We start from the raw sequence: 72089 nt of genomic DNA on the forward strand, positions 1-72089 counted from the left end.
TCCTGTACCTTATTATGCACCAATGCCAGACCATCCCTGCTCACAAGGACGCACAGCCCCCACTCTGCCACAGTGTCAGAAAATGTATGTATCCCATATGCAAATAGCAGTAAGATGGGGGCTCAGCTGCTCCATGCAGAGGATCTATAGGTCTCCTATACAATCAGGCGATGAGGATGATGCATTACAGGCCCATGAGACTTCACGACTTATACTGTATACGATTGGCGCAATTGGGTTTTTTTCTGATGTTTTGATGCAATATTTTTCAAGAATGGTGATATAGCAAGTCATTTTCTATGGCAGGAAGGTGCACTTTTCAGTCTTGGGTCTATTTTTTTAAATAATTGCAGTTGTGTGTGGCACTAAATGCTCCTTGCATTATGGGGGTCAGTAAATATCTGGGCATTTATAAGGGGGTATAATTTGGGATTGGCATGGTAGAAGTTTGTGTGGCATAATGCACCCGAGGTGTACATGCAGATTCACATTTGTACGCCTGCAGATGTAGGGTGTGTGTCGGACATATACATTAAAAATCCATGGAAAAGCAGGACGCGCGCCTGCCTATGACTTGACGTCTACATTTAATGTATGTGACCCGTCCATCTACAGCGCTATACATTTTACATTAAGAAGTAACCTTTATTTTTTTTCAACTGGTTTTTACTGGTTGATTGGCAGGAAGCACTTGGGGTGTGGTGAAGCCTTCTCCTTTGTTCACTCCAGTCTAATAAACCTTTTTTTTCCCTAGCAAATTCATTAAAATCGTATACGCATTGCACTGCTTTTCAAAACGTCCATTGAGAATGGAGACAAACGACACATACAACTTATCGAGGTTTGTTTTTTTGAGGTGCAACATGGTCAACAAGACTTTTCTGTCCCAAAAAAACGCAACCTGACAAAAACTTGGTCAAAAGAACGTTTTTTTATTACGTTTTGCCCACTGGAGTCTACGGGTGCGCCGCCATATATACGTCTGAATACAGGGGGATTGTATTACATTTTGCCCATTGAAGTCTATGGGTACACTGGCATATATACGTCTGAATATGTTTTTTGTTATTATGTTTTGCCCAATGGGGTCTATGAGTACGCAGCCATATATACATGTGATGAAAACAGGGGTTTTTTTTATTACATTTTGCCCATTGGAGTCTATGGTACGCCACCATATATCAGTCTGAACACAGGGGTTTTTATTACGTTTTACCCATTGGAGTCTATGGGTAGGCAGCCATATTTCTATCTATAGAGTTGGTTTTTTCACTTTGGGTGTATACGTCCAGCTGATTGCATAGTATACACGTGAACCTGGCCAAAGATGGTACCACGACATGGCATCTTCTAAACCCTCCAGAAATATGGGAATATAATGGGTGTATACGTGGGCATGGGACTAGAGGAGCCCACCCAGTATGGTTAGCAGCACAGAATAGTGACTGGAGGTCTCTGCAGCCCCTCAGTGATGTCAGCCATGTGCACGGTGCCACTCCTGTGCCCGCGCCCCTCCTCAGCTACATCTGTGCCCCGGCTGCAGCTTCCTCACTCCATTCTCCTCCTTTCTTGTGCCATTCCCCACTCGTGCCGCCCTCTCCTCTGTGTCCTGTGCCCTCCTCTCCCTGCTCCCTCCCCCGTGCCCTCCTCCCTCGCTCTCTCCTCTCTGGCTCCTGTTCATATTGCAGGTCAGGGGTGAGTCCCCACGTCACGCTTGAAGATGGCGGCCGGGTGGCTGTGAGATGAGGAGCTCGGGGCTGCACTGACAGAGCCGCTCACATGCAGTAAGGTAACCAGGGGGACACGGGTGGGAGTGGGGCTTCAGGGGAGAGCTGTTGGCAGGGTGAGCACGGTGGGGACGGGTGCCTGGCATAGGGGCACGGTGTGTGAAGGATGGTGCATGGGTATAGGCGCTGGTGGGAGCAGAGCCCGCTGCGCGCTGGAATGGGGGCACGTATCGTGTATGCATATAGCAATGCTCCGGGTAGGCATGCATTTGCACTTTTTCTTTGTGGGTGCAGACGGGCATAGTAGTGCACGGGTGGGGGTGGGTATCCACAGGGCACGTCCATAGGAAGAGTGGGTGCAATGCTGGTCTCACTGTGGGGGAGGGGGGCTGGTAGGTGTGCGGGGTGGGCGTGGAGCTTATCAGTCCTCTGCTGCCAGCTGGCCACCCCACTCCAGTGGCACAGAGTGGGCTTCCGTGGGGTGGAGGAGGGGGGCTTGAGACTTTACTTGTCTTAAGGGACTGGGTTATGGAAAAAAAAAGCTACTAGTAACCAAGTGCTTCTGCCTGGCATTGTCGGTGGTGTCCATGTGTGCCAGGGGAAGCATTGGTACGGTATTAGTATTTCTAGGGTTCTGTAGACTTGTCTATTTTGTTTGTTTATTATCCACAAGGAAAACATTAGTGTAACCCTAATGGCTTCCCAGTATGTACACGTAGAAACCAGGCGATTGCAGTGGCTGTTAACTCCTTCCCTGCTGACTGACACCTTTACACCGCGATGGGCTCAGCTGCTCACCTGAGCCCTGTACGTGACAGCCTAATTACAGTATTGGCTTTGGTTAGGTTTCTTATATTTTTTTTTTTTTTCTCTAGGCACCAGTCTGTGCCTGTACTTGCTGATCTGGCATGAATTTTAGGCTTTCCTGCAGCCGTGAGAGGGTTAATCTGTGAGCGTATGCGATCTTTATGCTTCTCACGCATGTGTGTGTGTGTTGTAGGGATGGGAACCTGCTCTGCTATGGTATTAAGGTAAATAGAAGGCGAATATTTCCTTCGTCAGATAATATATATTTCTTGAAGGGGTGTGTGCGTTGCCCATAGTAAGATCGGGGGATTTACCTGGACGCTTCGGCCAGGCTGGTATCACTCCGTGTTCGTATATCGTGACATGTCACGGCATATTCTGGATCACGTTAATCAGGTTAGGAGGTCGGCTCCAGAATCGGCCCCTATGGCTGGTCGCCCACGTTTTACATGTAGTGAATTAGTTCTGGATATCCTGAGATGTTCGATCAATTATGCTGATGGGTTACAGAATTCTCACTCCTGATCCCTGTCTCGGAGAAAGTAGGAGAATGGCTTGTGTCGAGTCGAGCTTATTTCCCCGTTGACGCAGGTACAATGTCAGCCTATTTCTCTAGATGTGTAACACTTTGATAACCTTTTGAGACCTCGGCTTTTTTGTTTTTCCTTTTAGTTATAGAAGCCATGTAAATTTCTAATACATGTATGGACCCATATATTAGTGATGTTTCCTCTAGCGCAGTAAATGCATGTTCACGCAATACGTTCTTCAAGTAGCCATATTGGTGCGTTCACTACTGCTACATGGTGACTCAGTCGCATGTAAGCCATGAAGGGGGCCACGTTATGACGTTATCTATTCCCCAGTGAAAAAAAGGTGCAAGTAACATTGTTTGTTACATGTTTTCTCCGTGCCTTTTTAGTGGACCTGTAACCCCAGCGTAAGGGCTCATTCAGACATCACTGTTTCATATACAAGTTCTATATGTGTTTTTTAATGGAAGGGAGTTGTACCTATATGTGGGTGTTTCTTGTCCGGATGTTTTTGTGGACTGAGTAGTCCGCACAAAATCATGGAGACGTCGCTAGACTTTGATTTGAGCCACGGATCAACCTCACCTATGCGAGTCTATGGGTCCTTGAAAAAATCTGACAGCACTCGAATGCCATTTGAGTGCTGTCTGTTTTTCATGGACTGTAAAAATCAAATTTAAAAAAAACACTGATGAAACTCAGACCATTTTCTGCACCTGAAAAATAACCAACATTTGAATGAGCTATTGGACAATTAAGTTTACTCCAATCATCGATCAACCCTTTTGCACGCTTATGTTTTTTTTGCATGTTTCATTTTTAGGGTCAACATCTTTATCATCTTATACAAAATATAATTTGGAAATCTTTTAATATTTTGTATCCCAATGATAAAGTAATACATCTGCTTTTCCCATCTTCTCACATTGGCCGTTATTGCTCATTTTCCTTTCTCTTTGCTACAAAGCACTGAATTCCGCTTTCCTCAATCACTTCGGCATTAAAGAGGTTATCCCAATTTGTACATTTACGCAATATGCAAAGATCTACTGATAGAGAATTTAGGTTGTCATCACTGTCCCCATTGGGGCTCACAATGTCTGTAAAATGCTGCAGAATATGTTGGTGCTGTATAAGCAGGCATTTGTATACCCACAGGATACATACACCATAACTGTGTAGTAGGTGCAGTGGTGTTTGGAACGCCCATTTGGCTTTGTTCACACATTCGTGTTTCCATTACGTGTGGAATCCATCTTTTCACAGATGGCACACGTCCCCTTTATAACCTATCCTGCTGTACACATCACCCTGTTTTTACACACTGTGTGTCCGTGCAAAACACTCAGAGCAACATTGGTATTTTTTTTGCAGCACGTATGACAAGGGCCAATACAAATCTATGGGTGCGTGAAAAACATGTACAGCATTGATGTCGTCCATGTGCTGTACGTGTTTAACATGGCAAAGTATAGGAGAAGCTTGGAATTTAATTCTTTAACCAAACCGGAAAAAAAAGTGATGGAAAACGCTGATGGTAGCTGTACCAGTTTTCACATACGTTTATAAACATGGACGTGTAGGTAGAGAGGGGTGCAAATACTCGTCGTATTTCAAGGAGACAGAATGCTGAGTTGCATCCAAAAAACACCATACCATCTGTGAAGCATGGGAGTGGCAGCATCATGCTTTGGGGCTGTTTCTCTGCAAAGGAGATTCCAAATTAAAGGGAACCTGTCAGGTCCCCCATGCCCTCCAATCCATCAGCAATGTGTGATTAAATTCCCTCCCTAACCAGCCCTGTATAACGGTAAGTTAAATTAATACTTTGAAAGGGCATTTATAACCTCTGCTTTCTCTATGCTAATGAGGGCTTTGACTAGTTGGTGGGGTGTTAGTTGCCACAGACTAATCAGCCCTTTTTCCATGTTAACACACCCCTTTGGGTGTGATAATTTGCAATAGCTGCTTCATCGCCAGCTGATGCAAAGCTTGTGCATGCACGATGCACATTCCGGCTGCGTCTCTGAAGCCAGGTGTAGGCTTCTGGGCTTCAGAGACGTGCAAGTTCGGAAGATGGCTTCATGCAATGCGTCTCTGAAGCCGGGAAGTCTACACCCAGCTTCAACGACGCAGCGACCCGTCCAGAATGAGCGGCATGCCTGCGCAGATTTGCATGAGTGGCGATGACACCCCCCCCCCCCCCCTTGTGCAAATTATCACGCCCACAGGGGTATGATAACATAGAAGGAGGACTGACTAGTCTGGGGCAACTAAATCCCCCGTTACACATAGCGATATCGCTAGCAATATCGCTGTAACGTCACTGGTTTCGTGAGGTAGCAGCGATATTGCTAGCGATATCGCTACATGTGATACTTGCCTCCGACCGGCTCCCCCGCTTGTGATCGCGTTAGAAGGTCATGGTCCATTTCTCGTCGGGCGTTTCCTGTGGCGCCGACGAGCGACACGTGAACGCAGTCAGGAGGACGTCAGGATCGCCTCGTCTGACAGGTAAGTAGCGACCCCTGACCCCTGCTATGTCGCTGGTGAGATCTGCCTGTGTGGCAGCTCACTAGCGACCACTTAGCGATGCACCAGCGATCCATATCGTTGTCGGGATCACTGGTGCATCGCTAAGTGTAATGGTACCTTAAGGCCGAGTGCACATAGTCAGTAATTGGCAGCGCTTTGAACGCAGCACATGTCTGCTGCATCCAAAATGCTTCTGTTTTTTGAACGCAGGTGATTCCGCATGTGTTCATTGAACCACGCAGAATCACCGAGTCCAATACATTGTACGATTGATATTTATCTTGTGGAGACTCATGTCACCGCAAGATAAACTGGCATGCAGCGGTCTGGAAAACCGCGCCGCATGTCCATCTTCGCGGGTGAGCCGTGGGCGCCTGTGGACGCATAGTGGGCATGGGATTTGTTGAAATTCCATCTACTGTGCTGTAACATCTGGACGCTGCAGCGTTTACTGACCTTGGGAACGTACCCTAACGATCCATCGACTTGTCAAAGTCCTCATCAGCATAGGGAAAGCAGAGGTTATAAATGTTTTTTAAAGCATTTATTTAAATAAAATTATATTATACAGGGCTGGTTAGGGAGGGAGATTAATCACAGATAACAGAATGCTAGTGGATTGGAGGTCATGGGGGACGCAATAGGTTCCCTTTAAGTCAAATAGAAGGAAATCAGCCGTGCTCACACTGAGCATTTTTTGTTAGATGATTGTTTGTATTTAGTTACAGTACAATATTTCGCCAAAGTGCTAGGTAGCAGAATATAGAGCGACGAGTCATATTTTACTTTTCAAGCCTTCCTGGGTCTTTTTTAAATGTCGCTGGAGGTAAAGTGAAAATATGCGGAATTGATGTGCTATACATTATACTATTCTCTATACAATGACATATACAAAAGTGAAATATTGTACTGTAACTAAATATAACCAAGCATTTAAAAATTTTTCCGTGTGAGTACGGCTGATTACCTGCTATTAAACATGGACGTGTGACCGAGACCTTCATATAAGTGGGATTTTCATCCATCTCTCCAACAAAAGCAGTGCACGACAGAGCCATGTTCACAAGATAGGTGCATGTCTCATTTGATATCCACATCTATTATATATTCATAGCATGTCCTGTGCAAATGCTATAAATGTACAAGATCGGAATACCTCTTTATGTATCCAGGGTTCAAACAGATCTAAAATACCGTACATAGAGCTAAAATTGTAAGCAGTCTGTAACCACTATTCGTGGTCAGATGCGTGAGCAGCTGTATACAATCCTAATATAAGTATATGGGGTGATACAGGGTCTGATTACTGGCTGCGCTCTGCTTCTTTTTATGTAAGTATAACAATGTATGAATACATGGTCTTAGATTCTTATATACCTGCTGTGCTGATATGCCAAAAATATCCGGTTTCATTTTGCAGGACCTGCTAAACTCTACTTTTTTTTTTTTTTTTTTTTTTCCCCTGTTTTCCTAGTGACTTGAATACAAAATGTTTTAGGTGAAAAGTCTTGGGAGCCATAGCTCTGCCTAAATCTGTATTGGTTGTGGATGTTACTGGCTTAGCAGCACACCTGGAATGTAAAGCATACAGTCGTCACTCTTTCCCTCCTTGTGCCCCTGGCTCTCCTTCTAGGCAGAAGCCTGTTTGAAATTATAACCTTATGACACGGGTGGCATTCTTTTCCCTCTTACAAACATGTTTCTATCTGCTCTTTTACCAGTATCCTGGCAGAGAAGTAGATATTCACTCTATATTCACCTTTAAAAAAAAAAAAAAAAAAACCTAGCTAATTGCCATCATTTTCTTTCATCTTTGATGGTTTCTTGTCTCTAAATCTTACATACTGTTTCCTTGATTCTGTTTTAATTTGGCCACCTTTGTTCAAGATGTAAGTTCTGTTCATTAGTGAATTTTATTGCACTCTGAACCATTATGTGAGTTGTCAGCAAGGTTAAAATGTGTTTATCAGCTGAGACCGCTCTTCTGAATATATATGTGAAGTATAAGTGCAGTATAGGAAAAACCTAAATTCACCGGATCATGATGAGACTTTTCATGGATTTATGTTCTTCATAATCTGGCATGTTCGCATTTACATGAATCATCCCCTATGGCTCCTTTTTAGGAATCATTCACATGTATCCACAGGGGCAGATATTACACTGTATTGACCAGTATTTCGGGGAAAAATGCACACTTAAGACGTTCCTTGAATTTTTAGCTTCTCAAATCTTTCAAAAAACTGTCTTGACAGCAAAGAATGTGATACACTTACAAATTAATTTAAACTCCACTGGTACCCGTTTGGTGGTTCTACTGGTCTTTGTGAACTGTCCTGCAGTGATGACGTGCTGACCGTGCTTCTGCAGGACAGTGATTGGCAGCAGTGGTACATGAGCATGGTTGGCATGTAGAGGTGAGCAAAAAAATAGTTTCCATCAAGACCAGGGCTTTGGTGGGTGGCATCCTGGGCACCTATGGCGTTTACTTGAAGTAGGTCACAATGCCGGCCGCATAAGACTACGGGCATCCGGACTCCAACACTGGACCTTTGCTGTGCAAATCTTTTTGCTCAAATCTATAGGCAACGTCATCCCTGCAGGACTGTTCACAAGCACCAGCCGGACCACCAGAGCATCTGAGGATTCATCAGGTGGTTATTATTCTCTTCCATTTATTTAAGTCTTGAACAAACAACTATAGAGTTCAGATTGTTACATTATTGCATGCTGAATGAAATTTCACTTCCACCTAAAATAGCAATAAACATTTTAAAAAATGGCTTTTAATGGAGTAGGTCTATCTGAGAAAATGGGGTAAAAAGAAAACCAGAGGGGGATCTTATGGAGAGATATTACACTCATATACATATAACATATTTCTTTTGCATAGTAAGCAAACTCTGCTTTATATTTGCATTTTGTTGAATACTTTCCATACTGAGACTTTTTAGAGGGAGGTGAAGTGTATTTTAGGTTCAGAATAAAAAAAGCAATTCTGTCTCAAAATGCAAAGCTTGCCTTACAAAATGTATAACATGTCCTGTTGTTAAACTGATTTTTAAATGTAATATAACCGCAGCTTTTGGAAGTTGTTCTGGAAAGAACTTCAACTTGTTGTCCAGCGGAGCCTGGGTTATTTGCATGCTAATATAGGTACTTTCTAAGGGTGTTTGGTTGTTAAATTATTTATTGTTTTAATTAAGTTACATGGCAGCTAGTGTGGGTGAGCTGGCACATATTGTTACCTGGAGAACTTTGTAGAAGATCTTCATTTTGGGAGATCTGGGCTTTTTGTCTTTGTCTCTTGCCATGGGGTTAAGATCAGGAACTGCTTCTCCTACCATCTGTGTAATTATTGCACCCCCACCCCTTTCTTTTCTTTGTTGGTCTTTAATTATAAAGTGTCACATGCAAGCTTTGGCAATAGTTGAATGATTAGATCCAGGTAGGTTACAATGTTTAGACCGCGTTGATGTTAAATCCGAACAGTTGGCTGTTTGTCTTATGTTTCTCTGAGTCACTTTGCATTGTCTATGGAGTGCTGAGTGGTTGGGGAGCCCTCTTGGATGGCACATTTCCTGATGCCTCTCAGCACAAAGGAGAGAAGAAAAGAGAGATAAATTGCAACCCTGCAAGTGGCCAGCTTTTCACTAGCAATCTGATCTTGATGTCTTCGGGGCTATTTACAGGGGGTGGGTGACAGTTCCAGGTTTAATTATTTAAATCAGTTTGACCCCATGGGGTCAGCACAAACTGGCCTTTTATTATGCAGAGGTAAGTCCCTTTCTGCATATGACATATAGTCACTTCATCGTTGAGCATACACCCATCTCTTCCTGGCTGCTTCTATGTAAAATGGATATTGGATGATTCATTTTCTACGTGCATGCCTGCTTTTCTTGCCATCACTGCATTTGCTTTAGGGTTATGCATGTTTTTTTTTCTTGTGATAAAAGGCCACAACATGGCCAGTTTTTCCCTAATTTTTATTAAATCATTTATATTTAGTAATTTCCATTCCCTGGTGAAATATGAACTCTGGTTAGAAAATTGCTAATGAATGCTGGCATTTTCTTTTGCTCCCCACTGAACCCAATCAATGCTCTGTTTAGTTACGGTATGTTATGTAATGCAGGTTCTGAAAGGCCAGAGATGAACATGAGGCCCAAACTGGAAACTGTACATTTGACAAAATTAGATCTTTTTTATTTTTTTAAGTTCAAGTCATTTGTTATACGCAGTATTATATTCAACTTTTTCTACCTATTAATGTTACCCTTGCAGAGGGCTTGGATGATATTTATTACTTTAACGGACTAAATTGATCTATGCTATTACATATACTCTATAACCGCTCAAATCCCGGGAGAAGAAACCGGAACTGTACATCTCTGTTCCATTCATTTTTTTTCGGTTCCTTCTTGCTCTAGAAAGGGTTAATGGTGACCACAAGCGATTCCTGAAAAGTCTCTGTTCTGTAATAACTCCAAGCACAATGAAGCAAGGTTTGATCCGTTGCCAAGATAAATGCAGACACCGCACAGATAAAAGGCCTCATGGGCTGCCCTACCTGTTCTTCTGTAAGCGTCAGGTGTGACTGCTGCTGGAACTGGTCCCAGCTAACCACCAGCCTGAGTAATCCTCCCACTTATGCTGTGTATGGGGCTTTGGTGTATACCTGTTAACAAGCTGGACGTGTGCAGTGACAGATCAAGCTGCCTGTGCCGCATGCTTTCACTGTATAACATAATACTAAGGCCATTTCCACAGTAATAGGTGGATGTCAATAAAATATACCGTGTGTGTATGTGTGTATATATATATATATATATATATATATATATATATATATATATAATGTATATATGTATTATTTTAATACAAAATACAACTGCCATTCAGTTTTTTGTTTTTTTTTGCAGGTAGATTTGTAACCAGTGGTAAAAGATAAAGATTTGAGCCTTTTCTGTGTTTTGGACCTTTTAGGTATAGAGCAGTCTGCCCTCCAAGTTTTGCAAGGCTTAAAATGCTTCACGGGAACACTGACTGTTTTTCCTGAAGTTTCTTTGGCATTTCTTTTTTCCATTGTTTTAGCAGCAACTCTGTCACCGACATCTTCAAATGGCAAAACTGCTTAAACAATAAACGTGCTACTTCTTTTGAACGCTTCTCGGCTTTCTAAGTCTGAAGTAGTTAAAAGAAGTGACAAGAAATAGAACGTGTGCATAGCAAGTCATTTTTACATTGCTGTGCATTCTGTTCATTCTTTGTTGCAGTTTTTTAGTGCTTTTTAGCTGGAATCCACCTGGAAAAGATGAGGGGTACACATCTGTGCTTTGTATAGTCATGGTGTGTAACATGGCCTAAGATTGTATGTCCTTCCCACTGTTTTACTGCGTTCATACATGTGAAAGATAAACTCGCTCAATTGTATGTATCTCAGATTTATGTCTTCAAAAAAGTTTGTAAAATATTTGCGTTGTACAGATTTCACTAAGTGTTAAGATTTGAGAGTCCTTGTGGTTGATACCTTTTTAATGGCTCACTGAAAAGATGGTAACAAATTTCAAGCTTTCAAGATTACTCTGGTCTCTTCATCAGGCATAGAACAACACAAATTCTGAAGCGTCACGTATTTGTGCACAACAGGGCACAAGAGTAATTCAGCAGATTTGTGGATTCTTTTTTTGTTTTCCCTGTAGCATGACTATAGGATTTCTCTTGTGTAGTCAGTGTGGAATAATGTGAATAACTCCATATGTAATGTTGGTCTAAAACTGTTTGATGAAAGATCACACAAATGTGTCACATGAAATATGGCAATACTGATTACACAGTTTGTTATTCATGTTGGGCTCATACTGGGAGTTCAGGAATTTCCACTTTCTGAGAAATTTTTCTTTAAGATGTGTTTGACTGAACGTCGTGAAATGGTCTGATATACTTATGACATGAGGGTGCTGCATAAAATATGGTGTACATGTTTTTCTGCTGTACTCTGAATCCATGTAGTGTGGATTACAAGCCATAAGTATTGTTTAAAGGTCCCAAGGATGTTAATAACCAGTCACATGGGTATTTTTAGTATTGATGCAGGCCTGCGTGTGTATCTATGCAAACAGTATCATTTATATGCATTCTTGTTAATCAATGCAGTCTCATGAGTAAAGCTAAAAATGTATGTAACTTTGGCTTTAAGGAATTGTCCGTTGAAAACATGTTATCACCTGTCCATAGGATGACTGCTGTTGCCTACACTGAGCAGCAAAATGGGGAATATGTATCCCCAACTAAGCACTTTTATCTCTGTGAGGTTGCCAAGCTCTGTGCTTGATTTTTTTTTTTCCAGGAGGCCCATAGTGAATAAATCTTGCAACAGTCAGGCATGCACACTGCCTCTCCATTCCAAGGTCTCTTTCACATTGCATTCATCCCTGCACTCAGTATTCCCATTGGGGCTTACAGGTGCTTCTCACAAAATTAGAATATCATAAAAAAAAAAGTTAGTTTATTTCAGTTCTTCAATACAAAAAGTGAAGCTCGTATTATAGAGTCATTACATACAGTGATCTATTTCAAGTGTTTATTTCTGTTGATGTTTGTGGCTTACAGCCCATGAATGAAAACCCAAAAGTCATTATCTCAGTAAATTAGAATACTTTGACTCCAGTTTGAAAAATTATTTTAAAATCTGAAATGTTGGCCTACTGAAATGTGTGTTCAGTAAATGCACTCAGTACTTGGTCCGGGCTCCTTTGGCATCAATTACTGCATCAATGCGGCATGGCATTTAGGTGATCAGTCTGTGGCACTGCTGAGGTGTTATGGAAGCCCAGGTTGCTTTGATAGCAGCCTTCAGCTCGTCTGCATTATTGGGCCTGGTGTCTCTCTTTTTTTTTTTTTTTGACAATACTCCATAGATTTTCTATAGGGCTGAAGTCAGGCGAGTTTGCTGGCCAATCAAGCACCATGATGCTGTCCTTTTATGTCCAAACTCCCTGCAAAACATGATTTGGGTGTATGCACCGACGGGGCCTTTGACTATGATGGTGGCGACCGTCATTGTGTGCTCTTGGGCATATACGCCTGATGAAGATAAACACTCAAACGTGTCCTCCTCCAGTAGGAGAAAACACGCAAAAATGATGCACATCAGAACACACATTGACTCTGTCGGCGCATAAATTGTAGTAAATATAGTAAATTGCCTGTCGGCGCATGTTTGTGAGGGAGGTCGGATGTAAGCCCTAAGGGCTCATACTCACTGCCGATAAAATCGGACGATTGCAATCCAATTTTTAATCGGATTGCACTTTGATCCATGTTAGTGAATGGGTGACATCTCACTTCGATTTTGGCTGAGAAAAAAAAAAAAAAAAATCGCATCTGAGAAAAAAATCGCAGCATGCTGCGATTTTTGCCAATAGAAGTCAATGGGTGTGATTAAAAAAACGGACCATCCGTTATCCATCCGTTTTTAACGGATACATCACCATTCTGTGGTATAGAACACTGTAAATGGTCCTGTAAATGACTGTAGAAAAAGAGTGGCTGGGAAAAAAAAAAAAACGGCTGGAAAACGGATGGAAAAAAAAATCGCATGACACTGGCATAACACGCCACCCTTTTTTCCAGTCCAGAAATCGGACCGTTTTTTTAATCGCCAATGGGTATGAGGCCTAATGGGACTACTGAATGACACAGCCCAGTGTGAAAGTGCCCCAACAAGGATAGAAGTGCTTAATTGAGGATAAAAATTCACTGTTCTGCCAATTGGTGTTTGTCCCAGTGATTGAAACCATACTGACCAATAAATTATCACTTATTTCAGATGTAGGTGATAATTTGATTTCATCGGACAACCCCTTTAGTGATACAGACACACCCAGAATATCTGGTGCAGAAATGTTTGTAATTAAAATCAGTTTCCTTCACTTGAATAGGATGGTTGAAGAAAGATGCTCCAAATTCATTAAGAGTTGCACACCTCTTAATCAACTTAGTGCATGTTGCTTCTGTGTACTGTTTATCAAGACTGCATGTGAAACACCATTCTTGATAAATTGGTGCCGAAATGCATAATTTTACTGCTCTTCTAGGTGGTTGTAAATGCATGTCTTGGTATAAATGTCATCAGAAGCAGATGAGGAGGGAAAAAAGAAGTCTATGGCAAGCTTTAATCAACTGATCACATTACAGATTGCTATGAAAGGAAATGGCCAAAAACTTTAGCATGTCTTATACTGGAATCTGTCTTCTTCCAATATTTAGATCCAGCTTTAGAGAGGAATAACTACGTTAATTAGCGGTCAGTTTTTGCTATCTTATTTTCCCTACTCTTATTATTTATTTATCTGTCGTTTTGTTCTAGAGACATGAGCCTTTTTTATTTGGTGTTAATTTTAGGCCTATATACAGAATTTTCTGTGGGCGATTTCCCCCTTGTAAAGACCATTACAATTTAGCACTAGTTAAAAAGCCCCAATATCTGTAGAGCCATAATGGGGATTTAAAAATAAAACAAACCAACAATGGAATGAGCAGGAATAAAATATAAGAGTACAAACTGGTCACTTATGACCTGGTGACAGATCCTCTTTAATCATGTCATTAGTGTAATATCTTGTTATGAAGCTTCAGTAACAATCACTAAGTGTCCATGTGTTATCCTTAGTGACATGACATGCATGATTTCTGTCCTACACCCACATACAGAGGTGACTAGGTGCAATTTTGGGAGGAACCTGCTGAATTTATACACCACCTTCACTCTATTGTCTTTAATGAGCTTGTGACCTCATTCATGGCAGATGATAATTGTCTATGAATGTATCACATAAAGAGAAATTGTCAGAATTTATAGATGCAAATGTTCCTTTTATTGTCTATATAGAGACCGGACCTATGATGTGGTGTTACGCGTGTTGTGTACTGTGAAATAATACCCCTAAAGTGCAGGACCTTAGGGTGGATTTAGTTTGAACCTACTGTGGGGAAAAAAAAATAAAATTCATGGCTGAACCACACATCTGTTTAGTATGCCATTTCCTTTGCCATGTTACTGGCTCCTGTCTTGGTTATTCTCAGGGTGCACTGTGAATAATACATAAGCTCATTTCTTTCTGGCCTCTCACCCCTCCTGCATTACAGATCAAGAGCCATTCTCCATCTCCCTGAAAGCTTCTCTATTACTCGGGGGCTTTTTCTTTATTCCAATAATGCATCAACCAACGGAAACACTCTGTGTGATAAGTGTGTCCAGCATCCTTTAGAGCTCTCCCCTGAAGGTACCCACGGGGCTTGGTTTATGGATGGGTTCCGGTGTGGAGAGCAGGACCAAAATGTCTCTCAATCATGTTAAATGGTGCCCAAAGTATGTTGTATGCTGAATGATACTGTGCTATATTTTTCTAGTTCATCCCATGTGTAGCTCTGACCTGAACCAGTCATTTTAATGTCTTCAAAGAAAGCTAAAAACATACTGAATGACTGTTCACGTTCCTCTTTCTTCATATGTCATCTGGGCAGAATATCTGGACAGAGATGGTTGTCCTGCAGTGATATCTGCATGACTGTTACGAGTAGGTCAGGCTTGTAAAGCATGAATTAGCCTGTGTAGAGGAAACGCATTGAAAGCATTCCAAACTGCAGAGCCTTTACTAGCGAGGCTGGCTGAAGTCCAGACCCGAGGAAATCAAAGGAAGAAGGCACTTTATGAACCCTACAGCATCCCTGTAAGGATGTGAGCCAGCTCTGTTACTGAACCAGTTGGAGTGATTACATAGCGCTTTTGTATCTCGTAAAAAAAAAAAAGCTCTAACTGCCCCAATCGTTAATTTCGTAATTATTCTAATTACCAATGGTCCCTCTTAGGTTTGTGTCAACCCACATATTTTTCTCTGCAGCCAAAAACTAGATCACAAATTACTTTAATTTGTGGTAAAATTGACATGGTTTTGTTGTGTAGTACTTGATCATACAGCAAAAAGTCTATGGCATATTGCACCTTTAACAACACCATAAAGAGGTTGTTCAGTGTATATCATTTAGTGTAGATCATCATGTAGTTCATTTTCATACACCCGTCTTGATACCGGGGGAGGCTATACAGCTATAGACCGTTGTCTACACACACAACACTCTTAGATTTAAATGGACTTTGTAACTTTTAATTTCCCTCACTGGTGGCGCTGCAGTAAAAACAATAACAGTGTATCCCCATAGGCCATTGCTGGGGGTCCCAACATAAGGGGCGCTGTTGATTATCAATTGGAGATCCCCTTTAAGTCATATTCTCTTCTGTTTGGAAGATTCTAAGTAGTTAGTGTAAGGCAGCTTATTCAGTATATAATGAATTGTTCATGTTCTCTATGCGAGCTCTTGAATTACATGGGCAGATGCCAGCTTACATAGCGTGAATGGTAACGAGTGTCAGAAATTCCTGGAAAAGCATTTCCTTCGCTCCAGGTCATCCGCACACTGAAAGCGAAACAGACTTATGTTGGCAAACTGGCAGCGTTCCTGATGGGTGTATTTATTTATTAGCTGCAAGCCTTCTTTTAACCCATGACTTGCATACCATGTGGATTTACTTAGACATCACTGGGAAATAATGATATCTCTTACTATGTAGTCTACAGTATCTATTGGCCTTCACTCAAACCACCAAACTTTTTATATTTTTTATTGCAATTATGTTATCGGCCCAGTTTTATAAAAAAAAAAAAATCAGCTTCTCTACATGTCTGACAGCCATTCCATTCCAGTGTCAGTTGAATTCCAACCAGAGTACACCTCTTTCTACTTAATGTGCTTCTTATTAGGTGATCACCTGAACCAAATCTTATTTAACGAAGGAAAGTATAAAAAAAACCTGCTGTGATGTTCACAATCCTCTTGCAATAGGACAAGCTGGATGGCAAAACAAGTGCTAGCAATATCCCAAAAGTAATAGGAATGAAACAATAACTTTTAACAATGCCAAAGGAGTTGAAAAGTCTTGAGTAAGGAAAAGAAGGGCTTAATTCTGGCTTTACTAACAGAGGGATAAAGTGAGCGTCATGTTGCCTTCATCCTTAAAAATTTCTAAGACGGCAGTCCATTACAACAAGTTGACCTGGATGACCGTCATCTTATTCAAATGTCACTCAGCAACCGCAGAATGACATCAAGTGACCTATAAAAGGAATGGCAAATGGCAGCTGGGGTGAAGTGCATGGCAAGAACAGTTCGTAACAGGCTCCTAGAGGCAGGCCTCAAGTCATGTAAAGCTAGGAAAAAGCCTTTCATCAATGAGAAGGAAAGGAGAGCCAGGCTGAAGTTTGCCAAAGATCATAAGGATTGGACTGGAGTAAGGTAATCTTCTCTGAGTCTAATTTTCAGCTTTGCCCAACACCTGGTCTTCTAATGGTTAGATGGAGACCTGGAGAGGCGTACAAGCCACAGTGTCTTGCACCCACTGTGAAATTTGGTTGCGGATCTGTGATGATCTGGGGGATGCTTCGGCAAGGCTGGAATTAGGCAGGTTATTATTTGCGAAAGACGTATGAATCGAGCCGCATACAAGGTTACCTGGAAAAAGTTGATTCCTTCTGCTCAGGCAATGTTCCCCAGCTCTGAGGACTGGTTATTCCAGCAGGACAATGTGTAATGCCACACAGCTAGGTAAATCAATGTGTATGAAGGACCTCCACATCAAATCCCTGTCATGGCCAGCCCAATCTCCAGACCTGAACCCCATTGAAAACCTCTGGAGTGAATCAAGAGGAAGATGGATAGTCACAAGCCATCAAGCAAAGAACGGCTTACATTTTTGTACCAGGAGTGGCATAATGTCATCCAAAAGCAGTGTGAAAGACTGGTGGAAAGCATACCAAGGCGCATGAAAGCTGTGATTAAAAATCATGGTTATTCCATAAGATATTGATTTCTGAACGCTTCCTAAGTTAAAACATTAGTATTGTTTCTAAATGATTATGAACTTGTTTTCTTAGCATTATTTGAGGTCTGCAAGCACTGCATTTTTTTTTTTATGATCATTTCTCATTTTCTGAAAATACAAAATACAGTGCTTGGAAATTAGAAGACATGTTAAACACATATATGCTAAATTTTATATATAATCTCTCAAAAAATAAAAGGAACGCTAAAATCCCACATCCTAGACATCACTGAATGACATATTCCAGCTGTAAATCTTTATTCATTACATAGTGGAATGCATTGACAACAATAAAACATAAATGATCAAGGTAAATAAAAATTAATATCCCATGGAGGTCTGGATTTGGTATGATACTCAAAATCAAAGTAGAAAATCAAAATACAGGCTGATCCAACTTCAGAGGAAATGCCTCCAGACACACAGAACTAATGCTCAGTAGTGTGTGTGGTCTCCATGTGCCTGTATGACCTCCCTACAAAGCCTGGGCTTGCTCCTGCTTCATTGGCAGGTGTTCTCCTGAGGGATATCATCTCCTCCCAGACCTGGATTAAAGCAACAGTGAACTGGACAATCTGTGGTGCAATGTGGTGTTGATGGATGGAATGAGACATGATGTCCCAAATGTGCTTGACTGGATTCAGGGCAGGCCAGTCCATGGCATCAATGCCTTCATCATGCAGGAAATACTGATACTTCAGCCAGGAGGCCTAGCATGGTCATGCATTAGAAGAAACCCAGGGCCCACTGCACCTGCATATGGTCTCACAATGGGTCTGAGGATCTCATCCTGATACCTAATGGCAGTCTGAGTATCTCTGGCTAGCACATGGATGGTTGTGCAGCCCTCCAAAGAAATGCTTCCCAACACCTTTACTTATCCAGTGCCAAACCTGACATGCTGGAGAATGTTGCAGGCAGCAGAACGTTCTCTACAGAGTCTCCAGACTGTCACGTCTGTCACATGTTCTCAGTGTGAACCTGCTCTCTGTGAAGAGCACAGGGCACCAATATTGAATCTGTCAATCTTGGTGTTCTCTGGCAAATGCTAATCGCCGTGCAGGGTGTTGGTCTGTAAGCTCAACACCCAATTGTGAATGTTGGGGCCTCATAACACCCTTATGGGGTCAGTTTCTGACAGTTTATTAAAATAAATATTAGTTTGAGCACATGCATAAATGTTAGTGGCCTGCTGGAGGTCATTTTGGAGGGATCTGGCACTGCTCCTCCGGTTCCTCCTTGCAGAAAGGAGGTAGCGATCCTGCTGCTGGGTTGTTGCCCTCCTACTGCCCCCTCCACATCTCCTGGTGTACTGGCCTGTCTCCTGGTAACGCCTCCAGCCTCTGGGCACTACGCTGACAGACACAGCATACCTTCTTGCCACAGCTCACATTGATGTGCCATCCTGGATGAGCTGCACTACCTTAGCCACCTGTGTGGGGTTGTAGAGTCCGCCTCATGCTACCACGAGTGTGAAAGCACAACTAACATTCAAAAGTGACCAGAACATCAGCCAGAAAGCATTGGTACTGAGATGTGGTCTGTGGTCCCCACCTGCAGAACCACTCCTTTATTGAGGGTGTCTTGATAATTGCCAATAATTTCCATCTGTTGTCTATTCCATTTGCACAACAGCATGTGAAATTGATTGTCAATCAGTGTTGCTTCCCAAGTGGACAGTTTGATTTCACAGAAGTTTGATTTACTTGCAGTTAAATTCTGTTAAGTTTTCCCTATTTTTTTTGAGCTGTGTGTGTAATATAAATTTTATTTATACTTTGACGCCAATGTCTGCTGCTTGACCTTGTTGTAATGACTACTGTCTTAGAAATTTTGAGGATGAAGACGACAGACGCTCACTGTATCCCTCAGCTAGTAAATCCAGAATTGAACCCTTCTTTTCCTTACTCAAGACTTTTCAACTCCTTTGGCATGAAGTTATTTTTTTCAATCCTAGTACTTTTGGGATGCACTTGTTTTGCCATCCAGCTTGTCCTATTGCAAGAAGATTGTGAACACCACAGCAGGGGTTTTTTTTATACTTTCCTTCGTTAAATAAGATTTGGTTCAGGTGATCACCTAAACAGAAGCGCATTAAGTAGAATGAGGTGTACTCTGGTTGGAATTCAACTGACACTGGAATGGAATGGCTGTCAGACATGTAGAGAAGCTGATTTTTCTAAAACTGTGCAGTGGTCTCCTAATTTTTGCCAGATATATAGATATACAACTCACCTGGAAAACTCCCCTTAAGACCTAAACACACATTAGATTAGTAGCAGACGAGCCCACTAATTTTAGGCGTGACCAACTGTGGTGCCCTCTAATGTGTAGGTAAGCCTCCTGTCTCTTTCCACTATAGATGAGTTGACAGAAGGGATGGGCATGTTGAATTTCAATGTACTATTCTTTTGTTTCCACAGGAAATAAGCTCCCCCGTCGAGAGGTGTGTGGCAGCAGCTTACTGCCCTCTACTCGGTGAAAACAAATGTACTATAAGCATCGTGTGTCTGGGGGGTTAGTGAAATGGAGCTGGCTGTTGCTTAATTCATCTGTTGGCTTTCTGATGGGTTATTGGCCTCTCATTGTATTGAAGAATATTTTACCCTGCTTTCTTTTATAATTATTTCTATCATCTTAAGGCGGCAATTCCTTTTTCAAGCCAACAGATTTCCATCTTTTTGATAGTACCGTAAGTGTTTTCCTTGAGATAAAGACTCTTGTTTAGATTGACACAGTTGTGAAGGGGCAGATACATGGTGTCGGAATGAGCTGGAATGGGTGTCTTTGTGTACATATGAAAGGGATTCTTTATTCGGCATGAGAGGCATCCACCTCCCCTTAGATCATGTGTGTGCCCTGTACTAAAACATGTACCTCGGGGTAAGAAGGTTAAGGGTCTGCCCAGTGACTGCAGCCATTTTAATAATTAATGCCTGATTATTTCTGGGATCTAGAAGTTGTAGTCACGTGTTTGGAAGGCAAGATCTTATTAGCTACAATGTAATTAACGGATTTCCTGCTAGACCCCAGAGAAAAACAATGATAGAGATTTTTGTCCCGTCAATGCTGTTTTGTTGTATTATACTTTCATGACACCTATGAAATGATAGTTATACTAATGAATATCCGTGCAAATCTATATGCACAGTAAAATGGAAATGTTGCCAGTAATCTGTCAGCAGTATCTGCATCGGAGGTGGCGTAGGCTGCTCCACAGCGGTAGGGATCATTTAAGAAAGAGCGCACCAAGCCAGTGGACTAAAAACAGCTTTTGACTGGTCAAGAAACAGATATTGTTACATAGGGTCTGCTTGTTAGGTTTGATGAGCTCCTCCGTAGATTACTTTATCACTTTACCCTGCCCCCTCCTGTGAGTGCCCCATTTCTTAAGATTACCTCTTTCAAGGGTCAATTACAACCCAGCTGCAAGAGACCAGAGGCTATGGTGTCTAGATTTTGCTCTTGTCAGACTTCATGGCTTCTCATTTGCTACTTTAGGAAGATCTCCTTTTAAAACTTAAAATAAATGTACATTTTGCTGGAGCACCTGCTATTTTACATTGCCATTTTACTTAATACCCCCCACATACAAAGTAAAATGATGGTTTCAGAGGTTAACTGCCTTTGACTTTTTTTGGGCATAAGTATTTACAAGCATTCTAAGAGTGATACCTTTATTGGCTAATCAGAAAACTTGTATTTAGCTGGTTATCCAAAAAAAGTAAAACTCTTAAAATACTTTTTTCTTTTTTGGGCACCAAAAGTACTTTCAGCGTTTTGTTTTTTTTTCCCGGCTAACACTGTACCACAATATTACGATGTACAATAGAACATAATAGAGGTTACCTGAAAATTGTACCAACTTAACTCCTCAGAGCAGTTTGTCATGTCTTGGATGAGAAAAATAAGATTTTCCATTTAGAATATGTTTACAGGGAATTTACTATATAAATATATATTTATTTATATAGTAAATAAATAAACATGTAAGTAAACTGAACTCCTGGTGTTTCCTCCCGCTACTAATGTACCTACACCCGACATTGCCATTTCCGTGTGTGGTTCCACTATTACTCCCCAGCAACATGCCCGCTGTCTTGGGGTCATACTTGATTCCGAGCTTTCCTTTGCCCCCCACATTCGATCACTGGCTCGCTCTTGTCATCTGCACCTCAAAAACATTTCTAGAATTCGACCTTTTCTTACTTTTGACTCTGCAAAAACTCTTACTGTTTCTCTTATTCATTCTCGTCTCGACTATTGTAACTCTCTTCTAATCGGTCTCCCTCTTACCAAACTCTCCCCTCTCCAATCTGTCTTGAATGCTGCAGCCAGGATCATATTCCTCACCAATCGTTACACCGATGCCTCTACCTTGTGCCAGTCATTACACTGGCTACCCATCCACTCCAGAATTCAGTATAAACTTATTACCCTCACCCACAAAGCCCTCCATGGCTCAGCACCACCCTACATCTCCTCCCTTGTTTCAGTATACCACCCTACCTGCGCCCTCCGTTCTGCTGATGACCTGAGGTTATTATCCTCAATAGTCAGAACCTCCCACTCCCGTCTCCAAGACTTTACACGTGCCGCGCCAATTCTTTGGAATGCACTTCCCAGGTCAATACGATTTAGTCCCCAATCCCCACAATTTTAAGCGTGCCCTGAAAACGCATTTATTCAGACTGGCCTATCGCCTCAACACATTAACCTAATCTATCCCTGTGTGGCAGAGCCAAAAGTTTTACCATAACCAGGTTCCCAGCATCATGTTCCCACATGCTTTATGCATCCATTAGCCCTCTGTGTCTGTACTGTTACACACTTAACATTATGGCTGGTCCATACAATCAGAGCAACTGTTACCACCCACCTTTCGTGTCTCCCTCTTTCCTCATAGACTGTAAGCTTGCGAGCAGGGCCCTCACTCCTCTTGGTATTTGTTATAATCTACTGTATGTGATTATTGTTATGCTGTAATGTCTATTGTCTGTACAAATCCCCTCTGAAATGTAAAGCGCTGCGGAATATGTCGGCGCTATAAAAATAAAATTTATTATTATTATTATTTATATTTAGTAAATCTCTTGTCCAGTGTTAACGTTTATACAAGGGAGATGGCTTTTGGCTCACTCTTTTTTCACAAACTGTTCAGATGAGAACACTTTTAAATAGGTTTATACAACAGTTCTGTGATTTATAAATACACCCTAGCTCTGTGAAGAAATCTGTGTCCTTTTTTTTTCAGTAATCACCCATTGAGGTTGTATGCTGCTAAAGTGCAAGTGCAGTGGGGCGGAGTTCTGCACTTGGACTTATTCTGCCAGTGTGGGTCCCTACGCTTGTCTACCGTTGTCTAACAGACCAGACACTGCTTTTTCAAGTGACCTATCTCCTCTTGACTAAAATCTCACACAGTAACTTCTACATAATGTGAACGAGCATAGAAATCGATCTGCACATGTGCCGTCCTGGTAATGACTGCATCTGCATGATATTTTGACCAAAGGAGGCAGATCATTGAAAAAATAGTGACCTGTCAGTCAAAGACCGGAGGCAGCCGGAGGGACTGATTGACAGAAAAAGACCAATGGCAGCGTCCAGCCCCGCTGCACTTTCACGTCATTAGCATATAACTTCAATAGGTGATTATGGATTTCTTAAAGTATCAATTTAATCTGCATTAAAGCACAATTATAGCTACCATATATCTTAAACCACACAAGTTTACAGACCCCTAAAATGTAGTCATAAATCCAAAGATTTATAAGTACAAAGATATACATCTTCCCTGTGTCATAAATCCAGTGTGTCCATGGACTGCAAGATAAAACCCTGGCAGAGTGGAAAAGAAGTGCTCTGAATTACACACAGCCCTTGTTCAGAAGACATGTTCCAACAGGTCACATACATAGTGCGTGCTCGGTCTTCTCGGTCTTTGCGTATTATAGTAAAAGAATTTTTAAATAAAGAAAAAATGTGTGTATGTATGTGTGTGTATATGTATGTGTATGTATATATATATATATATATTTTTTTTTTTTGCTATTCCCCCCCATTCACAAGTTGGTGAGTAAATTGACTGGTTGGCATTTCCACAACAAAATCTGCAGTTTTGTGCTGCTTGTGCATCCATGATATCTTTAGGGTATGTGTACTACAGCTGTCACACTTCTACAAAAGCAACAGAGTAGCAAAATTCTATATTTTTATTCCAAGCTTTCAAGATTGGACAAGTATAGCAAATATGGCGTTCTCTCATGTGGTCGTTTTAAATAAATACAATTTGATGAATTTGTCAATGCATTAGATGTCCCTCACGCTAAGAATAGTGCTTATAAGTGATGAGCTGACCTGCTCGGATAAGGTGTTTGATCATGCTCGGGTGCTAATCGGGTGAATTCGGCATGTGTATGTCTCTCGGCTGTTTAACACTCGGTTAACACCTTATCCGAGCATGATTGCTCATCACTAGGGCTTCTTTTTACCTGTCCTTTCAATGAACACTCCCTAACCGCAGCTGATGGGCACGATTCTGTCTGCGTGGTTCCTAATGCGTACCTGGTATTTTTGTGGGTGGGCAGGATGAGGTAAAGTTTTTGCTTTCTCCTGCAGGTGAAGGCTGTGCAAACAAAAACTCTTAAAAGATTGTACTAGAATTAATAAAGGATGACTGTCATCACTGGATCACCCGCTGTAGTCTCGTGACTTGTATCTCTAATCATTGCTGTACCAGTTCCAAACCACACATTTACCTACATGTACTTCAAGAAAAGAAGTGCTCTTCACAGCTTGACCTGGCTGTCAGACTTACAGGAATTAAACTTCTGGGTTGGTGCTCAAGCATACCATTTTTATTTACGGTAGATAGCAAGAGTGAAATCTATGGTCCTTTTAGAAAAAAATGAACAAGGATCATGTGAAAGTTTGTAGAACAATGTGAAAAAAATCATGTGTTGGACGCCTCTAGTGAAAATTCATTACCGTATGTAAATTGGCATGCTCCCATATTTGTTTGTTCCATTGTTTTCCAATCCCATCAGTATGACCATAAACTTAAATTGTCCCAACTAAAACTTAGATAATATGGACAGGACTAAAGAGAATCTTCCAATCTGCATGGTCATAAGCAATCTTGTGATGAAGCAAGCCCTGCGATCAGATAATTTCCACAGGTCCAGCTTCTAAAGGGCACACCACCTCTATAATGAATCTGTTATTTCACTTTCTATTAGGTCCACGTTCACACTATAAGTATTTGATCAGTATTTCACATCAGTATGTGTAAGCCAAAACCAGTTGCAGAAGTGGTGACGTATTTCTATTATAAGTTTCCTCTGAATGTCCCACTGCTGGTTTTGGCTTATAAATACTGATGTAAAACACTGACCAAATATTTACTCAATGAATCCTTGCAGAAATTAATATTGGCTACTTGGGGCCCATTTAGACAGTCCAGTAAGCGAGACTGTGCTTTCTGTGCACATGAAAATGGGCCGTTTTGGCCCAAAGGACACACAAGCTTTATATTATCTTCTTTGGTTTATCTTGGCTTTTTTTTTTTTTTTTTTTCGGCTAATGCTCATTATTTTGTTATGGATCCAAGTTGCATAGGGCGACAATATGTCACTGGGACCACACTGCACTTCTTTGTGCCTTCTATTTCATGCTTAAAATGTTGTTTATTAAATGGTGGCTTAAGCTGGAGTCACACATAGCGACTTACTAGCGATCCCGACAACGATATCAAAGTGTCAGGATCGCTGGTAAGTCGCTATGTGATCGCTGGTGAGCTGTCACACAGACAGCTTCACCAGTGATCAGCTCAGCGATGCCGAGTGCCCGGCATCGCTGTGTTCGTTAGCGCTGATGCTATATCCCTGTAAAAAAATAGAATTAAAATAAAAAATATTGTTATTCTCACTTTCCGACGTCCCGCGCAGCCATCCTGCCTCTCTCCACTCTCCGGTCTCAGTATTCCTTTGCGAGAATGACCACGAGAATGTCACGGTCTCGCGGCAGCGCGACGTCTCGCGGTCATTTGTGCAAAGGATCACTGGGACCGGGAGCGTGGACATAGGCAGGATGGCTGCGCGGGATGTCGGAAGGTGAGAATAACAATATTTTTTATTTTTTTTTTTTATTTACAGCTGATCGCTGGTCTCCCGCCTGTCACACGCAGCGATGTGTGGAGACCAGCGACGAAAAATATGTCCAGAGGTTTCTTGCAGCGATCAGCGATTACCAGCAGGGGGGCCGGTCGCTGATCGCTGTCACACACAGCGATCTCGCTGGTGAGATCGCTGTTGTGTGACAAAAGTTGTGACTCAGCAGCGATCTCGCTAGTGAGATTGCTATGTGTGACTCCCGCTTTAGTCCATGTGATGCCTTAGGGTCCCATTACACATACTGATGCTCCAGCGATCCCGACAACAATACGACCTGATAAGGATCGTTGGTGCGTCGCTACATGGTGGCTAGTAAGCTGTCAAACAGGCAGATCTCTTCAGCGACACAGCGATCCCTGTAACGACCTCGGCGGTCGTTGGAGCCTTGTCACACAGCAGCAATTCTGACGACTCCTGCCTGTGTCCCAATGAGGTCGCTCATCGGTGTCAGACACAGCGATACATGCTGGCCAGCAGGACGCCAACGATCAAAAAATGGCCTAGGACATTCGAGCATGATCAGCGATATCCAGCGGGGGGGGCGGTCGCCACCATGTGTCACACGTAGCGAGATCACTGGCGAGGTCGCTGTTGCGTCACAAAACCTGTGACGTTTCAGCGATCTCACAGAACCCCGCCATTCACTTCAATGAAACTTACTGAGCCACTGAGGACAGTCTTGCCTCCGTCCTTGCAGTGTTTCCATTTTTCATATTTGTATAAAAAAAAAACGTAGTCTACCATGTATTTGTGCCTGTCTGAAAAAAGCCAACTACTGCCAGGACAGAGGCAAGAATGTCTGCAATGACACCCATGCGCTTCATTGACGTGAATGGCTCTGTTGGGTTTTCTGTAGGGATTAAAAATTTTTTGAATTAAGACAGAAACCCAGGCATATTGTTTTGCGGACAGTTTGAGAACCTAGTCTTAGCAATGCACACATTGTAGATCTAGATATTTTAGAATTACAAAAAGGTGTGTATATATAATATATAGTTTCAAGATTTTTAAACAGTAAGGGCATACGTTCTTTTTATCTGCTTTGCCCCTGCAGCTTCCCCTCCCCCCAGTTCTTGGTATTCACTGTGCCTCTGTTCTAAAAGGCATACAGAGTTGGCAAACACTTTACTGGGAAGGTCCTAAGCTGGTGCCTGGGGCTGGTCTGCATTCCACAGAGCTTGAGACGCCTGCTGGGCAAGTTGGAGGGTGAGAGGTGGCGACTGTTTAGTGGTTTGTAGTTGGGATGGCGGTGGGGAATGTGAACAATACATCTAGATACCCACCTGGACACCCTTTGTGCATACCTGCTGCGTTGTAATATCTGTGGCATGGATGCATATAAACCCCATTTTCTAGTTATTACAGTGTTACTTTGTCAAAGCGAGAATACAATATAGTATCCATTTGTAATTGGCTATTTATTTAAAGATTGGGGGGGTTAAGAAAACAATCCTATTTCTGGGTAGTTGCATACTCCATGACAGCCGACCATGAGCCGCTTCTGAAAGCATACAACTGCACATTGTATTGAGCTGCTTCAGTTCAGATGGACTTTAGTCATCATGCCTCCTATATCTGTATAGATGAAAGCTGACCTGCTGTTGGAGTATAGGCTAAATGTGGCACATATCTGCTGTTCCTATGCTTCTGTTTTTTTTGTTTTGTGTTGTTTTTTTTCCACTCTTGTTTCGTTGTATGCGTAGCATACCTTTTTATTGCAGCTTCAGGAACTAAACTGCTATAAAGTAAAATTGAATTTATTTTATTTTACGTAGGCTAGGCTTTTTGCTTTGCTACCCATGTTCCACGGATTCTAGATCATTTGCTAAGGAAATATCAGCCATGCCACTTTTTTTATTTTTCAATGTTATTATAGACAGGAGAGGTAATGCCATGGAGAGCAGAACACTAAAGTCATGACCTTGTTTTATGACCTTTCTACTGTAAAAGTCACTGTACGTATATGTTTGTTCCCATACTTGCCTGATTGAAAGAATGGTTTATCTCACCTGCATTCTGAACCCATATTGCTAGAATAGAGACGCACCTTGTGCCCCAGGGCAAGACTACCCCCTCCCCTCCTCTTTTCTATGATCCTGTCCCTGCCAGGGTGTGTCTGGAATGAAGGTTAACTATTTTATTGCCAGTGTCCTTTTTCTGCCTTTTTTTTTAAAAATAAATAAAAAAAAAAATAGAGCTTTTTTTGAAGGAACATGCAGAATGTGAACATGTAGTATATGTGAAATTGCATTTCTTCAGTTTTGTGATCTGCCGGCCCTTCTTTCAAAGTAGCTTGAACTCTACGCTACATGTAACTGATTAGGTAAAGTTACTTAATGTTATCCAGAGTCTCTGACTGCAGCCATAAGGCTATGTGCACACATTGCGGGTTTATTGCGGATCTGCAGCGTTTTTTCTGTGCAAGATTGCACCAAATCCGCAAAGAATTGCTCAAGCAATGTTAATCAATGGGAATCCAGAATTGGTATGCATGTCATTTCTTTTTGCAGATCTGCAGCGTTTCTGCACCCATTGACTTACATTGAGTCAAAATCCGCGGGTCAAATGACCTGCATTTTTCTTGCGGATTTCTTCCTTTTTTTTTTTTTTTTTTGTGCGGTTTTCCACCTGCGGATTTGTAGAATGGAGCAGGTGGAAAACTGCAGCAAAACCGCACAAAAGAAGTCACATGCTGCTTTTTTTTTTTCCGCACAAAAAACGCGCTGAAAAAAACGCAGCATGTGCACAGCAGGTTTTTTTTTTTTTACATAGGCTTTAATGGTACTGTACATCACCTGCAGTTCTGATGCAGATCCGCTGCGGATCCGCAGCAGAATCTGCACCGTGTGCACAGGGTCTAAAAAGGTTTGCGGATTTGCGTGCCAAAAATGCAGAAAGAAAGGAGGAAGAGTGTGTGGGCGGAGAATAGGTGTCTGTGTGTGTGTGTGTGTGTGTGTGTGTGTGTGTGTGTGTGTGTGTGTGTGTGTAGACAGGCATAGTCTGATGGGACTACTACTCCCATCTGGCTATGTCTGCTGTATAAGTGTGTGTGTGTGTGTGTGTGTGTGTGTATATATATATATGTGACAGCGTGAGCCGATGATGGGATGGTAGTCCCATCATCCGGCGATTGTGTTCAATTGTAAAACAAAAAAAAAAAAACATTCATACTCCCCAAACGCCTAATCTCCGACGCCTGCGTCTCCTGCAACATATACTCCCTGTCCGCTGTAGTTCATTTAATAGCGAGTTTCCCACGACGATCTCGCGTTTAAAACAGGCACATCGGGAGATTTGACCACTCTACCCGGCCTCCGGTGATACACTGGCAGGAGGTGATCCCTCCCGTACTGCATAACTGCACTGCCGTGAGAGTTCACTGGAGTACATCAGCTGATCAGCACCGGTTCTCTTGAGGCAACGCTGCATGAGAAAATTCACGCAGCGGTGCCGTAAGTGAGAGCACGAACTTTGGTGAACTCTCAGTGATGCACTGCGGGAGAGATTACTTCCTGTCAGTGTATCACCGGATGCCGGGAAGAGCAGTCGCATCTCTTGATGTGACTGTTCTTCACGTGAGATCGTCGTACGACACTCTGTGAATGGACTACGTTGGACCGGGAGTATTATATGTTGGTTTATTTTTTTGTTGCAGGTAATCGGAGTAGGGGATTAGGCGATGCAGTAAGTATGGTGAATTAAGATTCAATAAAGGAGTCTGTGTGATTATTTCAATTAAAGGACTTTATTCTGGCTGTGTTTTATTTACCATATAACTATAGGATTAGTAATGGATAGGTGTCTTATTGACGATTCTTCATTACTAATCCGTGGGCTTGATGTCACCTTTGTATTATCCAGTGACATCAACCCCACAGATATAACCCCACTTGCCACCACTACAGGGCAATTGGGAAGAGCGAGGCTAAGTGCCAGAATTGGGGCATCTATAAGATGCACCATTTCTGGGACGGCTGCGAGCTGATGTTTTTAGCCTGGGGGGTGCCAATATCCATGGCTCTTTCCCAGGCTATTAATATTAGCCTGCAGCTGTCTGCCTAGCCTTTGCTGGTTCGATTTTTATAGGGGGACCCCATGTCCATTTTTTTTTCTGGGGTTCCCCTGTAAACTAGCCAGTAAAGGCTAAGCAAACATCTATGAGCTGATATATGGTAATCTTTTTGGCTATTTGCTCCTTCCCAGAATATTAACATCAGCCCTTAGGTGTCGTCTTTCCCTCTTCTGGAAAATTACACGGGAGCTCACGCAATTTAAAAAAAAAAAAAATAGGCAGACATATTGTGTTTCACGCAGATTTCGTGTGTGTCTTTTAACTGTTTATCGCCTCATTAATAAAATTGTACAAAATGGTATCTATATTATACTCTTCACCCCTCAATGGGGGTGGTCTTTGTTGTCCTTTCTCATTCTCGGGTTTTCTAAAAGAGGCCTGGGAGTTTGAGGGTTATGTGCAGGATCTTAGTTGTTCCCTGCATTGTGCTTTTCTGGACAGAGCTCAGATGTTGCTCCTGGGATCTGTTGTAGCCATTCTTCCAACTTAGGGGTCACTGCTCCAAGTGCTCCTATCACCACTGGAATCACTTGTTGCCTTCACCTTCCACATCTTCTCCAGTTCTCCTTTGAGGCCCTGGTATTTCTCCAGCTTCTCATATTCCTTCTTTCTGATGTTGCTGTCACTTGGCACTGCCACTTCAATTATCATTGCTGTCTTCTGATCCTTGTCTACTATCACAATGTCTGGTTGGTTCGCATGGAATTTCATCTGCGTTTTGTGCCAAGAGAGGAAGAATCCGCGCAGAATTTTAAAAAGGCAAATCCGTAACGTGCACACACAGCCTAAGGCTGTGTGCCGACGTTGCTTTTTTTTAAGCATTTCCGCAGCGCTTTTAGATGCGCGTTTCTGCCGCGGAAGCGCTTAAGAAAAGCATCCCATGTAATCATAATTGAATCCGCACATGTTGTGCTAATGGTGCGTTTTTCCGCTGCGGAAACGCTTAGCAGAAAAAAACGCAGCATGTTCATTAATTTTGCGGAAATGCGTACATACAATTGTATTGCAAAAACGCTTAGGAAAACGCATGCTAAAACGCTTAAAGGCGTCAAACGCTTACAAAAGCGCTTCATAACACGCATGCATTTTCTCGGGAAGAGGGTGTGCGTTTCCACTCAGGAATATTTTGCTTCAAAAAAGCAATGTGGGCACATAGCCTAATAGTGTAAATTATACGACTGGGATATTCTCCCTAGATTAAATATAACGAAAAAATACCTACTTTAATTTTTTTTTTTTTTTTTTTTTGTAAGTGATGGTGTTTATTTGGAGATGAAAAAAAAAAAAAAAAGATAAATATAGGCGAACCTTCAGCTAAGTCAGATCTGTCATTAGATTTTACAATAAAAACTCCAATTTAAAAAAATATATATAGACCTAAGGATGCTGGTGTACTCACTATGAAAATCCAATTCCTAATAGTTTTATAACACATTTTTGAACGTTTTCCACTTTTCCTGACTAATATTATGAACTTTGTATGAGTTCAGCATAAAAAAAGTATGCCAGTTTGGGCACTACCTTGTGGCTTCTGTGGTTATTTTATTTTTTTCAATCCTTTTCATTGTATCACATGGGCAGAATGTAGGCTATACTAACACCCACCTTTATTTTTATTGGCAGTTAATTTTCAAAATTCACTTCCTACTAGATGTATTGTGAAACCTTTTCACAGGCTGAGTATAGGGTAATTGAGCGCTGGTAAGAATTGTTTGATTCTCAGGTGTTTGGATTATGTAAGATGGCGTAAAAATCTTTGATATCACGTCACCCCATGCAAACTGGGGATGTGCCACCATAAAACATGATGGCATATAAGGACAGAATGATTGTCCTAATGATCGTTCTGTTCCTCTTGATATTAGTTGGCCAGTATAAACAGGCCAGTAAATAAGTGCCGATTGGCTACATCAAAGTCAATCGTCAAGTCAATATGTCCCTTGTAACTTTCAGATCTCTTCCAGCCTATGGTGCAACTAGAATCCGATGGAGCCCTGGTGCAAAAATTTAGCCCCTGGTGCATGTAATGCAGTACAGTGACCCGTCTGTCTCTGTGCCGCAATACGCTTCAGCTGAAATATCTGCTGGCATCAGGGAGGCCACCCTCCTGCACGGTTCCGGTCGCTGTTGAACCCTCTGCAACCGCGATCATTATGCCCCCGCTTCCATCCAACCCTTTGCTGGCCGCAGTGTTTCAGTATGTGATGCAGTTGACTGGAGGTGCTAGTTCTAAGGACAGGCTGGCATGGCTCACTGAAGGTGCGGACATCATTATCGGTATCAGTCATGCAGTTTCCAAGTATTGTGTTTTTGTTTTGGTTTTTTTGGTTGTGTGTGTGTGGCTTTTGCCTTTTTAAGGTTAGCCCATATGTCTTCAACTTTCCTTTTAGCCGTATGGATGGAAAGTGAAATCCTCAGAGACAACATGGAGAGAACATACAGTACATACTCGCATGCAGTTATTTGTTAATCAAACAAGGATTCACTAATATAGTCTTCCATTTTACTGATGTCAACCTATATGTTATCATATTTTGCTATACTAGTGTCTCTGGTAAAATGTGATTTTTATTTATTTATTTATTTATTTATTTATTTTTTTTAAAGTAAATGTAGTAAATTTATTCATTTAGGGAGGTTTCAGATTTTGTTTGGAAAATGCCACTACAGTTTTTGAGATATATACACACTCACAATCATAATAGATGTGACAGTGCCAAGTGATGCAGCAGCAACAGAAAGAATGAATGAGAAGCTGGAGAAATACCAGGGCCTCAAAGGAGAACTGGAGAAGATGTGGAAGGTGACGGCATCAGTGATTCCAATGGTGATAGGAGCACTTGGAGCAGTGATCCTTAAGTTGAAAGAATGGCTACAAGAGATCCCAAGGAGCAACATCTGAGCTCTGTCAAGAAAAGCGCAATACACAGAACCCTCAAACTCCCAGGCCTCTGGTAGAGGACAAAAAAGACCATCCCCATTGTGGGGGTAAGAAGGAAGTTTTTGTTATAAATACATATAATATAGTTTATATAGTACACCACAGTATTTGTAGTAGTTCATCAGAAAAATGCTGTGTGACCCCCTTCTACAAAAACCTATATGTAAGTCATTTATTGGTGCAGATTAGCTTCATTTACGGTACTTTAAAGAGGAGACCTGTCCCCAGATCAAAAGTGTCTAATTTTGTTCATTTCTGCTTTTCCCCTCAGTTTCATTTTTTATTTTGTTTTTAAATCTGCCATACATATGGGCATTTTTATTTTGTGATATTTAATATTTATGGCCTTTTGTCAAGGGGCTTTGGTTCACAGGGTACTAATGCAGATCAGCATAAAGACACATACCCAGAAAATCCTGTTTGGCCATGTTGTCTTATGAAGGCCATAAAAAGGCCCATATTTCTAAAGCTGGAAAGGAATGAGACAAAATTGGCCACTTTTGATTTGGTGACCGGTTCTCTTAAACAGCTGAGCTATAGTGCAAGATACAACCTGTACCTTTGTGGCACAGTGTATGGATCTAAATGTGGGAGGGGAAAATTGCCCTAAACTAAACCTTTAAAAAAAGTATCTTGTAATTGTATAGCACTGAACTGGAATGTGTACCACTCCCTAAATCACATTGGGTTAAAGTCTTTAAGCAGTTGTTTCTGTTCTGTATGTGTTGGGCTACGTTCACATGTTTTTTTGCTATTGCTGCGTTTTTGTTTTTTTTCTGTTGACAAAACCTGCTCTCTTAAGCCCCCGTCTCACATAGTGAGATCGCTAAGGCCTGTTTCACACTTCCGTTTTTGTGTCCGCCAAACGGATCCGTTTCCGTTTTTTTGACGGAAACTGATGCAAACGGATCCGTTTTTTTAAAAGCGGATCCGTTTTTTTGACGGATCCGCGGTAACCGTAATGGAAGTCTATGGGACAAAAAAACGGATCCTGCAAAAAATGGCGGATCCGTTTTTTTACGGAAAACAACGGATTTTGACGGATTTGAAAAAACGGAAGTGTGAAACAGGCCTAAAGCGTCACTGATTTTTGTGATGCAACAGTGATCTCGCCTGCGATCTCTCTACATGTGACACGCAGCGGCGACCGCCCCCCCGCTGGATATTGCTGAACGTGCTGGAATGTGCTGGGCCATTTTTCCATCATCGGCGTCCCGCTGGCCAGCATGCATTGCTGTGTTTGACGCCGATGAGCGACCTCGTTGGCGACGCAGAACTCAGGGACGCAGGCTGGAATCGTTCAGAATAGCTGTGTGACAAGGTCCCAGCGACCGCCGAGTTCGTTATATGGATCGCCGGATCGTTGCTGCGCCGCTGAAGAGATCTGCCTGTTTGGCGGCTTACTAGTGATCATTTAGCGACACATCAGCGATCCTTACAGGTCGTATCGTCAGGATCGCTGGTGTGTTCGCTATGTGAAACGGGACCCTTAGCTGTAAAGAAGCTGCTTACAGCAGGTTTTGCTGCGTTTTTCAGTATCCCAAAGTTCAGCTTTACTTCCACCACAGACGCATGAACAATGCAAGGTGTCAGGTAACCAATTCAAGACATAATGGAAGCCATAAAGCTATTTTTGGTAAGCAGGGCAATTTGATTAAATTATTTAGTGGAAAAAGATTATTATGTCTGAAAAAAATAGTGACTATTCTGTTCATATGAGTTCATGAAAAAATGCATAATTAGAAATGTAACAGCGGGGGCAGTTGAGTTGGTCAGGAATAGTTTACCTAAGACATTGGCAATTTAGGGAGTTTGTAGGACACTGTGTACTTCTACACATTAATCGTCCCTTGAATTGGTCAGGTATAGTTCTTTTTCACACCTTGGTCAGCCAATGCTTACTTCATACATATCAGTTATTTAATTAAACTGTACTAATCCTAACTGCCATTCTCAGGTGAGGAGACCAAGACATTATGGTTTAAACTTGGGAAAATCACAAAAATAAATGGCTTTCACTAAAACACAGCAAAAACTGATAGCAATATTTTTTGCTGCTGCTTTTTTCACTTTCTCATTGCTTTCTATGAGTGAAAAAAATCTGCAAAAAGACTGAAATAAATGACATCCTGCAGTTTTTAAAAACGCATCAATCTTCCAATTCAGTCATTGTAATTTTTTTTTTTTTTTTTTTTTTTTTAATGTGTGTGAATGAGATTTCTGAGATCTAGCTTTTGCTGATACTGTAAAAAGCAGCTTTTAATTTGCATTAAAAAAGTAGCAAAAATGCGCATCGTGGGAAAATGGCCTTAGGCTGATTTTCATTATTTATTTTTCTCCCTTTTTTAATGTGAAAAATAATCCATAGTTTTATTCATTTTTGCTAGCTCCAGTTTTGGTTTGTGTGTCAGTTTTTACAGAGGTTCAAAGGGTGTGAACCTTTTCTCCTTGAGTAGAGTGCCAAGCTGGAGTATGGAAACTTAAAGGCCGTGCAATGCTCCTCTGAGAAATTTATATATGCAAATAGCCTCTTCAGAGGGAAGAGGATTTTAATTCTAGCACCTCCTATAAAATAAGTAGAAAATGTCTTTATTTAATTTTTCAGACAATCTGTCCACAAACTAAAATAATGTGGGAATAGGCACATTCATTGTAATGGCTCTGTGATTTATCTGTAAAAATAGCAGATATCACACTTACCCAAAAAAAACTGATGGGTGAAAGAGCCCCAAGTCGTCTGCTGTTCTGTATTTTGTTGGCATGATATGCATACTCTTTTGTGTAGCTGTCTTCGTTCCTCCTCTTGTGGGCAGGTATAATCCTGCATTTCAAGAACGAAATTCAGTCTCCTTCTAGCAACAAATGTTTGTTCTCATAAAACTCATGTGTCAGATTTCCAGCACTCCCTCCTTTCCATTGATACATGCACCTGAACGCCTCCTGCCCGTTCATGCTTGGATGTTTTGGCACAGAGTTCACTTGCTGTGGACTCTTAATAGCCTGTTTGCACGGAGCAATTATGCTCTGATCCGAATAATTACAAGTGGCCATAACTTGTTATTGGTTAGCATAAACTATCAAAAATGAGCAATGAATATCATTTACAAAGGTGCCATGCATACATGAAATCTGGCCTGTGGAAACTGTAATTCTGCACATTACATCATCTTTTATATATAAAGATGTTGTTTTGTGTAATCCCCTTGAGGCGTGGACTCTATAAGATTTCGTAAGGTGTCCTATGGTATCTGGCACCAGGATGTTAGAGCAGATATATTGAGCTCTGTAAAGCTGGAGTCACACATAGCGACTCACCAGCGATCCCGACAACAATATCAACGTGTCAGGATCGCTGGTGAGTCGCTATGTGATCGCTGGTGAGCTGTCACACAGACAGCTTCACCAGCGATCAGCTCAGCGACGCCAAGCGCGCGGCATCGCTGTGTTCGTTAGTTACCAGCGCGCTGATGCAGGGAGCTGGTAACTAACGTACACATCGGGTATCCAAGGGACGTGCGTCCCTTAGATAGATACCCGATGTGTACGTTAGTTACCAGCTCCCTGCATCAGCGCGCTGGTAACTAACGAACACATCGGGTATCTAAGGGATGCCCGTCCCTTGGGTACCCGATGTGTACATTAGTTACCAGCAGATCGCTGGTCTCCCGCCTGTCACACGCAGCGATGCGTGCTGGCCAGCGGGAGACCAGCAACCAAAAAAGTCCAGAGGTTTCCCAGAGCGATCAGCGATACCGGCAGGGGGGCCGGTCGCTGATCGCTGTCACACACAGCGATTTCGCTGGTGAGATCGCTGTGGTGTCACAAAACTTGTGACTCAGCAGCGATCTCGCTAGCGAGATTGCTATGTGTGGCGTGGCCTTAAGTCACTAGGTTGTGCCTCTATATGTCGGACTTGTACTTCCATCTGCTTCATTCCCCACACCTATATACTTCATTGAATTGATATGTGGGGAATTAGAAGCTCAAGTCTATATGGGGAACTTATAATTTGCCACAGAAATAAGGCCTGAATTCCAGGACCCAAGGTTTCCTAGTGGAACATTGCACAAAGCATTACACTGTCTCTACTGGCTTACCTTGTTACCATGAATACATCCTGATGTCTTCTCTTCCCAATTAAAGGCTCATTCACAGGTCTATTTTTTGCATATGAGTGCTATCCATGGTTTTCATAGATGTCACTTGTACCTGGGACAGTCTATGGGGCTGTGCACATGTCTCCGACATTTTCTGCTGACCAATCAGAAGAAAAAAATTGGCATGTTAGATTATGATCCTAGAATCTGATCAAAATCGGGAGTGCTAGTCTATGGGTTCATGAAAAGATCAGACTGCACTCAGAGTACATCAAAGTGTGGTCCCGAGTTTCACAAATTGTCAGTAAGAAAGTTGCTTTTTTTTTTTTTTTTCTTCTTGTTCTTCATGTATGACACAAACTGACACTCTGACCACACTCCAATCAAAGTCTGATCAGAATAATCAGTCTGTTTTTCTCCTATGTGAATAATAAACGTCTGTGTGATCCCTAAGTGATGCACATGCATGAGAAGAAAATGGGACTTCTCAGGCCAGTTCACCTTCATCCATTCCTCAAGATCTAGTGCTGATGTGCCTCTTGTAACTTTTTACAGCTGGGGACATGCATTGGCCGTTTGACCATTTTGCAGTTACAGTGGGGGGGGGGGGGAAGTATTTAGTCAGCCACCATTTGTGCAAGATCTCCCACTTAAAAAGATGAGAGGTCTGTAATTGATATCATAGGTAGACCACAACTATGAGTCAAAATGAGAAAACAAATCCAGAAAAACACCTTGTCTGATTTGGCAAAATTTATTTTGCAAATTTATGGTGGAAAATAAGTATTTGGTCATTAACAAAGGTTCATTTCAAAATTTTGTTATATCCTTTGCTGGCAATGACAGAGGTCAAACGTTTTCTGTAAGTCTTCACAAGGTTGGCACACACTGTTGGTGGTATGTTGGCCCATTCTTCCATGCAGATCTCCTCTGGAGCAATGAGGTTTTGAGCCTGTCGCTGGGCAACACGGACTTTCAAAATCCCTCCAAAGGTTTTCTGTGGTGTTGAGATCTGGAGACTGGCTAGGCCACTCCAGGACCTTCATATGATTCTTACGAAGCCACTCCTTCATTGCTCTGGGATCATTATCATGCTGAAAGACCCCTCCATGTTTCATCTTCAATGCCATTGCTGATGGAAGGAGAATTGCACTCAAAATCTCACATTGCCCCATTCATTCTTTCATTTACACGGATCAGTTGTCCTGGTCCCTTTGCAGACAAACAGCCCCAAAGCATAATGTCGACACCCCCATGCTTCACAGTAGGTATGGTGTTCTTTGAATGCAACTCAGCATTCTGTCTCCTCCAAACATGACAAATTTTGTTTCTACCAAACAGTTCTACTTTGGTATCATCAGACCATATGACATTCTTCCAATACTCTTCTGGATAATCCAAATGCTCTCTAGCAAAACTTCAAATGGGCCCCGAGATCATAGAATCGTAGAGTTGGAAGGGACCTCCTGAGCCATCTGGTCCAACCCCCTGATCAAAGTAGGATTCGCTAAATCATCCCAGTCAGATGTCTGTCCAGCCTCAGTTTGAAGACTTCCATTGAAGGAGAACTTGCCACTTCTCGTGGCAGCTTGTTCCACTCATTGATCACTCTAACTGTCAAAAAGTTTTTTCTAATATCTAATCTGTGTCTCCTCCCATTCAGTTTCATCCCATTGCTTCTAGTCTTTCCTTGTGCAAATGAGAATAAAGTTGATCCTTCTACAATGTGACAGCCCTTTAGATATTTGTAGACAGCTATTAAGTCTCCTCTCAGTCTTCCCTTTTGCAAACTAAACAATCCCAAATCCTGCAACCTTTCCTCATAAGACAGGGTTTGCAGACCGGTCACCATTCTGGGTGTTCTTTTCTGAACTTACTCCAGTTTGTTGATGTCTTTTTTAAAATGTGGTGCCCAAAACTGGACACAATATTCCAGATGAGGTCTGACCAAAGAGGAGTAGAGGGAAATAATGACTTCACGTGATCTAGACTGTATGCTTCTGTTAATACATCCTAGAATTGCATTTGCCTTTTTTGCTGCTGCATCACACTGTTGACTCATATTCAGTCTGTGATCTATTAGTATACCCAAGTCTTTTTGTCTTTTTGTGCTGTTGCTTAGGCCTATTCCTCCCATTCTGTATATGCTTTTTTCATTTTTAATGCCCAGATGTAGTACTTTGCACTGGCTTTGCACTGTACTGGCTTAAAGGGGTTGTCCGGGCTTTTCACATAATCTCAGTGCATATCTGGGCTGCAGAGTTATGACAATAAGTAATTTACTTTGTCACCAGTTTGCATGGTTTTCTAGATATTCTGAACAGAACGTCCAAGGGGGGGGGTGTTATGGCATTGAAATGAGAACTGGTCGTTTCCTCCTACTCTACTAAAAACATGCCGTCTGTAGCAACAACACCACCCTCCATAGCTACAGGCCCTCCCCGTCCACATAAAGAAGCCCTCCTCACACAGTAACAAATCCTCCCCGCCACGCCATTCCCCCTCCCTCCCTGTTGCTCCATTCCCCCTCACCACGCCGGTACGTCTCACCCGGTCTTCACATTGCCAGTGAAAGCTGCAGCAGGGAAGGAGCGGGTCATGTGACAGGCTCTGTGCATGTCACTTCAGCCCGCCTGTCACATGACCCGCTCATTCCCACTGCAGCTTTCACCGGCAATGTGAAGACCGGGTGAGGCCGGACCAGCGTGGAGGGAGGGGGGGAATGGAGCGGCGGGGAGGGTTTGTTACTGTGTGAGGAGGGCTTCTTTATGTGGACGGGGAGGGCCTGTAGCTATGGAGGGTGGGGTGGTTGTTACAGACAGCATGTTTTTAGTAGAGTGGGCGGAAACGACCAGTTCTCATTTCAATGCCATAACACCCCTCCTTGGATGTTTTGTTCAGAATATCTAGAAAACCGTGCAAACTGGTGACATAAAGTAAATTACTTATTGTCATAATTCTGCAGCCCAGATATGCACTGAGATTATGTGAAAAGCCCGGACAACCCCTTTAAGCAGGGGGACTCGTCTGTCACTGCAGGATGTGAGTCCCTGGTGGCGTAGTGTGTCACTGATAGTAGCCTTTGTTACGGTGGTCCCAGCCCAATGCAGGTCATTCACTAGGTCCCCCTGTGTGGTTCTGGGATTTTTGCTCACCGCCCTTGTGATCATTTTGACCTCACGGGGTGAGATCTTGCGTGGAGCCCTAGATCGAGGGAGATTATCAGTGGTCTTGTATGTTTTCCATTTTCTTATTATTGCTCTCACAGTTGATTTCATCGCATCAAGCTGCTTGCCTATTGCAGATTCAGTCTTCCCAGCCTGGTGCAGGGCTAGAATTTTGGTTCTGGTGTCAATCGACAGCTCTTTGGTCTTCACCATAGTGGAGTTTGGAGTGCCATTACTACAGGTAATGAGTGGAGGACAGAGGAGCATCTTAAAGAAGTTGTTACAGGTCTGTGAGAGACAGAAATCTTGCATGTTTTTAGGTGACTATATACTTATTTTCCACCCTAATTAGCAAAATAAATCTTGCCAAATCAGATAAGGTGATTTTCTGGATTTGTTTTCTCATTTTGACTCGTATAGTTGTGGTCTACCTATGATGTCAAAGGCCTCTCTCATCTTCTTAAGTGGTAGAACTTGCACAATTGATGGCTGACTAAATACTTTTTTTCCTACAGTACATGATTCCATGTGCAGCAAGTAGCCTGCATTTCCTTTTTCGGTAATCTGTCCTATTGTAGCGGTTCTATGATTTGACCGCAGGTAACTCGCCACTTGGTCTGGTTTTTTTTGTTTGTTTTTTAAGTAATCCTTTTGGTAGGTACTAACATTACTCATAACCTCCAACAAGGCACTGTTTTTCAAATTCTGATGCAGTTGTCTCACTATTTGGCCTTTGTCGGGGTCTCTCGGATCCTTACACTTACCCTTTTTTCATTCTTCCATGTGATAATCAGTAACTTTTAATGGTATCATTGATATGGGTGTCTTTGTATGTATCCAAGATCTCTAGAGATGGACATGTAACCTTGATATTGTTCAACCATTTTGGTTCTCAGCAGGACTGTGCAGTTGGAGGTGGTGTCCATTTTGGTGGCCTGTTTCGGTATAAAATGGACAGACTCCTAAAATATATAATAATTTGGGTTCAGTGGTTCAATGCAGGATGTGCTGTCAACTTTTTCAAAAGCATTTGGGAAAGTTCTGAAATGTCCTATAAATGTCTGTTCTGTTCCTGATCTATGAATCTTGGCTTTTAGGTGAGATGAATCTGTGCTACAGTTTATTTACATGCTCAGTAAGGGGCAGTGCTGTGGGGTCGGAGGCAGGGAAATTGAGGAGTCGGAGGTTTGGCTTACCGACTGCACAGCCCTAGTTCTCAAGTCCTCAGACAGTTCTCTCCTCCTCTTTCTGTTCTTCATGCTTAGTGTTGCGCACACACACACAGACACACAATGTAAAGACTGAGTCACCTTCTTTTTTTTTTTTTATCAGGTTTCAGGTGTGATTTTTCACATTGCCCACACCTGTTACTTTCTACAGGTGTGTTTCTCAATATCACGTGTCTGAAACAGTTGTTTGACACATTTTTTGGAAAGGTGCCATCAATTTTGGGGTTTTTGTTTAAAATGATGTCCGATTTTGCCTTTTTTTTTTTTTTTCAATCTTTTTGTGTTGTTCCAATGCACACAAAGGAAATAAACGTGTGGCTGCAATCATTTTCTGGGACAAATACTTCAATTTCTGGAACATTTGCAAGGGTACCAACACTTTTGGCCATGAATATATATTAGTACATTTATTGTTTACTAGTAATGAATAGCATAGTTACTACTTCGTACCTGATTCTGATAATAATAATAAATAATCTTTATTTTTATATAGCGCTAACATATTCCGCAGCGCTTTACAGTTTGCACACATTTTCTCATCACTGTCCCCGATGGGGCTCACAATCTAAATTCCCTATCAGTATGTCTTTGGAGTGTGGGAGGAAACCGGAGTACCCGGAGGAAACCCACGCAAACACGGGGAGAACATACAAACTCCTTGCAGATGTTGTCCTTGGTGGGATTCGAACCCAGGACCCCAGCGCTGCAAGGCTGCAGCGCTAACCACTGAGCCACCGTATGGATGATATTTCATAGGACATAGTATAAAAGATTGGTGACGACAGTTGTGTTACAACTAGTAATGTTAACCAATATCGAAGTGCTATCAAAGTGCCATAACTATTCCGTATTATATACTATACAGCATAATACAACAGAAAATATTAATACCTTCATATGGCACCAAGAGGAAATGTGCTCTGACCTCTAGCATCCAAATACATTTATCTCATAGAGCAAGGGACACTGTATTAGTCGTCTACCGATGTCAAGAAAGATAAATTATACAATTTGGCTACAACAAGTCTTTAAAACAGACCAAACTGGATTCACTGCAATACAGAAACATTATATATAAGAAATATAATATAATTTCTGATGTGCACATACTGATCACAGGTTACTTTCCACTATGGCTCTTTGGACCCTTTGATTTCAGTGTTTATAACCCTCAAGAAGCAATTCTTTTATGACATAAAATCTCTTTAATCAGTCACAAATTGGAAGATGCCACAATGTTATGCCACAGAGGCCCACAGAATTTATATTTGGGAGCCATTGTTTATTCCAAGTATGGTTGTGGTCCTAGTTAGACAAAATTCCGCTGTGGAAGTACTGAGAAAACAGTACATATGACCATACCTTTGCGGCAAGGTATGGTAGACATTTCCAGATTTTGCACGAAATCTGTGTATGTGTGTATTGCTGCCGATTTTCACCAAGGTGTTTCGCAGTGCCTCTTGTTTGAAAATCGGCAATGTGCCATGACTTTCTCACTAATTTTATTCCCAAAGAGAAGAAAATTTACTTCTGCATCATGAGCATTTTAGTCTATTCAGCAAAGTTGGCGGCTGCTGGTTGCATTTTTCTTTTAATTAAGGGTCATCAAAAGGTAAAATGAAAAAAATTCTTGCTTTACCACTCAACTTCTCTGACCCCTTCGCCCCTCAGTGTTATCCATTTGGTCCTTGTCGCATCTTCTGTTCTTTCGCCGCTTGAGCGATGAAATACCGGATGAGGCTCGACGTTTTTGCACATGCAAGACCACATCACATGCCCTATCATTGACCATATGCACTCTTGCGCTGAACCCTCCTCATCAGAACCCGAGGCCCAAGCTCAGTGTGGGAGGCCCGGGGATTTAAGTAGAGACCAAAGAAAATAATAAGGGACATTCGATTCACGGAGAAGTTTATTATACGTGAATTTAATATTCCGGTAAAATCCGATTTAACATTTGAGGGTGGCCTGGTGTAAAAAAGGGCAGCAAAAAGGCCACATCTCTCCAAGAAAAACATCAAGGCCAGACAGACACTATGCAGTCAAATTCCCGTGTTTCCTGCAAAGAACTGGGGTATACAGTTGTGGTGTTTTTCTGTAATGATGCCCCTTCACATTCTTTTGGACATGGTATCTAAACATCTTTCAAAAGCAGCTTCTATTATCCAGGCATAGTTGTGTGATATGAACAATGCTTTTTCCAGCATGATGGAGCCATGTCTCAAGGTAAAGTGATAACTAAGTAGCTTAATAAACAAAACATAGAAATTTTAGGTCCAAAAGAAATCCCCAGATCTCAATTACATTGAGGACTTGGTAGGTCAGTGGTTGGCATTGTTGCTGTGCAGTTCTGGGGTCCTGAGTTAAATTTCCACCAAGGTCAACATTCGTAGGGAGTTTGTATATTCTCCCTATGTTTTGCGTGAGTTTCCTTTGGTTACTTTGGTTTCTTCTCACAGTCCAGAGGACCTAATGATAGCGAATTTAGATTGTGAGCTCCAATAGGGAGAGTGGTAATGTCTAAAGTGCTATGAAATAATAACTTGTCAATCCTCAGAAAGCGAGTTGACAAACAAAAATTCAAAGACTAAGTTCACACCAGGATATAAAAGAAAAATCGGCCTATTTCATACAGAAGAAAACGGACTAAGTTTCATCTCTATTTTTGTCTGTATGGCATCCGGTGAAATAAATCAACAGTTGTTAAAATTTACAAAATAAAATGCTGTTTCCTAAGTTATAAAATTGCAATATATTCTGTAAAAAAAAAAAAAAAAGTGCTATGATTTATTCCTATAGATCCTTTTTTTTGGTGGGGGGTGTATAGTATAGACTTGAATAAGTGTATCTCATCCAAAATACGGAAGAGACTAGTTCATGCTGCAATTTTTCATGTGGACATTCGATCCATGGAAAGAATAACGGTTGTCTGAACAGCCCTTTTGAATAACATTGCTCCGAGTGCTGTTTTAAAAAAAATCTAAGTTCAAATCAAACCCCCCCCCCCCCCCTTTTTGCCCCGTTTAAAATAAAACAAAAAAATAATACACATATTTGGTATCAACGCGCTCAAACGCCCGATCTATCAAAATATAAAGAGTTGATTCGATCGGTAAACGTTGTCACGAGAAAAATAATTAAAACTCCAGAATTACTTTTTTTTTGTTCTCTGCAACATTGCCTTAAAATGCAATAAAAGGCAATCAAAAGACCTTATCTGCCCCAAAATCGCATCGATAAAGATATCAGCTTGGCGCTTAAAAAATAAGCCCTCACCCAGATCCCAGAAAATATCAACATTTTGTTGTTTTACAAAATTTGGATATATTTTTTTTTTTTTTTTGCACCACTTAAATAAAGAAGAACCTCTACATTTTTACAAAATCGGGGGAAAGGGGAGAGGGCGTCAGCTCACCATTATCCACTGCACATTGCTTGGATTAAAGCCTCTGCCTAGAGCCGTCCTGGTCTGGACACTTCAAGAGGAATATGAAAATGAGAGGAATTCTCAAGCATAGGTTAATGTTTCAAACTCCACTTTTATTTTGTCTTCATAAAAATGGGCATTTTGGCATACTACTGTATACCCACCTACTGACAGACTCGTTTTGACTTGTGCAGTCTTAATCATGGTCTCTACATGTTTGGTATCTGCAAATTTCTTATAACTTGGAGAATCATAATGGCAGGCCAGTTTTAGCATTTAGTGAACATAGTTTAAAAAAAAAAATTGTGGAAATGCACTTTTTTTTTTTTCTTTATTTGCTATTTCACCTCACTTGGAATTTGTTTCCTATTTTCCAGTACACTGTATGGAAAAATTTATGGTGTCAACCAATAGTACAACTTGTCTCGCAAAAAAAACAAGCTGTCATATTGATCAAATATAAAAGTTATGGTTCTGGAAAGAAGGGGAGCAAAGAACGGAAGTCCGAAAGTGGTTAAAGTCAAAGCACTGAGGCAAGAATGGGCTGTCATCAGTCAGGATTTGGCCGAGAAGCTGATATCCAGCATGCCATGGCTAATTGTATAAGCTGTGAAAAAAGGGGTCAGCACTGTAAATATTGAATATTTGCATAAACTTGATGTACGGTATTTGTTGAATGCTTTAACACCTTTAAAAAATTCTTAGAATTGTACTTTAGTAACCACAGAAACATCTGACTAAAGATCTAAAAAACACAAAAGCAGCAAACGTTCTGAAGGAAAAAAAGGCAAAATTTGGGTCGGTCTCAACTTTTGTCCACATCGGTATTTCATAGAGCACCTAGTGTAGCCATCCTTTGTCCTTTTTAGCAGCTGTTTCTGATCGTTAGTGAAATGAAGACATTGATCTAGATAGGGTTTATTAAAGGACTCTATAGACATGTTTTCTATAGTCTATATTCAGCAATTATTAACTTTAAGAGCTTGGTTATGTTGTGAATAAACCATTTTTGTACCTTTTTTTTCTCCATCTTTGAGATGTCTTTAATGGACAGTGGTACAGTACTACAAAGTCCCTCAGCCCCTCCTGTCTGGCTATAGGATCAGTCCTCAGTCTCCTGCTGAGCCTGGCAGCCTGTACTTTTGCATGCACACACATTTTCCTGATTCTGTGTGGTCTCCTTTGTCCAGTCTCCATGCAATGCAGTGCCCGCCTGTGCCAGCTGCATTATGGAGGGGGGGGGGGGGGTGTTGGGAGAGGGTAAGAAAAGAAAGGGTAGTGGTGTGGGGTTTTTTTCAATTCTCATGTGGCACTAGGTATCAGAATACTTGTTTTAGTTTCATTCCTTTCTTCATTTAGAGATACGCACTCATATTATTCACTCCTACTAAAATCTGGAAGTGGGTAAGAAGTACTAGTCGTCCACATCATAAAATCCACATGTGAGGCAGCTTGAATGGGAATATTGTAACAATTGACCATATGGCAGAGCCTGCTTATTGGCCTTTATTTGCAGATAGATGCACAATGTGGCTTAAAAATGTTGTTCATACTGCACTTGTGAGATGTGAGAACAGTGAGCAGACACGCTGACAGTATGAAGTGTTTTAGACTTAACCTTACCGTAAGTAACACTGGAGTAATAGAATATTCCAGTATGCCTCATCACGCAATTCTTTTGACTTGGGCACATCTCGTCGTCATCTCGAATGGGCCCTGCTGCACTGTGTTATGTAAAGCCACTGCCAAAATCTGTACAGAGCTGGAAGCGAGTAAGCAAAATTAGCGTAAGAGTTGTTTCACATTTTTAAGAGGCTGTTTCATTATTGTGGACAATTGTTCCCCATTTTGTTTTTCCCTCTTTATTACTACTGTTCAGAAACCGTACAGCGCTGCATCTATAAATTTTGGAAGAGGACTATCGGATAAATAGTCTCCTTTGTGTAAGGGTAACTAAGTAAATGTAGTGCCATTTCTACAAAGCTTTTACTTTTTAATGTTGTGTTTTTTGTTTTTGTTTTTTTGTCCTTTTTATATTGTTTATAGTGTGTAATTTGTGTTCAGTTTTCCTTTGCAATATGTAGCATTTATTGCCTTCCAGTGATGGTTAAAACATCTGACTACTTTTACGATGACTATTTAGCAGGCAGCACATTTTTGCCATAAAGTCACATAGTTGGTTCAAACTGTTTTCATGCCTGAACTAGATGTACAGCATAAAAACTGGTTATTTTTGTTCCTTGCCTGTCTTTCTGCCTTTTGCTTGGGTTTTGTTTTTCTTTGCTTTCCTTTCAGTCCTTTTTATCATTTATTCTCCAGTCTCTTACACAAATGTTTTTCATCTTCTATTCCTTTGCGTCTATTGGACTATGATCCATATTGTTGTGTGTCACTTTCCTGGGCTTCCTATGTTTCCTGTTTCTTTCTCCTCACTCCTCCTCACTTTTTTTGTTTTTCTCTGGCTGGGCCCCCGCAGGCGAGCCTTTGCATATGGTTTAAATTGACTGCGAACCCTGTCAGCTGAACTTTGCTTGACTCGTAGTTTTTACACCACCGTGAGCACCGTTCGTGCATTCCTGGCTTGTGTGTCCTGCCTCTTCCTCTTCAGTTTGCAATACAAAGAGCAAGGTTTCTTTTACTTAGGTTTACACATTGCTTTTAATGCAGAACACATTGTAGCGTACGATCCAGTGTGCCTTTTTCAAAACACAATGCATGCAGAGAGGAAGCTCATGGCACAATTGTCATTCTGTTCTTGGATCTGATTGAATCCGGTCGCATATCTAGTAATGAGCCATTGATCCAAAAGTCTAAAAATGTCTTCTCTGGTTTAGAGACACAGCATTATATAAGTTTACTGGATAAGAAAAATTTGTATTTGGATTTCCTGTAATATCATTTGCTGCCAAATTTTACCAACGCGTTTAAAAGTGAGCTTATCAAAGCATTTTTTTTTTTTAAAGAGGCTTCTTAATGTAATACTTGCGTTTATTAAAATATAAAGTGCTCAGAGCATAAAATTAATATTTTATATAGATGCTACAAAATCTAATATAACATGTATGAAAAAGTGTTCTTATTTTTAACTTTCTTAATTGTATATTTTTCTGCCATGTTTTTCCTAATATATTTATTCTTTTATTTTGAACAGACAAAGCTTACTGAATGAAGAGGGGGAAATGGATCTGCCAAACCATGCCAAACAACTGCTGCTTCAGCTGAATCAGCAACGAGCCAAAGGTTTCTTATGTGACGTCATTATTGTAGTGGAAAATGCTTTGTTCCGAGCTCACAAGAACATTCTTGCTGCCAGCAGCATGTACTTTAAATCTCTTGTCCTTCACGACAACTTGATCAATCTGGATACAGATATGGTTAACCCAGCTGTTTTCCGACAGATTTTGGACTTTATTTACACCGGTAAACTTTTGACATCCGACCAGCCAGGAGAGCAAAATTTCAGTGCTCTCCTCACCGCAGCAAGCTACCTCCAACTCCATGACTTGGCAACTCTCTGCAGGAAGAAACTGAAGCGTTCTGGAAAATCGTTTGTCGGAAAGCTTGGAGTGCCGAGTATAGGCCGTGTAGGAAGAAATCACAGGCTTTCCGCTCCCCCACTTGCTCATTTGCGATTCTCTGAGTCGTTGGACATTAACAAGGGTTCCAACTCAAATGAGTTGTCCAAAACAGTCCAAGAAGATGATATGTTTGTTAGCAACCCTAAACAGGAAAATAGCCACCCTTTAAGTCTAGGTACAGGGAGCAACAGCAGCCTCAATAATAGCATTAATGGGAGTGACCATGAGCTAGGCCTTGACCTTTCAAAGAAAAGCCCGTCCCTATCTGCACAAGAAGAGAATGTACAACCAGACGGTCATGTCGGCTCACCACAATCTGCCTCAGCATCTATAGCCAACTGTGCCTCATATGATGAATCCGCCCCCCAAAAAAGAGAGAATGAACCAATGGAGTTGGAAGAGAACCACTCTGAATCCGGGCCAAAGAATAGCCTTTGCCACCCAACACGTAAAATGGAGTGGGACAGGAAAGAGAGAGATAATTCTCCAGAAGCAGGAGAGACTATGCCCAATGGAGTTATTGTTGGGCCTATGTCAAAGGAGAGAATGTGTAGTGGAAGTTATGCTTCTGAGCAGAGTTTCCATTGTACAGATGAGGTGGAAAATGGTAAAGACATCAGTGAGGAAAGTGGGCATAGTGAGAATGAAATTGACCATCCCAGTGCCAACTATGTTTACCGACAAGATGGATTTGACAGTGTGCCATTTGGCGACAACTTGTATGTGTGTATCCCCTGCGGGAAGGGGTTTCCTAATTCTGAGCAACTAAATGCTCACGTAGAAATGCATACTGAAGAGGAGCTATATATCAAAGAAGAGGATTCCTACTGTAAAGAGGAAGCAGAGGACCTGTCCACTCCCAACACAACATTTCCAAATGAATCACGCCCATTTAAGTGCTCAGTATGTGAGAGGAGCTACAAGGATCCAGCTACCCTCCGACAACATGAGAAAACGCACTGGCTGACCCGTCCCTTCCCCTGCAACATCTGTGGCAAGATGTTCACACAAAGAGGAACCATGACCCGCCATATGAGGAGCCATTTGGGCCTCAAACCTTTTGCTTGTGAAGAGTGTGGAATGCGCTTTACAAGGCAATATCGACTGACCGAGCATATGCGTGTCCACTCAGGGGAAAAGCCCTATGAATGTCAGCTCTGCGGGGGAAAATTCACCCAGCAGCGCAATCTGATCAGTCACCTGCGTATGCATACCTCCCCCTCATAAACCAAAGACTCTCTTGATACCCTAAGAATGTGCTTCACCTCTGCACACAAACTAACCAATTTACCTTCCTGATGACTTGCTGCTTTAAGGGTACCTGTTTTCCAGTTGGGTTGTATCATCGCAGACGGGGATGTAATGCCTCATCCGAGCTTTAAGATGTAAAGAGTGATGACAATATTTCAAAGTTATGGTACATTGGAAGCAAGTTATGTGCTGCCTCTACTTTCCCTTGCATCCTCAGGACATATACAAAGACTTCAGTGACCTTGCTAACAAAAAAATATAAAGGCTGTCAATTGCTAGTATATAGCTAGCAGAATTACCATGCTCTGTTTTGCAAGGTGACAACTTTGGTAACACAGTCAAGTCTACATTTGGGTTTGAAGGTGTGTTTTGGGTAGGAGGCATTTGCTGGAGGCATGTTTTTAGCACTCTGAATTGTCCATACCTTTCTACATCATGGCCCTGCTTACATCTGTCCAGCCTTAAGATGTGCTGGCTTCCTAATCGTATCATGAATGAAAACCAAGGAAACCTCACAACTCCCTCTCCTGGTTACCACTGTGGGCATCTGGATGATAGGTTCATGCCAAGTTGCTCCTATTAAACACCATTTTAGAGATTTCATAAAGGCAGGCTCGCACTTTCTGGGGCACTTGGTATCTTTTGGCTGTGAATTCTTTGCATGTTCCTTAGTATTTTTCTTCTTTCTGAATGCCCTTTTCACCACAGACTGGAAACTAACATTTTGCCCGTCAGTTGCACCTATGTAAGCCAGTGGGAGGGAGGTCCTCTGTTTACCACCACCCCCTTCTTGTCCATAAAAAGGTACTTGTCTCAGAGCAGTGGTGGGCTTTGGGAGACTTGTTCGATTTCCATTTGAATCTGTGAATTTTTGAACTGGAAGTTTAGGGATATTATTTGGGGTGGTGGGTTAGTATTCTTGTTTTTTCACTACTCACTTTTTACATGATTGGGCTTCTCTTTGTATTGTAAGCTCAGAAAACTGAAGCATCATAACTCATTCTGTCCTTCACAGGGCCCCTAGTGCTTTGTTACAGTGCATAATGTCCTGCTTACATGACTGTGTTGGCTGGTTGTAAGTTATGTATATCTTTACCACACATGCTGCCTCCAAAAAAAATAATGGGGTAAGAGTCTCTTTTTATAGACAGATGAGCCCTAGAGGCCAGTCTGACAGAAGGAAGTCTTCTTACCCTATTGCTGTTCTTGGTGACTTGTCACCTGTTAGGTACTCCTGCGTGTGTGTGCGTATGTGTGTGTGCGTGTTTGTGTGTGTAGAGACATGTAAGATGAAGGATGCTATGGACTGGTCACTTTGCTACCTCTTGAACTCCTGATAAGTGAGATGCTTTTGCATAGTTTTTTTTTTTTTTTCCATGTAAGTAAATGTATAAAGTTAGGACATTTAAATTAAATGGGCAGCATTACACATTAGCCTGTCAGGAATTTCCTACAACATTCATTGTGTTTTAAGATAATTTCTGATCCAAAAAAACCCCCAACAGAAACCCAAAGAAATCCAATATGAATGAAGCCAACACACTAACAAAACCCTTTCTTCAACTCGAAAAGCTTCTCCTTTCCACACTAGCAGATGATTAGAGGTATCCTTAGTGCAATGACTTTCAGTATTGGTGCAGTTAACAATTACAGGACATCTTCAATGATTTACGTTGGGAGAGAGGCGCAGAATGGGGCGCCATAAGTTTTTATTTTTTTGGGGGGGTGTTGGAGGTCGAAATATGTCCTGTAATTGAGTAAATGCCATTTAAAATAGAGCTGTGGAGGTGGATCTTGCTCACTTCTGACACTCTGCTTTGAAATGTCCTAAATTAGGGTCATGCACAAGTACTTTGTCTACATCATAAGGAAAAGCTACTTTATTCTGAAAGTCCTTCATGGCTTATGGTACATCATTAAAACATGCACTGCAGCGGGTTCTGGTGCAGGATGTACAATGTTTAGCAACTGGTCTTCTTCAGAATTAGTCATTTTCAGATTTATTTTTTTTTTTAAGTTTTTGCAGGCGAAAAAATATATATATACTTTAATTGACCAAAGTGTTAAGTAATCTCAATCAATGTTGATGCAAGTGAAATTTGATATTAGCACGTAACAGTATGGAATTACCCAAAACCATCAGTTGACCCTTCTCCCCATGGCAGTGGCAGAGTCTATAAAGTTTACATTATTTAAGACCAAAAATATTAAACTAATGAAAGCTACCAGCCATAATATTTTTCTTTCTGCTAGTATTCAAAATAGTCCTGTGGGTTAAATAAATGTCATGAAATTTGGCAATAGGAAAAGAAACCCTGCCAAAAAGGTATAGCTCTCTGTAGATCTGATTCCACCATGGATTTCATGCATTGTTTTCCCTGATCTTTCTTGCAGTAAAGTGTTCTGTATCTTCAGTAGCTTTTGCCTGCTTTGTGTTAGCAATGGTGAAAATTGGCTGGATGGGATCTATCGGATATGTATCACTTTCACATCATTATCTGACTTTGATTTCAAGTGTTAAGAGTACCTGTACTGGAGCTAAAGACATTAAAGCTTGCTTCATCTATGTAGCTATAATATTCTAACTATTAATGATTATAATTAAATGCTATAAATGTTTCTAGCCATTGAGATCTATAATATGCTAGATCACAACCATTTCAAAAGCTGCATTTAACTTTATTTCTTCTTGTACTCATACAATAGTCTAGCAAATCCAATAGAATTTTTAGCCCAACATCCTAAGATTATACCGATCGCTAAGATTTTGCAGACGATCGGTGGGAGTCTGTGTCCCAAGACCCCCCAACTAAAACACTCACCAACCGAAAAGTAAAAAGTATAAGCGCCTGTACACAGACCGGAACATCAATTTGTGCATGCGCTCAGAAAAGAGCTGAATGCTTGTGCCCAGTAATCTGCACAGTTCATAGTGTTGTTTGAATGATCATTGGGGGTCTCGGGACTTGGACCCCCACCCTTGTCTGCAATGGTAGAGGAAATATATATGTAAAATTATAGGGATAGTTTAAACCAGTCCTTAACTATTTTGTACAATACATTTTCAGAAAGACCTCCGTGCCATATAGACAGTTTTTCTTGTATGAGTGACTCTGATATTGGTTAAGAAGCAATAAGTTATGAGCACAAAAATGTTATCCTCAGTGATTGCCAATCTAAGTCGTTGGTACACAGGAAGAAAGGTGAACTAGTCATACATGGTATTTTACACACATTCTTCTGCAGATTAAGGGAGCATCGGACAGACCAGGACTGATTTTTCAAAAACACTTGCAATACACTTCTAGCCGTACGGGGATGGAGGCTTACCATATATTTTTATAATTTATTTTTTTCATATTTTTTTTGCGTGAGTCCCTAGCTTATGAAATATGATTGTATTATCTAATTTTAGGGGCATTAATGTGTGAAATCTGTCTAGATCTTCCAAATAATTCCACCAAAAAACTTAACAAAGATCTCTTAATCCTAACGATCACTTCTTTATCTCACTGGATGTGTCGCATCCTCTGATGATATGATGATGTGGCAACTGATATCATTTACTTCTAGTAAGGCTGTACAATGCAGTCTTTTAAGGCTCTAGAAGAAAAACTATTAAAGAATGCCGTTTGATGTTTTGTTCTCTCTTTAATACCAAAAATATGTGGCCCCTTCCATAATTTACACTACATTGGTGATAATAACCAATTTGTTCATTGCGCAACCCTTTAAAGTAATTGACATGACAATTCAAGCTTCTTCACCCCTGTGTTAATGGAAATCATGACTCTTAGAATTTTTGGCTTTTGACAAGCATTTTTAGGTATATTTTTATTTTTTCCTCAGCACTTAATATCGACACAAAGTCTGTGTATAGTTGAGCGTTGTACAAACTTCTTTTCCTTTTAGCTAGCAGTGTAAGTTTGTGTTCTAGAGAATCAATTTAAAGGAAAAGACATTTCCAAACTGTGACAACATTAGTAACAATATTTCTCAAACTTCAGGGACTGGCTACCTCCAGGCAACAAACTTTCAGCCACATTTCTATGACATAGTATTGTATCAAACATTTTTTCTGTATTTTATGATAAAAGCAAAACACTAGTTTCATATGAAAGCAAATTTAAGAGTTTTGGGACCTGGGTGGAGGGGCGGGAGGGATTGGGTGTTCTATTCTGCATATGGAATTGTGCTGTACATGGTAAACAGAATGCAGCATTTTCACAATATAAATGGCAGGCAGTGGGGGAAAATGCTTGTTTAGTTCATGAATTATTATAACATTTTTTTTTTTCGGAGTAACAGGAATCGATTTTTAAGAAGTGTAAACCGTAAACAAGGATGTATTATGAAACCATTAAAAAAAAGAGAAAAAGCTTGTACCCAAATCCGTATACTATTTTTAAAACCAAAGCACATTTTGAAGAAACCAACTGGGCTCAGAAAATTAAAAAAAAAAAAAAAAAAAAAGGAAAAAAAAAAGCAAGTGGACTATTTATATTTAACTCATTGTTTACATACGTCTTTACAGTTTCAGACCTCAACTACAGACCAGTCAAAATTAATTCCACATTTTCCATGGATTGACATGGAGCTCAATTCTTTCCTGTCGGAAATTCTTAAATTATAAAGTATTAGCTGATCAGTTTACATCTCGCTGTGCTGGTGCTTGGTTTTACCATATGTGAGTCGATCAGTGGCCATTTAAAAAATTGGTATACAATGCACTGACTGAAAGTAATTTTCTGGATGACCCAGTCTATTTTGGAAAGCCCCAAAAAACACTTCTCAAGCTTGTCTTGCACAACTGTCCTTTGTAGTGCAACTGATATGTAGTCTTGTCAAAACCTTTAATGCTAATTAACAAGTTGCCAATGCATAGGTTGTATGTACCATTGCAACCGAATATTACTATCTAAAATTCCAATCTTAAGCGTATTAAGACATGAGATGTATGTAAATATTCTTCAAAAATATTTGTTAAAATTTGTATTTTCCTCATGGATCAATGAGCCATTAGTTTTGTCTGGTCTTCAATAAATAATCAAAGATGGTGCAGAATTTTGCAGTGTTTGTATTGTTTCACTATGTATGTGCAGTTCTGAATGTATCTATCAAAACTCCCTGTGGGCAGCAGCAATGAGGCACCGAGTTCCTCATCCTTGCCTTTTGCTGTTACTTTTGTCTCCGATTTTATAGTGGCTCTACTAAGAGAGTTAAGGAGAGGCTGCCATGCAGGGATAAGATCCTCTTACTGCCATGGGCTGGCATACCCTGTGGCAGAGCTACAACTTAAAAGACTAAAGGATTTCCGTAAAAGAAAACCAGAAAAAAAGACAATAAGCCTAAATATCCTCAGAGACTCAACAAATAGCCATAAATTACCAAGCGGGACTTTCTGTAGCTCTTCTGTTTCGTACTGGATATCTTCTGTGATGCTTTATTTTTTTATTGTTACAATATCACCGGCTTCATTTGATATAAAAAATGTATTTTTTTTCTGCAAAAATGTTCCCTTCTATTCCCCATTTTGTGTTTTCCTGTTTTGACCGAATGTAGTAACTTCAGTCCTTCAATCGCGGAAGGTGGGATGAGATGAAGGTCCATATCCCTCCCGAGGTACAAAGCTATTGGTCAACCAGGACACCCTTCCACCCCATCCTCAAGCATAGAAATCTGAGAACTATGGCTGCTTAAATACAGATATGTTTGCTATTTTAGCGTAATTCGCCAGCTTCTAGCTCTGTCCAGCGTCTAAATTTTTAATTGTACTTTGTACAATTTGTGTTGCCATTAGTCCTGCATTAAACTTGGAAATTCTAACTATTATGCCAAATATACAGAAATACCAAACACTTTTGTTTGTAATACAGCCTGTAAGTCAATGGTTGGTATAGCTTAAAATGCAAACTGTGCCCAGATAAGTGTTTTGAGTAGATTTGTGTTGATCCCAGATAGTTTTCTACCTTTTTTTTGCTTCCTGGCTATAAATGAATTTAACAAGTTGGAATTGTTGGTGTTTTATTAGTGTAGTGACAATCCATAATGGATGCATTTTTTGGAAAGGGACCACTAAACGGTACAAATGATCTAACACAAAGATTATCCAAAGCTGTATTATATATGTGAATATTTTTTCAGACATTTGACTGCTGTTTTGGCTTTGTTTCCATTACAGGGAGAGAGTGTTGTTTTGTTTTATTGTTTTTTTTTTTTTTATGTAGTCAAAGTAAAGTAAGTGTGACTAGGATATGTAATTATATCCTTCACTTATTAAATCTAACTTTTATTTTGATCTGAAACTTTCACTCCTGTATAATGAAACCCAAGATCTTGTGACAATTTTGTTGCTCTCCTGTACAATGTAAATTTTTTTTTTTTTTTTTTTTACTTTTTGGTCCTTTTAAATGTAAAACCTCCAAATTACTGCATTTGGCTACAGTAAGGTATTAAACACTGTCTGGGCACTAGTTTAGTATGTCAGGTTTACGTGATTCTTAGAGAGAAGCTGGTTCCACCTGTCTGACTTCCAGGAATCTTGCCAGGGAGGCACCTTTTTTTTATTGTGTTAAGAGCTCGCCTTGCTTTTGGATGAGTCACTTGCTTCATATTAAAATAATTAGTGAGTATAATTAAGTAAAGATCTAATCGCTCTTAAATAACATCCACATCACACAATTTTCTCTCAGGGGTTGGGTTATAGACTCGTTAACCCAAGTCCTATAACTTCCTGCTGTGCTTTTTTTTTTCCCTTTCCACTTCGAAGCAACATTAAAGGGAGAACGCAAGTGTTTAAATGTTTTACTCTACATATCTGTATGAGCATGCTTCTTCAAAATCTAGTTTCTGGCCCTACTTCTATCCAGGAGCTTGGAAGGTGGAGTGTCTCTGTTGCCGCAGCCTTTTTCTCTTAGTCCCACCTTTTGCCTCCTTGGACTGGTACGTTTTCCTCATGGACTTCCTATTCAGGTCAGAGCACTCTTTTTAGAGAGCTCACATTATAGTGTCATATAGATAAAACGAAAGATAATACAGAAGATTCTGGTAATCCAAACATTCGAGAAACTTACAGTCTTAATGTACAGTGATGAGAAAAAAAAACTGTTATTTTATGATCTTTTCATTAAAAGCTTGATTGAAAACAAGTTGATTTATGCTTGAAAATTATTTTGTCTTTTACTTTCGTTTAATTGTCTCCAATAGTCTTTGAAAACGGAGAACACTTGCTACTACATGTTTCACTTCTGTGCGTTCGCCAGGCACGTCAAAACGCCGCATGTGGACGCATCTGCATACAGCGCATGCCGCATGTTAAAGATAGGTACGCAGGACGCATGTGGAACTAGGTGGAGTGTAGGCAGAGCTTAAGGGAGGACATGCGCAGACCAGCCTTAGCTAAGTGTGAACTTGGCCTATGATATTTCTTGTTCTTCCCCCCCCCCCCTTCCCGACCTGTGACACAGCGTATGCATCATGAAAGTCGGTGCCAATCTTGACCCATGACGCATACCCTGTGTCATGACTTCAAAGCCCCCCTGCGGGTCGGGTGAACGGGGTCAATGAAAGGTCACCTGACCCGCAGATACAGGGGGGCTTTGTAATTCACCACAGGGGGCGTGGCTTCGCCCCACGTGGCTACGATCTCTGATTGGCTGTTTCCCTATTAACAGCCAATCAGAGCGATAGTAATATTTCATCAATGAAAATTGATGACATATGACAATCCAGCCGTGGCCGATGCTGCAGTAGCATCGGACATGGCTGCTGACACCGATCCGGCCATCGCCCCCCCCCCCCCGTCACTGAATGACAGCGGCAATTTGCCGCCGCTGTCATCTGCCCCACCTTCCTTCCGCTCCCCGCCAGCTTCCGATCCCCCCAGTACCTTCTGAGTCCCCCTGTCACTCCCGTTGTCCCGTGGGTCCGGATCATGGGCGCCACCATCTTGGAAAATGGCAGGCGCATGCGCAGTGCGCCCGCCCGAATCTGCCGCCTGCAGATTCTATTCTTTCATTTTGATCACTCTCACAGTGATCAAAATGAAATAAAAAGTAAATAAACCCCCGATTATCACCCCCATAGGTAGGCACAGCTAATAAAATAAAGAAAATATTTTTATTTTTCCGTTGGGGTTAGGGTTGGGATTGTGGTTAGGGTTGGAATTGGGGTTAAGGTTAGGGTTGGGATTAGGGTTAGGGGTGTGTTGGGGTTAGGGTTGGAGATAGAATTAAGGGGTTTCCACTGTTTAGGCACATCAGGGGGTCTCCAAACGTGACATGGTGCCACCATTGATTCCAGCCAATTTTGCTCCCTCCCTTCCAAGCCCCGACATGTGCCCAAACAGTGGTTTACCCCAACATATGGGGTATCAGCGTACTCAGGAAAAATTGCACAACAACTTTTGGGGACTAATTAATCCTGTTACCTTTGGGATAATAAAAAATTGGGGGCTAAAAAATTATTTTTGTGGAAAAAAAGATTTTTTCATTTTCACATCTCTTCATTATAAACTTCTGTGAAGCACTTGGGGGTTCAAAGTGCTCACAACACATCTAGATAAGTCCCTTTGAAGGTCTAGCTTCCAAAATGGGGTCACTTGTGGGGGGTTTCCACTGTTTAGGCACATCAGGGGCTCTGCAAACGTAATTCCATCAAAGTCTGCATTTCAAAACGTCACTACTTCCATTCCGAGCCCTGACGTGTGCCCAAACAATGGTTCCCCCCACATTTGGGGTACCAGCATACTCAGGACAAACTGGACAACAGCTTTTGGGGTCCAATTTCTCCTGTTACCCTTGTGAAAATAAATTGCGAGCTAAAAAAATGATTTTTTATTTTCATGGCTCTGCGTTATTATCTTCTGTGAAGCACTTGGGGGTTCGAGGTGCTCACCACACATCTAGGCAAGTTCCTTATGCGGTTTCCAAAATGGGGTCACTTGGGGGTTTCCACAGTTTTAGGTACATCAAGGGCTCTGCAAATGTAACATGATGTCCGCAGACCATTCCATCAAAGTCAGCATTTCAAAATGTCACTACTTCCCTTCCGAGCCCTGACATGTGCCCATACAGTGGTCATCCCCCACATATGGGATACCAGCGTACTCAGGACAAACTGGACAACTTCTTTTGGGGTCCAATCTCTCCTGTTACCCTTGTGAAAATAAATTGCGGACTAAAAAATATTTTTTTGGGAAAAAAAAATATTTTTTATTTTCACGGCTCTGCGTTATAAACTTCTGTGAAGCACCTGGGGGTTCAAAGTGCTCACTATGTATCTAGATAAGTTCCTTAGGGGGTCTAGTTTCCAAAATGGGGTTGTTTGTGGGGGAGCTCCAAAGTTTAGGCACACAGGGGCTCTCCAAACACGACATGGTGTCCGCTAACGATTGGAGCTAATTTTTATTTCAAAAAGTCAAATGGCGCTCCTTCCCTTCTGAGCTCTGCCGTGCGCCCAAACAGTGGTTTCCCCCCCCCACATATGGGGTACCAGCGTACTCAGGAGAAATTGGACCACAAAAGTCCAGTTTGTCCTGTTAGCCATGTGAAAATAAAAAATAGCGTGCTAAAAAATCAATTGAGGGAAAAAAATGATTTTTTATTTTCACTTCCCTACGTTATAAACTTTTGTGAAGCACTTGGGGGTTCAAAGTGCTCACTACACATCTAGATAAGTTCCTTAAGAGGTCTAGTTTCCAAAATGGTGTAACGTGTAGGGGGTTTTCACTGTTTAGGCACACAGGGGCTCTCCAAACGCAACATGGTGTCCGATAACGACGAGCTAATTTTTCATTCAAAAAGTTAAATGGCACTCATTCCTTTCTGGGCCCTGCCGTGCACCCAAACAGCTATCGGTGTACTCAGGAGAAATTGCCCAACAAATTTTAGGATCCATTTTATCCTGTTGCCCACGTGAAAATGAAAAAACTGAGGCTAAAAGAAAATTTTTGTGAAAAAAAAAAAAGTACTTTTTTTTTTTTTTTTTTTTTTACGGATCAATTTGTGAAGCACCTGGGGGTTCAAAGTGATCACTATGCATCTAGATAAGTTCCTTGGGGGGTCTATTTTCCAAAATGGGGTCAATTGTGGGGAAGCACCAGTGTTTAGGCATACAGCGACTCTCCAAACGCGACATGGCAAGTGCTAAATATTCCAGCATATTTTCCATTCAAAAAGTCAAATGGTGTTCCTTCCCTTCTGAGGCCTGCTGTGCGCCCAAACAGTAGTTTGAGCACATATGGGGTATCGGTGTACTCAGGAGAAATTGCCCAACAAATTTTAGGATCCATTTTAACCCTTATAACTTCCTAACAGAAAAAAAATTGGTTTCCAAAATTGTGCTGATGTAAAGTAGACATGTGGGAAATGTTATTTAGTAACTATTTTGTGTCACATAACGCTGGTTTAACAGAATAAAAATTCAAAATTTGAAAATTGCGACATTTTCAAAATTTTGCCAAATTTCTGATTTTTTTCACAAACGCAAAAATTATCGACCTAAATTTACCACTAACATGAAGCCCAATATTTCACGAAAAAACAATCTCAGAATCGCTAGGATGCGTTGAAGAGTTCCAGAGTTATTACCTCATAAAGGAACACTGGTCAGAATTGCAAAAAATGGCCAGGTCATTAAGGTCAAAATAGGCTGGGTCATGAAGGGGTTAAAAATCCACGTAAAACTCCCAAAAAACTCTAAAGCTGACCCTAATCACAAAGGTCATTGATAAAGTTGCAATTGTTTTTCAAGCTGTTTAAAGCAGGGTTCCCCAACTCCAGTCCTCAAGGCCCACCAACAGATCATGTTTTCAGGATTTCCTTTGTATTGCACAGGTGAAGCAATTATCACCTGACCAATACTAAGGAAATCCTGAAAGCACGATCTGTTGGTGGGCCTTGAGGACTGGAGTTGGGGAACCCTGGTTTAAAGAGTTACCATTGCTATTTGTTAGGCTGCTGTGTTTCTTCCCTCATCCGGGAGCAGGTGGTATCCTAAAAATCTTGAAAGAACGGAGTCTCCCGTTATTAGTTACAGTTTTGGGAGTGACTGACTGAAAACCTACCCTCTTAACCAGGGAGTTAACTTGTCATATTTCAATTTGTCCCTACCTAGAAGGCTTTTTCTGCAGACAGTTGTCTTACAGCCAGGACTGTGGAGTTGGTAAGCCAAATCTCTGACTCCTCAATTTCCTTCACTTCCGACTCCACAGCACTGCCCCCTACTGAGCATGTACATTAAATTCCAGCACAAATTCAGCTCAACTAAAAGCCTTGATCATTAGATCAGAAACAGAACAGACAGTTTAGAACTTTCCCAAATTCTTATTAAAACATTTACTGCACTTCCTGCATTGTACTACTGAGCCTAATTTATTTTAAGAGTCGGTCCATTTTATACCATCACCGACTCCACCAAAATGAACACAGACTTCACAGCCCTGCTTACAGCCATACATCGGACAGTGAGGAGAAGGGACATGGCAGAGGTCCTTAAACGGAGGTTTCTTTATATATTTACCAGTTTTAATTGTAATATGGGACCAATGTTATTTCCAAAACATGGGATATCGAATTATTCAGTGGTACTAAACTCTTATCTGCTCAGACTAAACGCCCATGCTTGTAAATGTTCTTCGTACAAGATCTGAAACTGTTGCAAAATAAGTGTAGCTATTTTCTGTGTCAACAAAACAGTATTTTATAAAAGTTATTTTTCTATGAATAAATAGAAATGATAGGAAGTAGAGTTGAGCGAAAAAGGTCGTTCAATTTCAAAAATCGCCGACTTTCACCAAAGTCTGGATTCATGAAACAAAACCCGACCATAGCGTGAGGTCGGCCATGATGTCGGCGACCCGAGCGCCAAAGTCGCATTTCAAATGATGCTTCCAGCGCCTTTTTTCAGCCAATGATGGGACGCACACTGTGAGCAATGGGATGACAGGCAGCGGTCAGCACCATCTTAGAGAAGGGCATTGAAGTGATTGGCTGGCTTTGTGTGGCGTCACAGAGGGTATAAAAGGCTGTGGACGCCGACCGCCATCTTCTGCAGATCTTACAATAGAGAGATGATGATTCTGAACAGGGAGCCTTCTGCTGATGGCGCTTTTCACTGTACAGTTAGTGTGCAGTGAAAGGGGAGGATTTTTGTTGTGTGCAGCAGCGTTGGTGGTTAGGCTGCCTTTTAAGGCTACCTGCTAGCTGCATTGCTGTGTGCACACTTTTAAAGCACTCCAAATTTTATTTTGTCATGGTGAGTTACTGAGCGTTCATTTTTTCACACATCGTCTAGTGGTGTACGCTCCTCACACACTACCGTGTATTCCGGCTGGTATCACGGACAAATAGAAGCTATCTGGGTGTGACTCTGGAAGAAAAAGCCGAGGAGTTTGTCCATTTTTCCAGACCTACACCTTAGAGTTGTGTCCGTTTTTCAAACAGTTTTGTATATCTGCTGTTTGATTAAAGTCAAAACTAGACAGGCAGCGTGTGTCAGTCTGTATACAAATATACGGAGCTTGACAATTTTCCTTACAGACACCGTCTAGCGGTGTACGCTCCTCACACACTACCGTGTATTCCGGCTGGTATCACAGACAAATAGAAGCTACCTGGGTGTGACTCTGGAAAAAAAAAATGAGGAGTTTGTCTGTTTTTCCACACCTACACCTTAGAGTCGTGTCCGTTTTTCTAACCGTTTCGTATATCTGCTGTTTGATTGCGGTAACAACTAGACAGACAGCGTGTGTTAGTCCGTATAAAAAATACACGCAGCTTGACAGTTTTACATACACACCGTGCAGTGGTGTATGCTCCTCACACACTACCGTGTACCGCCTTCTAGCACGGACAAATAGAAGCTACCTGTGTGAGACTCTGAGAAAAAAAACGAGGAGTTTGTCCGTTTTTCCACACCTACACCTTAGTCGTGTCCATTTTTCAAACAGTTCCGTTTATCTGCTTGTTGTATTACGGTCCAATACATGCTGTGAGAGCGTCTGTGACTAACATAATATATACGTAGATTTAATTTGTTTAATACACCTTACACAGCTGGACGCTTCTCATACAGTACCATTTCTCTGCTGGTATTTTGGTTACATTTTCCCAAACATGAGGAAGTATGGTGGAACAGGCCGCAGAAGTGGGCAGGGGGGCATGGCTGGTACTGATGATGGTAGTGCATCGGCTGGTTCTGGCAAAAGCACAATAGCAGCTAAGGCAGGAGGTGTTGAGCCTGCGTCATCCTCTGGCCCAAGAAGGCCTGTAAGGTTGCCTTTTCTTGGAGTAGGAAAACCGCTTTTAAAGCTGGAGCATCAGGAACAGGTTTTGGCGTACATTGCCGAAACAGCCACCAGCTCTATTGCCTCCTTCTGAACGGTCGAAACCTGCAAGCACGGAGTCGTCAGTGCAGAGTTCTGGTCTTAAAAAACCCCTTTCCTTGTGTCCTTCACCCCCACCAAAAGTTAAGGATGCGGCAGCCCACACTGCAGATTACTCTATGGAGCTCTTTTCACATACCATGCCTGGGTTATCCAGTCAAATCCTGAATTCCCCAGTCCAAGATGAATCTTACATGGACTGCACTGATGCACAGCCACTGCTAGATGATTCTGCTGGTACATTGACCCACAGCACTACATTGCCCTCGCAGTTTATTGAGCCAGAATCTGACCCTGATGAAACCCAGGTGCCCCTTCCCGCATACCATACCACCTTACACGGTGACACAGAGGAAGGTGCAGATGATTTTGAAGAGGAGGTGATGGATGACCCATTTCTGGACCCGGATTGGCATCCATTGGGGGAGGAGGATGGCGCTAGCAATAGTTCAGATAAGGAGAAGGATCCGCAGAAGGCATTGACATCGCAGCAGCGGTTATCCAGCAGGCCCATAGCTGTCCTAAAACGTGGAACAAAAACTAAAAGAGTTGCAGGACAGCTTGACCAGACGGTCAACTTAGCACAGCGTGCAAGGTCAGAAAATGTTTACCATAGTAGGAAGAGTGCAGTGTGGCACTTCTTTGTCCAAAATCCTACTGATGAGGCAAAGGTTACCTGTAAGAAGTGCGGAAGGACCTTTAGCCGAGGTAAACAACTCAGAAATTTGAATACCAGTTGCATGCTTAGACATTTAATCAACATGCACTTGCAAGCGTGGACGCGCTACAAAACCTCAGGCAGCACATGTGCACCTGTTCCGACTGAAGGTAGCCAACAACGCTCCATCGCCACCCCCACTGTAAGACCCACCACCACCATTAAGCACACTTCCTCTTCTTTCTCTTCCTCAGACTTTCCCTGTTATGCCTTTTGCAGCAGCTGAATGTCCAGCTAACACATCTACATATGCCAATTTTTAAACCTCCCTAATTGGGCTGCCCACCTCTCCCCCAACAGCTGGGGTCAAGACCTGGCGCACCCCGGCAAGTGCCGTTGCTCTGAATAGGTGGATGGGCCCACTGATGGCCGCCGGCAATGGCACAGGGCCCCTCATAGTACAATACAGTGTCTCAGATGGTGGGAGGGCCCACTCGCCGTCAGACACACCAGCGTACTATGAGGGGCCCTGTGCCAGTACTGTCGACCATGATTTTGCCCCCCCCCTGCTTGTTCATGGCCACAGCACTTGCAAGTTGCAATACTTACCTCTCCCTGCTCCACCGCTGTGTAGTCTGGGCAGTTAAATCCTTCACAGGGACGGCCACTCGAAATTTGGTGTATTGATCAATGATGGTTAAGATGTAGTTATGGTACCATATATCTGCTGGTATTTTGGGTCCATTTTCAAAAACATGAAGTATGGTGGAAGAGGATGCGGATGTGCGCGTGGAGGGCCACCTGGTACTGATGGTGGTGGTGGTGCATCTGCTGGTAGTGCCAAAAACACAATAGCAGCTAAGGCAGGAGGTGTTGAGCCACCGTCATGGTGTAGCTCTAGAAGGCCTGTAAGGCTCCTTTTCTGGGAGTAGGTAGACTGCTTTTAATGCCGGAGTATCAGGAACTGTTTGTGGCTTGCATTGCTGAAACAGCCTCCAGCTCGATCTCCTATTCTGAAGTTGTAAAAAATGCAAGCACTGAGTCGTAACTGCAGGCTTCTGGTCAGGAGCAACCCCTATCCTTGTGTCCTTCACCCACACCAAAAGTGAAGGATGTGGAAGCACACACCTCAGATTACTCCATGGAGCTCTTTTCACATACCATGCCTGGGTTAATTAAAAATAGGGCCCATCATGTACAGGAGCAATGTAAATGGGGCAGATCACACACTGGAGCAGCATCTAAGGGGCACATTATACACTGGAGCATTACAAATGGGGCCCATTATATATGGAGCATTATTGGAGCCCATCAGACACTGGAGCATCATCCATAGTAACATAGTAAGGCCGAAAAAAGACATTAGTCCATCCAGTTCAGCCTATAAAATTCTGTCAGAATAAATCCCCAGATCTACGTCCTTCTAAAGAACCTAACAATGACTGTAAGATACAATATTGTTACGCTCCAGGAAGACATCCAGGCCTGTCTTGAACCCTTCGACTGAGTTCGCCATCACCACCTCCTCAGGCAGGGAATTCCAGATTCTCACTGACCTAACAGTAAAGAATCCTCTTCTATGTTGGTGGAAAAACCTTTTCTCCTCCAGACGTAGAGAATGCCCCCTTGTGACCGTCACCTTCCTTGGTATAAACAGATCCTCGGAGAGATATTTGTATTGTCCCCTTATATACTTATACATGGTTATTAGATCGCCCCTCAGTCGTCTTTTTTCTAGACTAAATAATCCTAATTTTGCTAATCTCTCTGGGTATTGTAGTTCCCTCATCCCCTTTATTAATTTTGTTGCCCTCCATTGTACTCGCTTTAGTTCCATTATATCCATCCTGAGCATCGGTGCCCAAAACTGTACACAGTACTCCATGTGCGGTCTAACCAGAGATTTGTACAGAGGCAGTATAATGCTCTCATCATGTGTATTCAGACCTCTTTTAATGCACCCCATGATCCTGTTTGCCTTGGCAGCCACTGCCTGGCACTGGCTGCTCCAGGTAAGTTTATCATTAACTAGGATCCCCAAGTCCTTCTCCATGTCAGATTTACCCAGTGGTTTACCGTTCAGTGTGTAAGGCCTCATACCCATTGGCGATTACAAAAACGGTCCGATTTCTGGACTGGAAAAAAGGGTGGAGTGTTATGCCAGTGTCATGCGATTTCTATGCGATTTTTTATTTTTCCATCCGTTTTTCATCCGTTTTTTTCCCCAGCAACTCTTTTTCTACAGTCATTTACAGGACCATTTACAGTGTTCTATACCACAGAATGGTGATGTATCCGTTAAAAAACGGATGGAAAATGGATGGTCCATTTTTGGTCCGTTTTTTTAATCGCACCCATTGACTTCTATTGGCGAAAATCACTGCAAATCGCAGCATGCTGTGATTTTTTTCTCAGACCGATTTTGGCTGAGAAAAAAATCGCAAGTGAGATGTCACCCATTCACTAACATGGGTCAGAGTGCAATCCGATTAAAAATCGGATTGCAATCGTCCGAATTTATCGCCAGTGAGTATGAGGCCTACTGGTGATATATCCTTCTTCCCATGTGTATAACCTTACATTTATCATTGTTAAACTGCATCTGCCACCTTTCGGCCCAAGGTCCCAACTTATCCAGTTCCATCTGTAGCAGAATACTACAGAATCCATGAGGCCCATCATGTACTGGAGCAATGTAAATGGGGGAGATCAGACACTGGAGCAGCATCTAATGGGCACATTATACACTGGAGCATTACAAATGGGGCCCATTATATATGGAGCATTATTGGAGCCCATCAGACACTGGAGCATCATCCATGAATCCATGAGGCCCATCATGTACTGGAGCAATGTAAATGGGGCAGATCAGACACTGGAGCAGCATCTAATGGGCACATTATACACTGGAGCATTACAAATGGGGACCAGTATATATGGAGCATTATTAGAGCCCATGATACACTGGAGCATCATCCATGAGGCCCCTGATGTACTGAAGCAATGTAAATGGGGCAGATCAGACACTGGAGCAGCATCTAAGGGGCACATTATACACTGGAGCATTACAAATGGGGCCCATCAGTCACTGGAGCATCATCCATGAATCCATGAGGCCCATCATATACTGGAGCAATGTAAATGGGGCAGATCAGACACGAGCAGCATCTAAGGGGCACATTATACACTGGAGCATTACAAATGGGGCCCATTATATGTGGAGCATTATTAGAACCCATCATACACTGAAGCATCATCCATGAGGCCCATCATGTACTGGAGCAATGTAAATGGGGCTGATCAGACACTGGAGCAGCATCTAAGGGGCACATTATACACTGGAGCATTACAAATGGGGACCATTATATATGGAGCATTATTGGAGCCCATCAGACACTGGAGCATCATCCATGAATCCATAAGGCCCATCATGTACTGGAGCAATGTAAATGGGGCAGATCAGACACTGGAGCAGCATCTAATGGGCACATTATACACTGGAGCATTACAAATGGGGCCCATTATATATGGAGCATTATTAGAGCCCATGATACACTGGAGCATCATCCATGAGGCCCATGATGTACTGGAGCAATGTAAATGGGGCAGATCAGACACTGGAGCAGCATCTAATGGGCACATTATACACTGGAGCATTACAAATGGGGCCCATTATATATGGAGCATTATTGGAGCCCATCAGTCACTGGAGCATCATCCATGAATCCATGAGGTCCATCATATACTGGAGCAATGTAAATGGGGCAGATCAGACACGAGCAGCATCTAAGGGGCACATTATACACTGGAGCATTACAAATGGGGCCCATTATATATGGAGCATTATTGGAGCCCATCAGACACTGGAGCATCATCCACGAATCCATGAGGCCCATCATGTACTGGAGAAATGTAAATGGGGCAGATCAGACACTGGAGCAGCATCTAAGGGGCACATTATACACTGGAGCATTACAAATGGGGCCCATTATATGTGGAGCATTATTAGAACCCATCATACACTGAAGCATCATCCATGAGGCCTATCATGTACTGGAGCAATGTAAATGGGGCTGATCAGACACTGGAGCAGGATCGGGGCACATTATACACTGGAGTATTACAAATGGGGCCCATTATATATGGAGTATTATTAGAGCCCATGATACACTGGAGCATCATCCATGAGGCCCATGATGTACTGGAGCAATGTAAATGGGGCAGATCAGACACTGGAGCAGCATCTAAGGGGCACATTATACACTGGAGCATTACAAATGGGGCCCATTATATATGGAGCATTATTGGAGGCCATGAGATACTGGAGCGTCATCCATGAATCCATGAGGCCCATCATGTACTGGAGCAATGTAAATGGGGCAGATCAGACACTGGAGCAGCATCTAAGGGGCACATTATACACTGGAGCATTACAAATGGGACCCATTATATATGGAGCATTATGTGGAGCTCATAAGATACTGAATGGAACATTATATGTGACTAATTATTTGGTATGGAGAAATATATGGGGCTCATTATTCTGTATGGCGCACAATGTGGTGGCCATAACACTGTATGGAGTAATATACTGTCCTATTTTTGAGCTATTGTACAATTTAAAATAGATCAGTCATGTAAGCAGTGAAGTATGTGTCATTGTACTATACCTATATTTCTGTGGCATATCGGAGCATCATGAGTTGTATGTGTTAAAGGGGCACACTGACAACCTGGAGCCAGCCCAACCCCCCCACAACTTTAGCCAAATAACCCCCAGTTTTCAATGCGTAACTATTATTAGAAAGTAAATTAAGGTTGACAAGCTTCAGTTATAAGAATTGATGTTTTTGGCATTGAAATGGGCACTGTAGGTGTGTTTACTGTCTTCCACTTCCTGCCGACTTTGCTACCCCATTGACTTGCATTGGGTTTCGTGTTTCAGTCGGCCTCCGACTTTTCCCTATAGTCGGCCGATTTCGTTCGACCCGACTTTTGCGAAAGTCGGGTTTCATGAAACCCGACTCGACCCGAAAAAAGGCAAAGTCGCTCATCTCTAATAGGAAGCATTCCCCCTTTTCTGCTTATTGGATATGATTTTATTTCTTAAATCAATTGCCAGTTTCATAGCTTTAACCCCTTTCTGACATATGACGTACTATCCCGTCCATGTGCCCTGAGCCTTAATGCCCATGGACGGGATAGAAAAATATTCAGAATTGAGAGTCCTCAGTGGTTGATACCTTTTAATGGCTAACTGAAAAGATGGTAACAAATTGCAAGCTTTCGAGACTACTCTTCATCAGGCATTGACTAATACAAAATCTGAAGAATCACATATTTATGCACAGAAAATGTCCAAGTGGAGGTCTGTATGTGGGGGAGACAGGGAAAAAGCTTAGAACAAGGATGAATTCTCATCGCCACGCAATAAGAAAAAAGAGTGGATCTACCTGTGGCAAAACGTTTTTGTATGCCTGATCACAGCACCATGGACATGAAATTACTTGTATTGAAAAGTAACTTCACATCTCAGAGACAGAAGAGTCTGTGAGTACAAACTCATGACGACCTTTGACAAACTCAGTGCTGGAATGAATGTGTCGCATGAATTTATGTCTTTTTACATCAATTAAGATACAGGAAAGATGTATATCTTTTGTACCGTGTTAGTAGATAGAAAAATATTCAGAATTGAGAGTCCTCGGTTGATACCTTTTAATGGCTAACTGAAAAGATGGTAGTTGGCCATTAAAAGGTATCAACCACTGAGGACTCTCAATTGTGAATATTTTTACATCAATTAGGCCGGTTTCACATTAGCGCTTTTTAAGCGCACGCACGGCCGGGTGTAGCTCCGCCCCCGAGCCGGCTCTCTGCCCGGCGTGCCCGCCCCTTGCTTGTAGCGCCGCCTACTAGCGGACAGCGGCGCCTGCGATCGGCGCACCCTATCTTTAGCATAGGGTGCGCAGATCGTGCGCAGGCCGTGCGCTAGTTGCGCTTTGACCTGCGCTGCGCACTTTTGACGGTGCGCCGTGCGCGCCAAAATCAAACTTTTCGGATTTTGGCACGCACGGCGCACCGTCAAAAGTGCGCAGCGCAGGTCAAAGCGCAACTAGCGCACGGCCTGCGCACGATCTGCGCACCCTATGCTAAAGATAGGGTGCGCCGATCGCAGGCGCCGCTGTCCGCTAGTAGGCGGCGCTACAAGCAAGGGGCGGGCACGCCGGGCAGAGAGCCGGCTCGGGGGCGGAGCTACCCCCGGCCGTGCGTGCGCTTAAAAAGCGCTAATGTGAAACCGGCCTTAAGGAATTTGCTCCTGAGACCTTGTGGGGGCATCACAACACAGAACCAGACCCCAATCAGAGGACAATAAAACTTTCACTCCTTATTTATGAACTGGTCCAATATTTATGGCCATAACTGTCTATCACTCCCCCATAATGATGGTTCTGCTTCACATCACTTGTCTTATCTATTGCATTTTTTCTGTGCTGTGTTGTGTATAAATATGTGATTCTTCAGATTTTGTATTAGTCAAGCCTGATGAAGAGACCTGAGTAGTCTCGAAAGCTTGCAATTTGTTACCATCTTTTCAGTTATCCATTAAAAGGTATCAACCACTGAGGACTCTCAATTTTGAATATTTTTCTATCTACTGGATAACACGGTACAAAGATATACATCTTTCCTGTATCAACATGGACGGGATAGTACGTCATACGCGATTATCCGCGCTCAAACATGATCGCACCATTCTGGTGACATAGGGAAGCATCGTCAGGAAGGAAGCTCCCTGGGTGCTTCCCTGAGACCCTCAGAACAACGCGATGTGATCGCGTTGTTCCAAGGGCCTCCCCCCTGCAGGTCCCCGGATCCAAGATGGCCGCGGGGTCCTGCAGGGAGGTGGCTGGTCAGTGCCTGCTGAGAGCAGGCATTGGCAAGCCTCCTGCATTGCCTGTCAGATCGACGATCTGACACAGTTCTCTGCAAACCTTGGAACAAAGTTAAGAAAAAAAAGTAAAAATTTTTTAAAAATTCCTAAAAAATATTGTTCAAAAAATACGTTTCTTTATGTAAAAAATAAAAAAACAAAAGTACATGAATTTAGCATCGCTGCGTCTGTAGTGACCCACTCTATGAAACTGTCCCACTAGTTAACCCCTTTAGTGAACCCGTTAAAAAAAGGCAAAAAAAATGCTTTATCATACCGCCGAACTAAAAGTGGAATAACACGCGATCAAAAAGACGGATATAAATTAACATGGTATCGCTGAAAGCGTCAACTTGTCCCGCAAAAAATGAGCCGCCATAGTGTCGTCAGCGAAAAAATAGAAAAGGTCTAGTTCGCAGAATAAAGCGATGCAAAAATAATTTTTTATATAAAATTGTTTTTATTGTATAAAAGCACCAAAACATAAAAAAATTATATCAATGATGTATCACTGTAATTGTATTAACCCAAAGAATAAAACTGCTTTATCAATTTCACCATGCGCGGAATGGTATAAAGCCCCCCACCCAAAAAAAAAAAATCATGAATTGCTGGTTTTTCTTCATTCTGCCTCCCAAAAATTGTAACAAAAAGCAATCAAAAAACGTCATGTTACCATGTACCAATAAAAACGTCAACTCGTCCAGCAAAAAATAAGACCTCACATGACTCTGAGAGCCAAAATATGGAAAAATTATAGCTCTCAAAATGTGGTGATGCACAAACTATTTTTTTGCAATAAATAGCGTCTTTTAGCGTGTGACAGCTGCCAAACATAAAAATCCACTATAAATAGTACATCATACCCCACTTTCTCACCCCCTTAGTTTGGCAAAAATAATAATATAAAAATTATTTCCATTTTTCCATTAGGGTTGGGGCTAAAGTTAGAATTAGGGGATTTCCACTGTTTAGGCACATCAGGCTCTCCAAATGCGACACAGCTTCTGATCTCAATTCCAGCCAATTCTGCGTTGAAAAAGCCAAACGGCGCTCCTTTCCTTCTGAGTTCTACCTTGCGCCAAAACAGTGGTTTATCCCCACATATGGGGTATCGGCATACTCAGAATAAATTGCACAATAACTCTTGGGGTCCAATTTCATCTGTTACCCTTGGGAAAATAAAAAATTGAGGACGAAAATCATTTTTGTGGAAAAAAAAGATTTTTTATTTTTATGGCTCTACGTTATAAACTTCTGTGAAGTACTTGGGAGTTCAAAGTTCTCACCACACATCTAGCTAAGTTCCTTGGGGGGTCTAGTTTCCAAAATGGGGTCACTTGTGGGGGTTTCCACTGTTTAGGCACATCAGGGGCTCTCCAAACGCGACATGACACACGCAGACCATTCCATCAAAGTCTGCAATCCAAAACGTCACTACATCCCTTCTTAACCCCGACGTGTGCCCATACAGTAGTTTTCTCCCACATATAGGATATTGGCATGTTCAGGACAAATTGGACAACAACTTTTGGGGTCCAATTTCTCCTGTTACCCTTGGGAAAATAAAAATTTGGGGACTAAAAGATCATGTTTGTGGAAAAAATATTTTTTTTTATTTTCACGCTTGT

General features: G+C 41.8%; 1 protein-coding gene across 1 annotated transcript; it reads left to right on the top strand.

Annotated features, from left to right (window-relative positions):
- Positions 1–1549: 1549 nt before the first annotated feature.
- On the top strand, positions 1550–56630 carry HIC2 (HIC ZBTB transcriptional repressor 2). Its single transcript, XM_073559134.1, has 2 exons — positions 1550–1789; positions 47805–56630. The coding sequence occupies exon 2, from the start codon at positions 47833–47835 to the stop codon at positions 49456–49458; it is 1626 nt and encodes a 541-aa protein (XP_073415235.1). The 5' UTR covers positions 1550–1789; positions 47805–47832; the 3' UTR covers positions 49459–56630.
- Positions 56631–72089: the final 15459 nt, after the last annotated feature.

Source organism: Dendrobates tinctorius, unplaced genomic scaffold (assembly GCF_039654945.1).
Source record: "Dendrobates tinctorius isolate UK_male_01 unplaced genomic scaffold, ASM3965494v1 ptg000265l, whole genome shotgun sequence".
Classification (NCBI taxonomy): domain Eukaryota; kingdom Metazoa; phylum Chordata; class Amphibia; order Anura; family Dendrobatidae; genus Dendrobates; species Dendrobates tinctorius.

Excerpts from the sequence above, each read along its gene's own strand:
- HIC2 (XM_073559134.1), top strand. The coding sequence starts at position 47,833 with ATGGATCTGCCAAACCATGCCAAACAACTGCTGCTTCAGCTGAATCAG.